This window comes from Populus trichocarpa, chromosome 3 (genome assembly GCF_000002775.5).
Source record: "Populus trichocarpa isolate Nisqually-1 chromosome 3, P.trichocarpa_v4.1, whole genome shotgun sequence".
Taxonomy (NCBI): domain Eukaryota; kingdom Viridiplantae; phylum Streptophyta; class Magnoliopsida; order Malpighiales; family Salicaceae; genus Populus; species Populus trichocarpa.
In genome coordinates this window covers 2002005-2073809 of record NC_037287.2, presented here as the reverse complement: position 1 = coordinate 2073809, position 71805 = coordinate 2002005, and the positions used below count along the sequence as shown (strand labels likewise).

Below are 71805 nucleotides of genomic sequence, written 5' to 3'. Positions count from 1 at the left end.
CCTTCATGATGTGTGCCCACTCGAAAAGTTGATGGGCTGAGGAAATGAGGGTCATGAAGGAAACAATATAACAATATCATGCTAACAAGATAGAATTGTGAAGACTAAGGGATGATAAAGATGCTTAACATGCTGAATTAAGGCCCTTAAGGCTACTTATGCTCAACTTCAAATGAAGCTTAGGGCATATACCTTCATTTTGAAATCTACTAAGAAGAAACTTGGAGAGGCGTATAGCTAGATAGATTCTCTAAAGAAGAAGGAGGTTGAAATCAAAGAGTCTAAGGAGGCTTGAGAGAGGAGTTGAGGATGGCCAATGAGGAGGCTCAAAGTTCCTAGTTAAGGGTAGAGACACAGAAAAATCCCTCACAGGAGTTCTATGTTAAGTTTAGGGAGTTTGTTTGTCTGAAAGAGGTCATAAGGGATAGGCTTTTCTTGTCCATGTCCAACTTGTATTTCTTCAACCTTTTAAGAGGAATATAAGTTTATTTTAGTGAGTCCTTCCCCAATGGTCAAGTTCCTAACTTTGATGACGTCTTCACCACTAGGGCCACCTCAACAAAGGAAGGGGTCTATCTTCCACAGGAGCCTGGGATGAATATGTAATCTTCTTTTTTGCTTGTTTTATTTGTAATGTTTTATTTTGGCTTTCAAGCCTTGAAATTGTTATTTTTTTTAATTACTATATTTTCCAAGTCTTTTGAATTGCTATATTTTCCAAGTCTTTTGAATTGCTATATTTTCTAAGTCTTTTGGTAAACCTTTTCAAGCAAACAGTATGGGTCTAATGCCTATTCTTAGAAAACATAATTGGTATAGGTTCATCATGCATACTTAGAAAATAAGTTGTATGGGTCCAAAGGTTATACTTCAGAAATATTTTGTATAGGTCCAACGCCTATACGTAGAAAATATTTTGTATAAGTCTAACACCCATGCTTAGAAAATCTACAAACTTAAATCTTTTATTTTTAACTTTGGCATTATGATAATGGGTAGTTTTGAGATGGTAAGTTTCATTTCTAACTACAACAGTCAAGCAAGATTCTTTTAAGAAATCAAGATTGGTCCTAAGACCTTATTCATTGCTTTCTAAGGTATAATGAACCATCCGGTGGCTTGAACATCCAATCTCAGCGGGGATCATGACTTTAGTCCCATATGTGAGGTGAAAAGGAGTTTCACCAGTGGACATCTTTTGAGTTTTTCTGTAGGCCCGTAAGATTTCATTTAGCATCTTTGCCCATTCTGAATTGACTTTTTTTCTTTCTTTTTCTTGAGTCCACTAAGCAAAACTCTATTAGTCAATTAACTTGAGCATTAGTCTGAGGATGCAATATGATAGAGAAACAATGATCAATATGAAGCATTTGACAATGCTCTCTCATATTATGGTTGTCAACATATATTCCATTATCTGCAATCAAGACTTTAGGGAGCCGAAACTAAAAATGATATTCTTATAGAAGAATAACAACATTTTATTAGTGGTTATATCTACTAGGGCCTCTACTTCAACCTACTTAGTAAAATAAGCAATAGTTACTAGAATAAACTCTTTTTTACTCGTGGCTTTAAGGAACGAAGCTAGGCTATCCATCCTCTATTGTGCAAAAAGTCAGGGGAAGGTTGTGATGGTCATTTTTGTAGATGGCTGACGAGAGACTAAGATAAACCTCTAATGCTAATAATGTGTCTTCATTAAATCCATGACATCATAGAGTATAGTTGGCTAATAAAAACTAGTTTATATGGTATGAGCAGCGAGGGCTCTAGAGCTTATGTGTAGACTACATATACCTTCATGTAACTTTTTCAAACCACAAGTGCTTTCTTCTAGGGATAAGCATTTTAGTAGTTAGTTTAGACAGATCTACAATACAAGACATTGTCAATTATACAATACCCTGCTACTTACCCAATCAAATGAATGGTTACGTTTCTCTTTAAGGGTAACTCCTTGGTAATCATATAATTAGGGTCCTTCAATCTTCCTCAGTGTTGATGGTAGGAGCTACTAACTCTTCTTCATTCACATTTGGTTTTTCCAGAACTTCAACCCAGACTTCTAAAGGTAGGTTGATAGGACTTGGACTTGCTAACTTGGATAGGAGATTTTCCCGATGATTGTCTTCCCTTAGAATACAAGTGATTGAAATATTCTTGCCTCCAACTTTTAATTGGAGTTGAATTTTCTGAAGATACTATTGCATGGTTGGCTCTCTAACTTCATACACTCTTTGGCATTGACCAACCACCAATTGTGAGTCATTCTGAACTTGAAGTGGGTATGCATTCAAGGCCTCTATAAGGTGTAATCCTACAAAAAAAGATGTATACTTTGATACATTATTCATAGTTGGGGACTCAAAATAGACTCCATATTCAATTACTTCTTTTTTAGGTTGTTTTACTGAAGCCTCTAGTTTAGCAGGAGAAGTTGTCGTTAAAGGTGGGGATTTAAATGTTTGTATATTACCTTTGAAAGAACATTCAACAATGAAGTTTGCAAAGGTTTGACCCTCTATAAGTGGTTAGGTCCTGGATTAAAGACCAAACTATCCTAATTTGATAGCCTATTCAATTAGGTGCCCAGACATCTCTGGCTTATGAACTATCTATCGTAAAGGATTATTTGTAAAAAATATGACTTGATGAGCTTGGAAGTATGGTTTCAACTTCTTATAGGAGCTTACTAGAGCAATGGCTACCTTCTTCACTTTCATATATCTTTTTTCAATATTATGAAGAGTATGGTTGGAATAGTAAACTAGACGTTATATTCCTTTATATTCTTTTACCAGAACAGAGCTTACAACTGAATCTTCCACTCTCAAGTAAAGAAACAAAAAAGGTTTTTATTCTCCCTTGATTGAGACAAGATCTTGGGAGATGAAAAATGAGTTTTGAGCTCCTCAAAAGCCTTCTAGAAATCTAAAGTTCATTTAAAGTTGGTTATGTTTCTCAAGGTCTTAAAAAATGGTAGGGTACGCTCCCCTGATAAGTTATAAACTGATTGAGAGCAACCAATCTCTCTATAAGACGTTGAACTTCATTTACTAACCGAATAGAAGTCATGCTTAATATGGCTTGAACCTTTTTTCAGGTTAGGCTTAATTCCATTGTTGCTTACTAAAAAACCCAGAAACTTTCTTCCTTTAATGGCAAAGACACACTTGGAAGGGTTAAGTTTTACCTGGTGGTGGTTCAACATATAGAAGACTTCTTCTAGGTCCAGGAGATATTGTTGAAAGTTCATGCTTTTCACTAGCATATTGTCAACATATCCCTCCATAATCCTTCCAGGTTGATTCTTGAATATTTTATTCACCATCTGTTAGTAAGTAGCTCTAACATTCTTCAACCTAAAGGGCATGACTCTGTAAAAAATATATATTTCTCCCTCAATTATGAAAGTTATTTTTTCCTCATCATCTAGGTATATGAGAATCTAATAATATCCGAAGTTGGCATTCAAATAGCTCTAGTATTCAAATATTGTAGTGGAGTCAACCAAACAATTGATCTTAGAGAGAGGATATGTATCTTTTAGGCAAGCTTTGTTCAAATCTATAAAGTCCACACACATTCGTGATTTGTCATTGCTCTTCTAGAACATCACCACATTCCCTAACTAGGCAGGGTATATCATTTCCCTAATAAAGCTACCAACTAGGACCTTATCCACCTCTTATGTTATTACTTTCTATCTTTCACCCCAAAATTTCCTCTTCTTTTGGCAGATTGGATGAACATTTAGGTCCACTTTCAATTAATGAGTTGTAATTTTAGAACTGATTCTTGGCATGTCAGAAGTGCCTCTTGTAAAATTGGACATTTAGATATGAAGGGGCTTTATCAGTGATTGTTATTGTGTTAGTGTCAAAGTGGAACCCACTTTTGTGATGGCTTGCTTATTTTTTTTAGAGGTACATCCCTTAATTCTTCAATAGCCTCAACCTTTACTCTTTCCTTTAATGATTATTACTGGTCCAATACCAAGGCTCTTTTCCCTTTCAGACAAGTAAAGGTGCATTGCCTCGAGGTTATTTGATTCCCCTACACCGTGGCCACTCTCTTCTGAATTGGGAATCTCAGTACTAAATGCCTGGTTTTAATAACTGCATTAATTTGATGCATGAGAGGCCTACCCTAGATGGTGTTGTAAGCAAAGGTCATGTCTATAACCATCAAAGTTTGTTGAAATGAGACACATTTTGAGGGAATGGCAATGGTGATTGGGATTTATAAAGCACCTTTCACTGGTATGCCTAAGCCTTCTATCCTAATGAGAGGAGTTTTCACTAGGGTTAGTCTTGAGGGGTATATCCCCATATGTTCCATTACTTCTCAAGAAAGGGTTTTAACTGCACTCCCAACATCTACCAACACTTAATGTACTCGATGATTGGAAAGGATTGTAGATATGACCAGGGCATCTTCATGTGGGAAAGTTATTCCCTCTTTATCTTCTAGGGTGAAGATGATGGGCTTATGCTAATGGTTTTAGAGATGAGTAGTTGTAAGAACTTGTTTCCTATACTTCTTTTCATCGTATTATTATAATCACCTCCTGTAAAGATGCCACCCAAAATCACATTAATTTCAGGTAATTCCAGTGTAGACTGACCGGGCTCTTCCCTACTTTGCTAGAAGTAGGAGTCGTTCAAGAATTGGCAAAGATAGCCTTTAGCTATCAACATTTCTACTTCCTTCTTCAGGACATAATAGTCCTTTGTGTCATGTCCCATATTCTTGTGGAGCATGTAGTATTTCTTAGATGTGTGGGTATTGAGTGGAGATTTCATGGGTGAAGAGTAGCAAATGAACTTCTTACTATGGATGACCATAAGGACCTCTATAAGGGTAGCGTTCAGTGGAGTGGTATGCATTTTAGGGTAGCTTAGGCGTTCCCTTATCAGCCTTTTCTATCTTTTTCTATGGTTATTATCTCTTCTAGAAGAATAATCTCGCTTAAGAGACTTCTTAGGCATATTTTCCATAGAGAAACGAGGAGTACCATGATGCAGCACACTTGCCTCCTTTACCTGAATATGGTTCTCCATGGATTGCTTCATTTTCAACAAGCTTCTATTCAATAAAACATACAATTCGTTCTATAAAGATCTTCCATTAACTCCACTTATTAAGGCCTTAGAATCCACATGCTTAAGCAATTCCTCAACCTTGAGCATTTTCTCATTGAACCTTTTAAAGCATAGTTATTAAACCTGGCCCAGGTGTTGACCCGGCCAAGAAGCTGGATCCCGGGTTTCATGGGTCAACCCGAGTCAACTCGGATCAACCCGGAGTATTTTTAAAAAATATATTTAAAGTTTTAATATTACATAAAAAAAATATTAAAACAGGGAAGAGATTTTCTTAATGGTATTTAACTAGAAAATATATGCTTCTAACTCGGTTATGTTTTATAATAAAACAATTTCCTCGTAATAGTAAATAGTAAATTTGAGAAGAATAAAAGAAAAAGAAGTGAACATGGTTTTATTTATTTATTTATTTGAGAGCGAGAGAAAAATACATGGAACAAAAAATTAAAGATCAGTAGAGTAATAGTTCAAGATTTATATTTAATAAAAAATCTCAAAATAAATAAAATATACTTATTAATTAATTTTTATAAAATAAAATTTATCTCCGTTTGACAAAAACTCTAAATGCGAAATAAAGTTCTAAAAATATTTTCCTATGTTTATTTAAAAAAAATTAAGTTAAAAGTATAATATTTTCAGTTAACCCGTCTTCAACGAAGAAGGGTTGAAAATATTTGACGCTGAGAAGAGCGCGTTAAGTATTTTCTGAATCACTCTTAACGTAAAACAAAAAAATATATATATCGCACTGTCTGCACCTTTCCTCTTCGCTACCTCTCCTCTCTTACACCTTGGACTCAAATTCTAATCAGTGAAGAGAGATCAACAAGTTTTCAATCTCCAGGTAAATCTCCCCCTCTCTTCCTCATGCTCTTTCTTTTGATTTTTTTTCTTTTTTGATTCATGCTAGATCTGCGCTCCAAAACCCTCTCTTTCTTCTCAAAAGACACGAATCTAAAGCTTAAGCCATTGCTCACAACCAAACCACGTTAATTTTTCAACCTCCACAGATCCAGACAGAGACAAGATCTCAAATTTGCCATGGAGAGTCACCCGGGTCATGGGTCGACCCGCTGGGTTGACCGGGTTTTACCGGGTCGTTGCACCGACCGGTCTTTTGACAAACCCATACCGGTCCAGCCACCGGGTCGACCAGGTCCCGGGTCGACCTGCCGGGTCGGTCCGGGTTTAATAACTATGTTTTAAAGTATGCTTGTATAGACTTATCACTCGTCTAAATGATCCTAAAGAGTTATATGGAACTCCTTCTAGCTCAAGTGCTTATGTTGAATCGCGTCACCAGCTTGGCACAAAGGTCACTAGAGCTTATAATGGAACCTGGCTCCAAGTCATTGTACCACACACAAATTGATCCTTTGAAGGTTGTGGGGAGAATCTTGCACATGGCATATTTATCTTAGATGACCAGTTCTAGGCTGCTCTTAACATTCTGAAGATGCTCTCTTGGGTCTACAAGACCATCATAGTTGTCCAAGGTTATTTTAGTAGAAATTTAGTTCTTGGGTATATAAGTATGCAACACATGTCTAGATTGGGAAGAATCTCGAATCTGATTAGGGGTGTAGGCATCCTCTTACATGTATCTTTTCAGGTTATTTTCCTCTCCTATACTTATAAGTTTTTGGGGAACTCGAGGTTTCTGTCGTGGAACAGAGGGATTTATGGGTTGCCTCCTTCCTGCGATGGCTAGATAGACGCCTAGAATATATGATATGTGCTCGAGCATCATGAGGGCATGTATGCTCTTTGGAATGGTTGGATCACCTCTGAAGTTGAAAACTTTCCATGGACTCATTCTGCCCATATTTCTCTAGGGAATATAACCATCTACAAATACTGGGTGCAACCTGTTGTTGTGGAGGTAGTAAGGAAGATACAACAACTTGTTGAGGTGACACCAAAACTTGTTGAGGTATATTTTCTTTTGCTTACTGATTTGCCAAAACTGTTTGGGTGAGGAGTTTCACTCGATCAATAAGTTGTTGAGGAGTATCTGTTGTGGTAGGGAGATTAGTTACACGTCTTATCCTTGAAATGTCTTGATTATCTGCCATTATAATTATAAATAGGGATCTAAGCCTCATGAGCTTATGTTTTATAGGAACAAGTTGAGTTAATTTCACAAGGCAATGCATTGTTCAATTTTTATTTTTTTTCCTATTTTTCATTTTGCGTGTCTCAATCGAATACTATTTATAACTCATTTAATTTGATTTTCATTTTATTTTAGAATTGACTGACTTGTCTTAAAAAAAAATATTTCGATTAGAAAATAAAAGTGTTTGTAGTTCTCGACTTTATGATTAACCTATGTTTGTTTATTAAATTGGATCATTAAAACTAATTTTCATATTTTGTTTGATAACAATTAAAATAATATTTGAAAGTGATTTTCTAATTTATTTAAACTTGGTTAATTTTTAACATTAATTTTGGAATTGCTAACACATTATAGTAATAAAAAAAACTAAAAGAAAACTATTTGCAACCGATTTTTTCCCAAAAAAAAAACAATTATTTATAAATTGAATTTCAATCATCAAACAAATTATTAAAAAATCAACTTAAATTAAAATTTTAAATTATTAAACAAGATCTTATAAATAATTTTATACTATTCTTCAACACAAATCAACTACATGCAAGAACTCTCATCATAATTTGCAACTGTCCTTTGGTTTACTGCCTCAAATTTGCAATTCTCTATGTTCCATTTTAAATTGATTGGTTTGCAACTGTTTCAAGTCCTTTTTCTATTGCACACAACGATTGCGAATAATAAAGTTTTTTTAAAAAAAAACTTGAACCAGTTGCTACTAGTATTTTAGATATATGTTTGACATGATATTAATAAGCACAACCAGAATTTTGCATAATATCAATGAAATAATCTGTTGATATTTAAACATTGATTCTGTTGGAAAAACATTTACCGATAAAACCACGGACAATAACTGATTGTCGAAAAACTTATCGTTGGCGATTTCTATAATGTCGGTCATTCCGCCAATAATATAATCATCAATGGATTTACAAACGGAATAAGTGCGCTAAACAAAAACAATTTTACCGACATCATTTCGTCGGTAATTTCATTAATGAATATGGCATATCACTGATAGAATAGACCATTCGTAATTTCATCAGTGATTGAATTCATATTACCGACAGAATTAACCTGTCGATGAATCATATAATGTCAGTGTCAATTACTATAATGTTTTTGAACTCTTTGGAACTTTTTAAGACTTAGTTTGTCTGTAATTGTTCGTGGCAAAGTCATGTAATTTTTTCACAACTCAGGAACTTTCTGAGAAACTTATTCCATAGGTAATTCTATTAGTATTATATTTAATGTTTTCTTAAAAAAATATTAAAATATACCAAAAAAAATAAAAAGAAATTAAACTAAATACTTATTACTAATTTAAAAAATATCAGTTTGAATATAATTTATCTAGAGGACAAAAGTTGAAGGAGGAGGAAGAGGCAGAGACAGATCTTCACCAGGACCAGGTGGGAAACGAGGTAGACTACATGTACCGGTGAGGTTTGACAACAACTCCTCATACAATCGCCTAAGTTCGGCCATCTTGGACCTAAGTTGAGTCATCTTAGCACTAAGTCGAACCGTCTGAGCTTAAACTTGTTCTCATACAATCTCTTGGATGCCTGGAATTTAGGAGCTCAAACCCGATTGATAGGAACCAACGGTTAATACACTGCAACTCGTTCGCATATCCTCGGCTGTAATGTTTGAGATAACATAAACTCGATTTACATTGGGTCTATTGGACGATCTAGCCTCTAGCCATAAATCCAAATCGAGTTCTAGGTAAGTCAAATGATCATTTCTATATCTTTCTTGCAATTGAGTTTATTTGTTTTTTGAGGAAAAAAACTAGTCATGATTGTTTTTCAAAAAAATAACTAAAGAAAAAAATTGTTAAAATCCAACTTACCATGAACTTTTAAAATTAGTTATCCACGAGTTGTTGCGTCCCTTTCTAGCGGTCTTTATTTTGCATGTGAGTTTCTATAGAAAGCTTCATCTTTATTTGTCTTGGTTTGCGTCTAAGAACCATAGCCTGCGAAAGAAAGCTACTGTTAATTAAATATTTTCATATAAAACAACAATTTTTTTAAAAAAATATATATGTAATAAAACAGAATTTTACCATCTACTTCGAATGCGAAAAGAACGAAATGGATTCATCGATGTCCATGGTAAGTGAACTATGAATCTCCATGTTCTGGTTTTGTGAACCACACTACAACCGCCGCATGAAATGCTCAGATGTCACGTGTTGTATGCAAGCTTCCTAGATAGCTTCTAAGACATGCGGAGGTCTGGAATCCCTCCATACGGACACGTCCTTCCAGCCTGAAAAACCTCTTTCTTGTGCATATTTCTTTTATTTGTTTGCACCTCATACTAGAAATCATGCAACTTATATGGTAGAAATAAGTTATCAGAAATAAGTTATCAGTTCAAATAATGAAAGATAAATTTTAAACTTAAAAAAATATATATAACATTTTGAATTCAATCTTACTTAATAATATTGTGATTCTCTCATACCTTCCTGACATCAGTGTTTGCAGCCCTATTATAGTAAAAAAATTCCTTACACGCCAATTTTGTAAAATAATTAGTTTATTAAAATTAAAAAACTAACCAAATTGAAATAATAAAAAAAATTTGTTTATGTATATATTAACCTTAAACGTTTTGAGCCATGCATGATTTTTAGAAACCCTAAAAAACTCCTCTTCAACTTTTCTCTTAATTGCATTCACATTAAACTCATTAAAACTCCCTCCACGTACAAACCCAATGCAAAACTGTAAAACCCAACAAAACAAAAACTAAAACAGAAGCTGGAAACACTATAATTGAAGAAACCTTAACCCTAGAAATTGCAAAATCACAAAAAATACCTAATACAAACATAAATACATGTTTATTATCATCAATAAACAAACGTGTTCCTGAGCATGTTAACAAACTATTCTAAATAAAATTTTAGTTCATGAAAAAATGAGAGGAAAAGCATGGACTTACCTAGAATGGAGGCATAAAGGATGACGATGAGGATGCAGGGAGAGTGGAAGAAAGATTAGAGTGAAGGTAGAGAGAATATGTTGACAAGTTGAGGGTTTGTTTATGTTGATTTTGTCTCACATTTTTTTGCTTTTTTCAAGAGAGGGTTTGTTTATGTTGATTTTTTGTTGGATTTTCTCTAACTAATTCACTCCCTTGAAAACTTCCCCCCAAAATTCATCATGAGACAAAATAATTTATTATTTTCCTCTCAATTATTTAATCTCCAAGTAAATAAAAAAATCACTTTGATTTCTCATTTTTCTTTCTTTGTATTTTTAGTCCTTTTATCCAAATATTTTGTTTTTATTTTTCTTATTTTTTATATTTTTATATTTCTAAAAAAAAAATACAATGTCAACATTGACTTAATAAAATTAATCAATAACTTTTTAAATAAGCGTGTTAAAAACCAAATGCGTCGAAAGTAAATTTTTAAATTTTTAATTCTTTTGGAAGGACGTTGAACATGCAAAAAACAACACAAATACATTGAAAATATATATTTTAGATTATTATTTTTATTTGTTTTGGATTTTTTTTTCAAAAAAGGTAAGAAAATTAGGGTAAAAAATCGGGTTATGACAATCTTCTTCATTGAATTGATGCTCATCGATATCATCATCTTCATCGACTTCTGTATTTCCACTGGTTCTCAATATATCATTTAACTTCTCAACATCAACAAAAAAACATTCTTAGTAACAAGAGAATTTAGATTTTCTTCTAAGTCAGTAGACGAAACAACTCGATATGCATCAACTAACTCATCAATTTGAAAGACATCGTCTTTCGCAATTACTTTATCTTTACCGTCCTGAACAACTTGGATATGACTCTTGAGTTTGGTTTTCACTAAGGATAAAAAATCACCTTTAAATGATTCTTTTTAAAGGAAGAATTGTATGTGTAATAAACTTGTTGGTATTGCTTAGCAAAAACAAAAACATTGTTGATGTTGTGAGGTCTAGCCTTTGTATTAATTTCGATCAAACCATGGTGAGGATCTACTTTGATTTCTCTATCAGTGGTATCATACCAATAGCATTTGAATAAATAAAAAACTGTATTTTGTTGGATTATGATGTTGTAGTTCAACCACCTTTTTTAGCTTCCCATAATAATCAACTTCAAACTCATTAGAAGTTGATCCCTTAACATAAACTCCACTATTATTGGTCTTTCTACCCTGACCATACTCTTCAGTATGAAAGACATATCCATTGATAAAATACTTATTATAGCACTTGACATTTCTTTTAAGACCTAAACATAGTAAATTCAAACTACCACTAGCATTCTCTCCCAATTGATAAGCCTCGTATAAGATTACAACCATTAATAGTTAAAGAGAAAGGTTTAATGAAATTAAGTATTACGAGAGATAAGAATAATTAAGTAGTGTTTATATATGTTCTGAACCACATGAAAAATTATTTATCTTGTAATTGTAAGATTTGAGATTCAGTCATATGTGAATTTTAAAATAGTAAAATTTTACGATGTTGCCTACAAAGAATTTTTCAATCTATCAATTTATAAGAGTATAAAATAAAAAAATATTTAAAAATAACATGATGTTATTATTGTATTTATTTAATAAAAGGTCTTAATTCATCGCAGTTAAATAACATATAATTATGAGCATGACTGAATTCAATTTTTGTCAAATATCTTCCTCTAATTGCATTTTATAGTAAATGTCGTCTAGGATGAGAAAATATTGACAAATTCTCATTTCAAGGAACTTTCCCACCATTATCATGTCTTGGAATGCGGTTGATTCTTATTCTCAAGTGAGGCTCAAACTAGTACGAGAAAAATATTGAGATCTTTTCAACATATATGCCTTGTATATCGATGCCTCAACATGCACCTTGTTTTTAACTTTTTTCTTTATGTTGAACAAGTATTTGTATGAAATTAAATGAATGTTTTAAATTTTTAAAAATAAAAAGAAAATAGAAATTTAATTATGATGAATGTGTAATCCCTACCCTCTTGAATAGATACATACATTTGTACTGAACAAGGCCTCCAATTTTTGCCTCAAATGGTAGATGTATGGATAGATGCTACATTGAGTTAAAGAAAGAATGAGGGAATATCATCTTAAGTTTGTAGATTGTCTCGACGATATTCATTTCAAACTTCTCCATGTGTTGGGTTTGCAATTTCTTAGAGCATATATCTCTAAAAAAAATTACTAATCTTCATTAGTGCATCCCATATCATTTTTGACAATAAATCCTGGTAAGCAAATAAAACGAGTATTTTCATAAACATGTGATAGTCATGACTCATCATTTTATACAATCTGTCATCCTTCAAATTCACCAATCTAGAGGTGTTCGAAGCATATCCATCAGGAGAACACAGACTCTTAAGTCATTAATAGAAAAGTAATTGTGCATTCTTATCTAAGGCAAAGCTGGCTTTATGCTTCGCGACTCGTGACCCATCATAAACCAACTTCATATTCTTATGGTGACAAAAAAAAGTTATGTTCATTATAGATTTCATGTTGTCCTTTGTCTTTCCTTCCACGTTCATCGTCGTGTTGAAAATATTTTCAAACATGTTATTTTTTATATGCATGACATCCAGATTACAGCAGATAAGACTAGTTTTCTAATACGGAAGCTCCCAAAAAATATTTCGCTTAACCCAATTGTGGGTCACATCATAACCAGGAAACTTATGTTTACCGAATTGAAAACTAAACACAATGTCTTTGTACTACGAGACCACATCATATAATTATTCACCTAATGGTACCGGTGATACAACAACTTTACCTATAAAGAAGTCTTTTATATTTTTTTTTTTTGTATTTGTGATCGGTTGGCAAGAATCTCCAGTAGCAAATAAAAAAAAAGTTTTACCATCATTTGTTAAGGTAAAGGCTTTGTTATTTTCCATATATATGGATATACTAATTTCTCATGTGTGTTCCAACCACAAACCATCTTATACACAGGAAAATCATTGATAGTCCATATTAAATCTGCCTTTATCTGAAAATTTTGTTTCCTCTAGACATCGCATGTCAAAGTCTTGGATGACCACAACTGTTTCAACTCATCAATCAATGGTCAAAGATAAGCATCAATATTCCTACCAGGACTATTAGGATCGAGTATGATCGTAGATAAGAACATGAACTCCAACCCTATACACATCCATGGTGGTAAGTTATAAGTCGTGAGTATCACCAGCCAATAAAAATATGGTGTAGTAAATGAACCGAATGGATTGAATCTGTCTGTACATAACCCAACATGTACGTTTTGTGGTTCCATTTAAAAATGAGGATGCACCCTATTAAACTATTTACAGGTTTCACCATCGGAAGGGTGCATCATAACTCCATGCACCACATCATATGAATAATGTCATGTTATGTGGTCATCAATCTTTAAAGACATGAATAATTTTTGCAGTCTATGAGTGATTGGAAAGTATCTTAGATTTCTATGTGTGACAAGAGTCCTTTCCTTGCTAGTTCTTGTTTTATATTGAGCATGCCTACAGGTTTTTCACTCGGTCAAATCTGTATTTTTTAGGTAGTACTACAAAAGTTTGGACACAAGTCAATTTTTTAGTATCATAGGTCAATAGGTTTCATCATGAATTTAGCAGCATAGAAGTTCTCTTTTAGTCTATTCCCTACAGGTAAAATACTTATCGTGCATTTGATGACTCTGTCGTAACCAGCCTCACTCAACCCATTATCTGACTTCATGGTGAACACTTGTGCAACAACCGATAATTTACTATGATTTATGCACCCATCCTATAATGGTTTATCAGAATCTTTTGAAAAATCACAAAAATTGGTTGTGTCTACATTTGGTTCTTCATCTACGATTGAACATTCACTTGCATCACCCTAATTTATTCTCATTACATCCATAACCATACTCCTATAACGATTATTGTTATCATCTACAACTTCATGCACGTTGCCAGAACTAGAAGTTCATCCAATCATCATTTCTACCTTTTTTTATATATAGAAGATGCATCGTAACATTTGGATAGAAACTTTTTATTTTTACACCTCTTACATGGACATCTAATACCTCCTTCATTAGTATTTTCAAAATAAATAGTGTGTAATTAACAAAATCCTAAATCCCATTACAATAGTCTATCATGCATAACCCTTCAGGTGAAACTCGATACATCTAAGAATGATCATCCATTACTTATATGAAACCTATATAGAATATTAATGACAACATGTATCAATTACTAATGTGAACTAAAAACATTATCGATACCCAATGAATTAGCTATCACTGGTTTAACCCAAATCATTATTAATTTTCTCCAAGAATTCAAATTCTTCCAAATTTACTGAAAATTTCAACTTAATAATAAAATTGGTAAAATGTGAAATGTACCCATTAAATTATAAGCCATTATTTATTTTATTATAAAACACCTAAGTTACAGAATCGAACTTAATTTCATTAAATGACAAACAAATACAGTTTTTATAATCACAAAAAAAACCCTAACATGTACAAATCATACATTCATACAACAAATTTATATGGAAGAAAGTTATAAAACAAGTAAACTCACAAACAAACTACATATTGATGCAAATCAAGTCAAGTCTGAATTTGATCTTAAAAAGTTTGCTGACCAGTTTTGCAAGATCAAGCATATCTCTCAAATCATACATCGGATGGAGCTGAAATTTTACAGGAAGATACTAGACACATTGAACTATATTATGGTAAATGTTCAGGTTAAATTGAGTTTGGAAACATATTTTTTTAGAGGATAGAATTTACTAGATGAATCTTGTCAAATCTATCAAACTAGACCTTCATGTACTATTTAGGACATATCTAAAGCTACATGGAAACCTTTGTGTAGGTTTAGTAATTCATCCAGAAGAGAGAGAATGATGTGATTGAAGTCAAGACTGAAATCTGCCAAAAATATATAAAAATTGGAGATTCGGGCTACATAAAGGAATTTTAGCATGAAGACTTTGTTTTTATTATCCTATTTGATTTATTTATTTAATGTTGAATAATTATTTATAATTTGGGTTTGTTATGGCCCATTAGACATTGTTTAAGGGTTTATTTTATTATTTGACTTATATTAGTTAATTACTAGTTTAAGCCTATTAGCTTGTAACCCAAAAGGAGTCCATTAGGCTTAGTTAAGAAGAATATATTATGTTTTTTTGAGCTGCAAATTTGGGCAACAAGTTAAAGAATAAACATGATTTTTTTTTTTGTTTGTTTATGGCAAAACAACCTTCCTTCGCAAGGACAAAGATCGTACACTGACTTATCGAAGATTAACTAGGTTCGCAGTGCCATTTGCATACACAGGGTTCTTAGATACAAGGTTATTTTTAGGTTCAAGTCTTTTTCCAATATCTTTGGTTCTTAGGTACAGGGTTACCTCTGGGTCAAGTTTTTATCAAACCTGATTTTTAGCTTTCTGGGTTATTATCTACTTTGTTGAGGGTGGCTTGACTACGTGATCAAGAGGTAGTTTTGATATGTAGTTTTAAAAATGGGTTACAACCAAAAAAATAGTTAGTTTTGCTTACGTGATGTAGTGAATCTTTAAAAGAAATTGAACTAGAACAAGGATGCTAATAGACTGAGTGTTAGGGTGGTCATATTTGTGACGATGAGAGCTTGATATGTGACAAAATATAGGGGTGTTGTGTGCTACTTTCTGTAGAAGAAAAAGAATAGGAAGAAGAAAAAAAAAGAAATGAGGGAGGGGAAGAGAGGAGATTGTATGTCAGGTTATAACTTAAATATTACCGACAAATTATCTTTATATATATTCATTCCTTCATTTCCAAATGAAATTCTTTCGGTATTCACCGACATAAATTTTATGTCGGTAAATACCAATGTAAATAGCGAGGAAATATTTTGTTGATAAATGTCACTATAATTTACGAGGTTTTATATATATATATTTATGTTTGTATTTGATAATTTTTTGATAGTGTTTGATCATGTCAACCAAATCATTAAAAATACAATCAATTCAACCAAGGTTAACTAGGTTAATGTTTTTTTTTATTCAACTTGATTCCGGCCCAAATTAGATTCTAGGTTACAAATTTTTTGAGTCAACTCATCTGATCAAGTCAGATTGGATTTAATAACTATGGTGGGTGCAACAAGTTTGAACTATTCAATATGATTTAAAAACCATTAACTTCTTTATATACTTGTGTGATGAGGAGATGTTAAGAACAACGTTGACTAGAATGATACTGGTTTTTTTACCCACTTTATATAATGGGTCAAATAATTTTTTTCAACCTTAAAAGAAATTATAAAGATATCAGGAAGTAAGAAAATTGATGCATGCTAGCCGAAATACTTTTAAAATACTTAAATGGTGACACGTTTGATGAAATATTTTTTATTAAAAAAAATATTAAGACGTCGACACATCGGATTGACCTAGGCCAACAATGGTTGACCAGCGAAACATATAATTTGAGATATGAGATCGTGATAAAACCATGGAACCCATACATAAACAATTTTGAAAGTCCAATTATAATGAACTAATCATTAAAGGTTTAAAGAAGTTATAATTAAAACAAAAGGACCTAAAAAAAGTTACTTAGGTAAACCTATATAGGCAACAGGCACAACAATGCTAGTTGGGGCAAATGTTTTTGGACATAAGAAGAAAAATATTAAAGCGATGCTAGGGTTTTTAAAGAACTAAAAGATAATTTTGATCAATTTAATAATATAAAAAAACAACCCTAATTTAATAACATGTGAAAAAACAAAGTAAACCCAAGTGAATCTCCTAAACTTGAGTTAATATTCCAAAATTATAACTCGTGAAATTTTAGACCTAGGCTTATTCAAGAAGGCCAATTTCCAACCAATTTAATTATAAACCCTCAAAAATTTTGAAAACTAATTTGAATTTGAATGATGAATAAAATTAGTGTGGGATTGATACAATATGGACAATAGAAGGAAGAATGAAATTGATATATAAGGTTCTATCTGAACCAGTTGACCGATTCAACTGGCAGTGGGACATAATTGAGGGAAAAATAAGAACTTCACGGGAATTCTCCTCTTCTTCTTTAAACACTCAACTGTGGGCAGAGAAAGAGGAAAAGAAGAGAAATGAAAGGAGGGTTTTGAAGCTTTTCAATAAATCCTTGAGAGAAATCACTAAAGAAAGCTAGATTTGACGAATTATGAGGGTTCCAAGGGATCACTTAAAAGAATTGAATAGTGAATTTGGCTATTGCTAAAATCGTACAATTTAATCAGTCGACCGTTTAAACTACCCAAATGTATAGGTCGATTGATTGAATAGTAAAACTGGTTACCGTTAAATTTATCAAACCAATCGAACGATTGAAGGGTACCAGTCAACCGATACAACTAACAGTGAACTGTCTTGGAAATCGATGAATTTATGTTCTATAGAAGTATGAAACCTAGCTAAGTAAGAAGGATTTTTAATAGTGTGTATATATATATATTCTCGCATTTTACAATTAATTGTTTGAAAGTATTCTAGAAAAATGAGGACGTTACATTAATGTTAAATGATAAAATAAAATAAATTAATCTAAAAAACTCGTCAAAGTATAAAAATAGCAATTAAAAGGATGGAAATAAAAAAAAATTTATAAATCATCTTAAAAAATAACAATAAAAAAATAAGAACTAAATCTAAGATATGAAAAAATTAAAAAATAATGAAATTGAAAATAATTTTATTACCGCCATGCTCAAAAAAAGTTACAGAAACAAACTGCAAAAGAATATTCATGTCAATCCTATTTTATGTTTATAAAGCTGGCAGGATTAAATGTAATGAGCCTTCTGCTATTTCTCGATGGAGTTTAATAACTAATGACTATATCATTATCAAATTTGCTTATCAATTAAAAAATTAATATTTTTTGAAAACAGCATACGAAAACTGTCCATTATTTTAAAATTAAATATCATTACTTGACAATTTCATTTTAATAAAAGGTTAAAATCATGAATTACGTACATGACAAAGATTTTGAGAATTTTAGGCATTTAGTAACTGTTTGTTTAGTGTTCTTTACTTGAAAAAAATATAAAATTTATTTTTTTTAATTTGTTTTGATGATTTTGATATATTAATATAAAAAAAAATCATTTTAATATATATTTTAATTAAAAAATATTTTTGCAAAATTATCATGTATCATTGGCAAAAACGCTCTTAATCATGCAAACACAACACTCATTTATGAGTCTCTCTGATATGATAAATTGTGTATATTTTAAAATCTTATTTTTTTTCTCCTTGCTTATAATTAGTGGAATTTATTAGATAGCATATAAATACCATTATTTAATGACTTGAAAACTTTTTGAAGGGCGTGTGATTTTTTTTAAGGGACACTTCATTATAGATTGTGGTGGAGATAGAATAAAAAAAAAAGATAAATCTGTGTTAAACCGGATCGAATCATCATATACATATGATTTAAAAAAAATATCAAGATAAATCAAATGTTATGAAAAATATAGAGCTGAGACACTAGAGTGAGTCACATGTGCCGCTCATAATAAATCAGCTGAGTTTTATTTTGAATTGATTTGATGGTTTAACTGGATGAACTATAAAATCAACTTGAAATGAAATCCAACCTGAGTCAAATTCTGAATTGCCAAATTATTGAATTGAATCGAAGATTACTAGATTGGCCTACGTACTGAAGAGGCTGGTTTAGCAATTAATTAGCTATTTAAATTAATGTGCCACCATCTAATATCCGTCGGTCGAGTATACATAATTTGTCCTCAAGTAGGTGAATCTTGGCAGCAGTCGCTTCAGGGAGGATGGGTAGGTCATTGATATTTAAGGAGAGTATTCATTCTATATACCATTTCCATGGTATTTGATGAATTTCAATCCTGGGATCCATAAATACATCGGAGTAATTAAATCATTATATATCGGAGTAATTACATCAAATTAATGGATAATGTGACAAAGAATATAGGGTTTTTAAAACAAGAATTAATAAATAAAGTGGAGCAAAAACTACCAAACTCCACAAGAGAAGAAGATTATTTTCAAGCTTACAATGCGTGAATTTACAAGTTCAATAAAGAACCACACAGGTTAGAGAGAGAGAGCGACTTGCAGACATTGAAGAGGAACCATATCATGGTGTCCTTGCTAGCTATAGCTGGTTGCTGTAGAATTTATTTTTCTTCGACTACGGAAAAGTTGGTAAGATTTTAATGCTCACATGCCTTGTAAGCAGATCATTGATTCGTGTTTCAGAAGTTTTGCGTAATTTTTTTATATTAACGTATGAAAAATATATATAAAAAAAATATTAAAAAACATCAATTTAATATTATTTTTCAAGTTAAAAATACTTTTAAAAAATATAACAAAAAAAAATTTGTATAGATCAAAACCCAAGCCTTCAACTTGGACTCAAGTAAATCAAATAGAAAAGGATGCTGAATGCCAAAGACCTAGCTCCAGAAACAGTCAAAATCCAAAGAAGGGAGCATGAGTCTATTTCGAGTGTGTGTGTGAAGGAACAGCTAGCTAGCTTTTCGACTATATATACAAAGAGAAGTGGAACTGGACGCTGTGACTCCTGGCTAGCATGCAGATTTAGCTACCATGAGAAATAAACCTAGCGAGGCCATTAATGTCGATAGCAGTATCTCACAAAACCAGCTCACCTGGGAGAAATCGATGCATGAGTATGGACGCTGTGTAAAAACATCCAGATTAATGAAATATACGGTCCCCGTTAGTATGAAAAGAAAAAATCGAAGGTAAAACTGTTAAACATCCCAAAATTTTTAGCATTAAATTACTTTTCTCCCTACCATGCATAAGTCGTCGTCCTACTGTCTGATAGGGGGACAGTCCTATGGATATACAGATTGCCGCATCAATTTCATGTTGTGCAGGAAAACTTTGACTGTCAAAACGAGGCGCATATCAATCCGTGTAGCAACAGAACTTCAATGCATCACCATTGGAGGTGAGAGATGGAGGTGAGAGATGGTGGTGGTTGGCAAACGTAAAACGCAACGGGGGAGGCGGGAACGTTTGGGAACGCGGCTGCGGCTGCGTTTTTAAAAAATTTAAATTTTTTTTTTTACTAAAATTTAATATGATTTGTATGTTTTGAATCGTTTTGATGTGCTTATGTCAAAAATAATTTTTTAAAAATGAAAAAAATATCACTGACATGCATTTTGGCACGAAAAGTTATTTGAAAAGCACTCGTAACCACACTGCCAAACACGCTCCTGAACTGGTATTTATTGTGGAAGGAGACATGTATAAATGTATCTAGGTGACTTTAGAGGCCTTCGAATTGATAGCAAGATGTACGGCCTACATAAATATATCAGCCTTGATTACATTTTAGAATTCAACTATTTCAAAAGTATTTTTAAAAATATTTAAATTTTTTTATTTTTTTTAAATTAATATTTTTTAGTATTTTTATATTATTTTGATATGTTGATATCAAAAATAATTTTAAAAAAATATTATTTTATTATATTTCCGAGCAAAAAACACTTTAAAAAGAAACTACTACTACATTCTTAAACACCCTTTTAATACACCCAAACACCCTCTTAATGCACCATGTTGTCGTAGATATAACAAATATATTAAAAGGTTTCTCATGTGGCCATAGATATACTTCATTATTTATTGTTATAATAGTGTAGTGACATCTATGGTCTTGATTAAAAACAATAATTGTTTATGAACTAGGGATGGTTTAGTATTTTTGCACGATTTATTTGTTACTATTGATTTGTTTTTGGGTGTTTTTGTCTATTCATCATTTTAATGACCAGTCAAGTAACCAAAATACCTCAAGAGTAAAAAAAAACCAATTGTTTTGGGTAGGGATATTAGGTATTTTTGTTTTTTAATACACAGTGCAATTACACTTGTACCCTTAGATCAAAGAGATATAATTCATAGGAATCATGGGTACTAGGGTCTTTTGGTCTTGGTTTTTTTGTTAATAGTTGATTTTGTTGAGGGCGGTGTTGTAATTTAACATTAAAATATATAATACTTTTTAATGGGAAAAAGGCTATGGCACGTTCACATCACACACAAGCGTGTGTGGGAGCTGCCGAACACTTTGGGTGATGAGCACAGCAGCTCCTAGTGGTAAAAAATGGGTTTTCACCATATTATTTTATTCCTTATCGTCTCCTCATCCATAATTGATGGCGTGTGTAGTCAAGATGTGGGCAGTTTATCGTCAGTGATCCTTTTTTTTTTACCTTTGGTTCTCTCTCCTACCACTAGAAAAGCATTATAGTCCTCATTGTTATTAGTATTTTAAATTTGGTCTTTTTAGTTTTGATTTTAATAATTTTGTCATTTTTCTTTTTGTTAAAATTTTATTTGTTTTCAATTTAAACCTTGGTTTCTAATTTGTATATACAATATGTTTTGATTTCTTCCTTCTACTTTGAATTTCTTTTTTTTTTCTTTGTCCTTTTGTCAAAGTTTTTATTGCTTTCAATTTTATCCTTCAAATCAAGTTTATGATTTTTTTTTGTTTTTTCAATGATTTCAATTTGGTCCCTCTTCTTTTGATTTCTTGTTGTTTTTCTTGGCTCTTTTGTCAAAGTTTTTATATTTTTCAATTCTATCCTTCAAATTAAGTTCAAGGTTTTTTTTTCAATAATAATAATAAGAAGAAGACGAAGAAGAAGAGAGAAGAAGAATGATGATGATGGTTATGATATTAATAGTTGTGATGATAATATTGATGATAGTAATAATTGTGATAATAATAGTAACAACAACAACAATAATAGTAAGAGGAGGAGGAGGAGGAGCAATAATAATAATAATAATTTTAGTAGTAGTAATAGTAGTCGTAGTAGTAATAATAGTGATGATATTACTTATTAATAATAGTAGTAATAATAATTTTGATCTTCATACTTTAAATTGCTATTTTTTCCTATCTTTTTGTATGATTAAAATTCTATTTTTTTCACCCTTTAATAATTAATTTTTTTGAAATTGGATTTCATGGTTTTCTAGATTAGGTGCTTCAGATCTAGTGACTTCGGTTAAAGTTAACATTTTTTTTTTAAAAAAAAAAAGGCTTTATGATTCTCTTTATGTTTTTATCGGATTGTTCCAGTCACATAATTTGGGCCGCAGGTTTGGCGGAATATCTCGTGTTGGCTTTAGATTTAATTAGCATTGTTATACATTTGTCATTAGTGTTTTTTATGTTCTTTTTTAACCCCATTTCAATACCTAAACAATGCCTTTTTACAAAAAATAGTTCAGACTCACGGCAAAGTGTAGGCACCAAGGCTAGTATATTATTACTAATTTGCAACATATTTTATGGCAGGAGATGGCTAAGAGCTTTCTCTCTTCTTTTCTTTTTTGGTGACTTTCTCTCCTCTCTCTATATATCCAATCACTCAAACATATTGAAAATAAAATTTAGGCCCAAATCTTGAGGGATAAGATTATAGTTTTCTGCCCCTCTTAAATAATGTAAATGAAACAGGTTCTATTTTTTCAATCACTGAGGATGTCTCATGTGATCGAAAGATCGAGGTACAAGTATTTGGACTCTAATTATTATTATTATGAAAACAACATATATGGACCTCTAAATCTCCATTTCTCAACAAAAAAAAATTCGTAATCAAATCAAATTAAAAAAAAAGTTCAAGCATGATCTACTTTTTGACGAAGAACATAAATATTTTTTTTTAAGATGACTAATATAATGAAGAGTCGTAGTTCCTATCATGGCTTGCATGGCATTGAATGGCAGAGCTGCCTCTTGAAATGAAGGGTTTTGGGTTTAATCATAAAATTATTATTTTGAAGGAGTCGCCACCTAGTATCATGATTACTAGAAAACATATGGTTTGTGAGAATCTGGGTAAAAGAACTAGTTGTGCAAAGGGACAAAGCCGACCAGAGCATATGGATAACTTGGGTAATGGTCCAAAGCCCCTACTTAACAAAAAAGCCCCAAGAATAAGTAAGTTGTATTTGTCAATTATGCTTTATGAAATGAAAATTGCCTCCACTTAACAAAAGCCCCAAATACAAAATGAAAATTGTTCAAGGACCCACTTGTCAGATATATATAAAAAAAATAAAAAAAAATATTTCTTAAATACTTTGAAAGGTCTCATTTATGATTTTTCTGAAGGCCCCTATTCACCTTAAGTCGAGTCTACAATGAGAAAATGCATCAACCCCAGTCCCTACTTATGATAAACTGTATTATTGATTGATTGTTATTCTAAGTCGTGTTTCTATTTTTTGGTCTCATCTAAAGTTTAAGGAAGATCTCTATTCGTGAGAAAATCTCTATCTTATCGGGTTAAATTCTAACCATTCTAAAGCCTAAATCTTAGCATCACTTTTATTTTCTATTTTGTCACTTTAATACCTGAGAGTGTACTTTAAAGTATAATTTTATACCCTCAAATAATAAAGTCTACAACTAATTCCTAATATTTTTTTTTTGCTATTAATTCATTTAATTTAATTCTGAAAGTATGCATTATATTGTAAAATTCATACCCAAAATATTAATTAAACAAATTATTTTTTGTGAGATTTTTTAAATTTTCGTCAAATCCTAATAGATACTCATATGATATCCGTTTTGGTATTTTTAAAACATGATAAAAATTCATTTTTATTTTTTTAGAAATATGCATGAAAAAGCTTTAGAATTTGGTCGTATACATGAAAACAAAATATATTTTTGTATTTTTTTAAATGAAGAATTTTTTTGGATTTTTTAAAAATTTAAAGAAAACTGAGTATTTTTAATACCGGATATGTATCTTACAGTGTAAGTCCACAACCTAATATTAAATGAAATTCTTGAAGAAAAACATTTTTTTTTGTTTTCTGAAATAAGGGAAGTTCTTTTGATTTCTTGAAATTTCAAAGAAATATCGGGTACATATTTTACAGTGTAAGTCTACAACATGATATCAGGCAAAATTGTTGGAAAAACATGTGAGGCACCCATAAATAATTTAAAAATGATCCTTGGATTTTTTTAGAGTTTTTTTGAACTATTTTAGGGTTTGTTTGGAGAAACACTAAAATAAGAACAAATTAAAGCTAAAGGGGAAAGCAGTAGGGCGTATTTGACAAACATGTCATTAATCTAAAATCAAAGGCATTAAAAATACCTTAAGGCCGTGTTTGGAAAACACGCTTTAAGGACCCAAACAAGGCCTTATTTCCTTAATAAAACTTATGCAATCCAAACACGTTCTTAGCTTTTGGGTTAGGCTTGGCCCAACTACATGGCCGAGTCTATTGGACCCAAAGCCCAGGGTATGCACATGGGTTGGGCTCAGGCCTTACCCACTTTGGTTGGGCCGACAGATGGCCCAAAGTCTATTTTTAAGGAGCCCAACTCAGCCACACAGATTGGGCTGGAATGAAGGCTCAACCTCCAATCAAGAAACCCGACCTAACTTCTTCTTTTCTGTCATAGAAAAGAAGAAGTATTCAAGTTGTTACCATGCAAGTGGATTTACATAGGAAAGAGAAGAAGTTACCCTAGCTTGGGGAGTATTGGTTGCTAGCTGGTGGTCTTGCTAGGGTTGTTGGCGGTTCACGGTAGAGGCTAGTGGTGTTGCTTTTCTTGGTGGCTTGATGTGGCTGTTGGAGAAGAGAGAAAGAGAGGCAATGGAGTTGGTGGTACAGAATAATAGTTGGTAAAGGGTGCTTCTCTTTTTTTTTGTTTCAGTTTTGTTATGGGTAAAGGGTGTTTTTTTTTTATTTGTTGAGGTTGATGGATTGTGGCATGAATTGGTCCTTTTTTACCCTTTTGGTTTTTCTTGATTTTTATAGGCGAAAAGGGTGTTTTTGGGTTTGATTTTGTTTTTTTGTTTTTCTCTTTTTCTCCCTCTTTGCTTCACTAAATTCACCCCTATTTATAAGGGATGACAAAAGGACACGGGGTCCTTCTTAGGCATGAATCTTGGGCCTTGATTCGCCTAAAAAGGATCCCATTTGTTGGTCATAAACCAGTAACTTGGTATTGTCAAACAAGGTTGTAATGCTAGTTGGGTCAAGGGTTTGGGATTTGTGTTATAGTGGCTACATGGCTGTAAATCAAATGGGGACAAAGTTTGGGTTATAGTACAATGTTAGCGCTACCAAAGAGTGTGTTTGTTGTCTCATTTAGGGCATGGATGATGCATTAAATGCCTATGAAAAAGGATTTATCTGTCATCTTTTATGGTTCAGAGGAAGAATACAATGAACAGTGTCAGACGACATGTTTTATGACATTATTTTTTTACCTATCGTTTGGAACCAAAAGACATTGTTTTGGTCAAAACGCACCGTTTTATTTAAATAAAACAATGTCATTTTGGTGTTTTTGATTAAAATTAGGTTATAAATCTCCTATTTTAATTTCAGCTTTCAATCTTACAATTTTTTCAATTAGGTTCTTAATTAAATTTAATATTAAGAATCAATTCAATTTCACCCCTACAAAGTTTAAAAAAAAACCATTGATTTAAGCGTGTTTTTCAACTTGGTTCTTGGTCTTGGATATTTTCAATTTTATCCTCAATTGACCTTCCAACTTCTAATTTCTTCAATTTCACCCTTGTTTACAACCGAATTTGGTTCTTTAATTTACACACCTTTTACAAAGAGGTCTTTGTTTTTGAATTTTTTTAATTTGACCCCTAATTGACCTCCAAACTTTAATTTCCTTGCAATTTTATCCTTGATTTCACCCAATTCAACTTGAAAAAAATTAAATCTGGTTCTCTAAATTTTTAATTTTCTCAATTAAGCACAAATTAGATTTCGAAACTAAACAATTCCCCAATTAAGTCCCTAATAAAATTAATTTAACCCATTAAAAGTCTAATTAAATCATTGCACTTAATTAATTATTTTAATAAGACCCAAATTAATTCTAAAACTTAATTAAACCTTTAATTGGGCTCATGATTAAATCAAATTGGCATATTAAAAGCTTAATTAAGTCCTCAGACTTAATTTCTATGGAAATTCATCCAATAATCATTTAATTTAACCTTGAATTTACTTTGTCTTTTAATCTTAGGATTTTTGGGGTACAATAAAGCTTCCAATTTTTTCCAAAATCTCAATTCGATTCTCTCACGCATTTAGAGCCCTTCTCAGCCTGATCTAGCCAAGCTGCTAGTCTTTTTTCACTTTCAATTTTTTATTTTTTTGTTTCTTTTCATTTTTTATTGATTTTTTGTTTTTTTAAAAAGATAATTTTAAGGGAAACCCAAAATTGTGTTATGACAGTTCTTATAGTAAATTCAGTTTCTCTCATGGGAATCTTTTTTTCTATTAGCTACATATGTAGTCACAATACCGGTTCAAGCCATTTTCTGGATAGATTCAGACAAATTCAGTAGTTTAAAGTAGGCAGGTAAAGGGCTTTATTAGAGGGAAGATTTTGATTCCATTACTAGCCTTCCAAGCGAGCCAAAGGTGTGAACGCAAATGATAACAATCTGGTACCAGTAGCTTTCCAATGGTAGTTATCTAAGGCGGGGGTGGGGGGAAGGGAGAGAGAGAGCACCAATAACTATAATTTTGATATATATGGATTCATATTTAAGAGAGAAACTCAATGAAGAAGGTTTCTACTTTCAGTGATATCATAAGAGTATATCAGGACTTGAAATGTTTTTAATTTAATTTGATTGCGGGTTTTTAGTTTGATTAAAATATGTTTTTTGGTTAGAAATAAAGATTCATAGGTCTATATTATAATGTGTTAGGGCTCTTCTATGATATTAACCTAAAACCACTATATCTTCTCTTTTTTTATTGTTTTTCCATCTTCAATTTAAGCTTTCTCAAACTATTGAAAGTCCAACAAGACTCTAAACAAACAATATTAGTAAACCCTTATTTTAATCCATTCAAATAATATGTTGTTGTTTGCTTTTGGTTCTGCATGATCATATTTTAACATGTGAAGCTTAAAATCTCCATAATTGTTGTCCCCGTTTACTTAAAGTTATGTAACTTGAAAAAAAATCTTACAATTCTAACCTTTCATTCATCAAAATCTTTTATTAAGTTGTCTTTATATTTTTACATAATAATTGATCTCACTTCTAACCTCATTAGCTCTTTGCCTCTTACAATTCTTCCACCATAAGAAATTATATTGTTTTTAGTTTTAAAACCATTAACTTCACCTTTCATTCATCAAAATACTCCTCGAAGTCAAAAACTATCTTAACAGTTTAAAGCTAATTAATGAATTCATCAAGTAACATTGTTTCTTCATATTATAGAACATCAACTTTTATATCATAACTTTAACAATGTATTTATTTCTTCTCTTAAGAAGAACTATCATCTTTACAATTATGGTATGGAGTATGATAGAAAGGATTAAAATCCTTTTTAACATTAATGAAAGAGTCGTTTTCAAAATTATTATTAACATCAACATAATCCTCATATTGTTCAAGATATTGTTGGATTTATATTCCTCTCTCATTCATTTAAACATAAAAAAAAATATACCTTTCATATTCTTATACATGATGATCATGAACAACCATGGTTTGCAACCAAAGCTTTAATATCAATTTGGCAATGAGTAATGGGAAACAAAAGTAATTGTTCAAGTCAGACAACACGATTATAAAATAAAAATATTGTTTTGCTCGTCACTCTAAGATATAAAGCCAAAAATATATAAATGCAAGTAACCCAACACTCTAAAGATACAAATTAAATGAATGCGTTATAGATTAAGAGATAAAGATAAAAATTCACCATTCATAAATCAGATAATTTTGTGTTCATCATTTTAAGGTACAAAGCCACATAGATATAAATACAAATAATTCAACACTCTAAAATACAAATTAAATGAATGCATTAGAAATTTAGAGATAAAGATAAAAAAAAAAAATCACCACTTATAAATAAGATATATAAATAATTAGAGATCCAAAAGGCCAAAGCTATAGGCTTTTCCATCAAATTCAACAAAAGATCGTTGATATATGTTTAAGTTAACAATATACTTAGAAAAACTCTTCAAATATAAAAAAAATAACCAAAACGATGTTTTTAAGGAAAAATAAATGACCTAAACAAAAAAAAAAAGCCAAAATTGAAAGTGTGCGCACTTGGACTAAAATAACTTTAACTTCTTATAGATAACTTTAATGCATGTATGGTTAAACAATAAAAAAAAAATCATATATTTTTGCTTTAAATTTAGTACAATTTCTCATGCATACAAATTATGCAAAATTAAGGTCCTCGTATGCGTGTGGTTGATAGAATTTAAGAATTCATCCCTTTTCTTTACTATTTCACTCTCAAACATCCTAAGATTAATATAACTATTTAGGGATACTTTATATCACATAATTCATCATTTCTCTTCTTTTTTAGTTTGAAATCCTCTTGTTAGAAGATCAATATCTTTCTTTTTATTACTAAAAACTATTATCTCTTTTTCATTGACGGTGACTACATCTCAGATAACTGCCCAACTTTTAAAAGAAAGTAGATTGTTAGGGGAAAACAATAAGTAAATTGTTCATGTCACATAATAATGATATTTTTTGCTCATTATTCTAAGAATAAATAAATACAATACAAATAACTCTCCATTCTAAGTATATATTAATCAACACTTAAAAGATATAGAGTTAAGGATAAAATCTTACCACTCATAAAGGAGTTACAAAACTTATTAGAAAGCCAAATGATCGAAGTCATATATTTTTCATTCAAACTCGATAAAAATCCATAACATATGGTTGGAAGTTCAATATATACTTGTAACAATCCTTTAAATATAATTAGAAATAACTAAACATTGTTTTCAAAGCCGATATAAATGAATTTTGATGAATCGTTGTATTTTATACATAATCAATTTGCTCAAGAAGTCCATGATTGAAGGGGGGTAAAAGGCAGGGTGATCACTCAACATACCTAGGATCAACTACGTGTTGAACCCAGGTACATGTTGATTTAGCAAGCTGCTAGACCCAACATACCTGAGCTCACCTACGCGCTGAGCCCACATAGATACAGAGCCGACAATCTTTATAAGGACTACAAAATTTCATTTCTTTATTATTATCATCCTTAATATAAAATGTTAAGGTAAAAAATTTTCATCTTCCAACACCCCTAGGTGTATAAAAATCTTCTCAGGACCTACCACATTTCCATCAACATTAATGATGTGTAAAGGATATTTATCTCTCATCAATGATATGTAAGAGATATTTATCTCTCTTTAAAAGCTATTAGGGCAAAATGACACTACAGCCCCTCATCTCCATAAAAAGACAAGACACATGGACTATAAATACCTCGTGAATCCTTCAAATGCAAGGTGGACAATCTCTTCATTCTCAACATTTTTTAGCATATATACTTTTAGATATTTTCTCTCTAAGATATCATTGTATTTTATTTTCTCTCTCTAAAAAGATACTTATTTATCATATGAGAGTCCCCAAAACCATCAAAAAGGACTTTTAGCAAGTACCAGTCATTTGTCACTTAGGTTTATCAGACACCGGGTATAAGTTACTAGTCATCTTGATCAAGGAGAATAGATTGAATTGCTAGAATTAAGAAATTAATTGAGTAACTAATTATTTAATATATATAAATTTTTTTTCTTAAATTGCTTGAATATTTTGAGATATGATAGAGGTCTTAATAGCCTAATACACGTGTTTTACTAATATGGAATGCAAACAACGACCTAAAATGTTTAAATCTGCAAAAGCTTTCACATTTAAGCTAAATCAGTCATAACTTTTTGCAGAACCTAGGAAGATAACATTTTGACGTTAAATCCATGTGTGATAGGCTTAATTTCCATGTACTAAAATGATGTGGAATTGATCTGAAAGTTGGTCCCCAAGCTTGTCGTCGATAGCTTTTAATACTTCATCTTTCTTTCTTTCTTTCTAATTGAGTAATCCACACTCAAACAGTCCAAGATCCCTCAATCCTCTTTATTTTTAGCTTTAAAACCTGTCGCCAGAGGACCAGTGTCTTCCCCTTCATTGCCTGCCATCGACTTTAGCATCTGCTACTGACAATTACTACGTACATCCTTGAGAAATGCCCACCTTAAATGCTCATTTACATATGTTGTCTCTGGATCTATCTTCCACCCCCTTCTAACATTCATTGCACTATTTCTTACTTGAAAGGTCATAGCGCTTCCAACGTGTTTTAACACCAGTGGTCATTATGAAGTAATTCAATACACACATATCTTCGAAATGTAATTTTCCTGTGAGAAGATATTTTCATGATAGTAACTATTATTTGTCTATAAATGCTACAGGTAAGGAAATACTACAGTCACTAGGTGAATCCATCCAAGATTTCTTGTTAAATGTCATGAGTAAACAAATGCTAAACACTAATTCAACGATTTATGTGTATTCTTGAAGTTATTTCTTGGTATATTCTCTTAATATTAGTAATATGTTGACAATTTTTATTATTGAAAAAACAAAATTCAAGATTTCATTGTGTGAAATTTGTCTTCGTTGCATTTTGACTTGTTCATTGAGAGTCCTGCTGATTCACCATTGATTGTTCATCTGCTATATCTACAACTAACAGCTCCCCCAACCACCCCCCTGTTTCAAAAAAATTTAATTTGAAAACAATTTTGAAATGTCAATTTTTTTATTGCATATTTTTTTGTAGTATATGTATTTTGATTGGGTGTTTACTTGTTTTATTGTTTTTTTCTCAAACAAACTTGTTGTATGGATACATAGTTTTGTACATGTTATGGTTTGTTTTAGATTTTGTAAAATTATATTTGTTTGTAAATTATTGAAACTTATGTCGAATTACCGACTTAAGTGTATTGTGATGATATAAATAATGGCTTGTTTAACGGGTTCGTTTTATATTTTGTCAATTTTTTTGCCGACCTGTAATTTTCGTAAATTAATGTGTATAAATCTATAAGTACGTAGATAATTGATAATGAATTAAGAAAAGTATGAAAGTAGATTGATTATTTACTTAACATAGTTAATTAATACATATTGTTGTCATCATTATTTGATAAATATATATATATATATATATATATATATATATATATATATATATATATATATATATTCAATAGAAATCATGGATGATTGTTCATGGATGTACAAGGATTCACCCTAAGAATTGCGGAGGATGGATTGTTGTAATGGGTTTCAGGATTTTATTAATTATGCAACATCTATTCCGAGAAATATTAGTGAAGGCGGTATTAGGTGTCCATGCAAGAGGTGTCAAAATAAAAAGTTTCTTCATCCAGATGTTGCAACGATGCATCTTCTACACAAGGGTTCATGGAGGAATACTTGTGTTGGTATGCACATGGAGAACCAATTGTTCCTCACGAGACCATAGTAGAAATGATGGTTGGGTCAACTTTTAGTGCTAACAACGTGCATGGAGTTGAAACTGACAACAATAATCCTTATAAAACTACGGTTATAGATGCGATGAGAATGAATCAGGATCATGTCAGTCAATGTCGAATCGTAGATAAAGAACCTAATATAAACGTGGCCAGGTTTTTTTATCTTTTGAAAGATTCTGACGAACCATTATAGGATGGCTAGACAAATCACAGTAAATTATCGGTTGTTGCACGGGTGTTACCATCAATTCAAATTATGGGTTGAGTGAGGTCGGTAATGATAGAATTATTGAATGGGCGAGAAGCATTTTACCTGAAGGGAACAAGCTGAAAGAGAACTTCTATGTTGCTAAGTCCATGATGAAACCCCTCAGTCTAGGATACCAGAAAATTGACATGTGTCCAAACTTCTACATGTTGTTCTACCTTGAAAATGCTAAGCTAACCGAGTGCAGGACATGTGAGCATTCCCGTTATAAACCTATAACTGGCAGGGGAAAGACTCTTGTAGCACATAAAAAACTTAGATACTTCCCAATCACACCTAGACTGTTGAGCACATGACATGGCACCAATCATATGATGTGATTGATGGAGTGATGGTACACCCTTCTGACGGTGAAGCATGGAAACACTTTAACAGTGTGCATCCTCACTTTTCAGTTGAATTAAGGAACGTTTGTCTTGGGCTATGTACAAACGGATTCAATCCATTCGGGTCATTTCTTGCTTCTTATTCTTGTTGTCCAATTATACTAACGGTTTACAACTTGCCACCTGGAATGTGCATGGAAACACTTTAACAGTGTGCATCCTCACTTTTCAGTTGAATTAAGGAACGTTTGTCTTGGGCTATGTACAAACGGATTCAATCCATTCGAGTCATTTCTTGCTCCTTATTCTTGTTGTCCAATTATACTAACGGTTTACAACTTGCCACCTGGAATGTGTATGAGGCCGGAGTTTATATTTTTATCTACAGTCATACCTGGTCCTAGTAGTCCAGACAGAAATATAAATGTTTGTCTTCGACCATTAATTGATGAGTTGATGCATGGAAAACAATAAGGCATTCACGTTAACAAACGGGGATAGAGCGTCTTTTTTTTTTACTATCACCGGCGTTTCTTGCCAACGGATCACAGGTACAAAGGGAACATAAAGAATTATTTTATTTTGACAGAGTTGAAAAGGATGTTGCACCCCGTGTATTTTCGGTGAAGAATTGTATATGTTTTCCCGATAAACATGTCTCAAATATATCAAAATTGATTAATTTAAAAAATTACAAATTATATCGAATGAAAAGCAGTATTTCATTCCATATGTGTGTGCGCGAAATTTAGCATTAAAAAGGAATCATATGCAAACAGTACAACTGTTAACTATGCCTAGATGTGTGTGAGATGTCATAAAATAGAATTAATGTGTTGAACAGTAAGTAAGTAACACCTTTTTCTTATTGAATTATGAATTGCATTAACCATAGAATTATAAATCCAACATACAGAATGATGTCCAAGGATCCTGTGCCACCCACATCTCACACACTTGTATCACTAGATGATAACTTGCGCTGAGTTAATTAACATGAACGACAAATTATGGAAATAAAAAGGCCCTGCAGGTCAATCAAATCATGAAAACTGACAAATTAATGGATGACCATTAATTTATATATTCTTCTTTGCCTCGTTTTTGTTGGAGTAATTCTTTGAATGGAAATCAAGGAACAAAACCAAAAGAGAAGTGATGAAAACAGAATCAAAGCACCAACCCCAGATGCCAGAGCAGCCCAACCCTGTGAAATGGTAGTAAAAAATCCAGGCCATGATCCCAAAGCTTGAAAAGAACTGCACAATCTGGCAATCTGTGACAAACTTTTTCCACTTGGGACGTATCCCTAATGAACACAGGAAGTAGTAGAAATACATTATCACGTGCACCGAAGAGTTTATGACAATCACCCCAGGAAACAAAGACTGTGAAGTGTGTAAAGATATGTAACACATGACCACAACGGTTGCATGGTGATACACGTGGAGAAAAGTCAGCCTTCTGATGGAGTTGCTCAAGATGATCAAGAGGGTGTCCATGAATTCAAAAATCTTTGAGAGATAGAAAATATGCGACCAGAAGAAGAGAGGCCCTCTTGGTGGGGTGTTTATAGGGTAACAAACGATGCAGTCCACATTAGGTGAGTGGAAAATAATGGAGAGGGTGCAACCGATGGCCATGGTGAAGGAGACAGTGAGGAGGATAATGTTATGAATGGCTGTGAGAAACCTGAGGATGCGAGGCCCAACTGAGGGGAGAGTGACATGTGAAAGGATGAAAGTAAGGGAGAGATAGGAGAGGACAGTGAGGGTGAGGAAGAGTGGAGAGGCTCCTAGTGTCTGGCCTTGGTTCCATGAAAAGTTGAGGATATGAGGGTTGTTCACAAGCCAGTATTGGAGGGTCGAGAAAACTGGCTTCTTGGCTAGATGGTTCATAACACAGTGTTTAACTGTTTGGAAAAGGAATTCCATGGCAGTAGTGGCTTGCTAATGTAGAGATGGAAACGGGGGAGTGGGGAGAGAGAAGGGTGGAGATGAGGGTTTTGGAGGGCTGCAGTTCTTGCGAAATGCAAGACTAAGCAAATGTCCGCAAGGAATATTTAAAGGTCTGCTGCACTATCTACCTATTTATGTTATTTTCACTATTCTAACCATTACCTGCTAAATGTGTCCCACAGTATAAACAATGAAGGAACTGTACTATTTTTTTTATTTTATCTTTTAATATTATAAATTAATATCCTAATATTTTATTGATATTTAATTTTATAAATACTTATTTTTCTTATTATAACATTTATTATAACAGTAAATAAAAAATAGTTTAAAAAAATAATTAAACTCAATGAAGTCCATGATCTGGATTGTGGATTTTGTGGGAGGTTAAGCCATTAAACTTTGGTTGATCCAATATGTCACCATCTCAATATTAAATGAAAAATATCATCTTGAAATATTTGTTAAGCGATACTATGTTTTTTATTGGTCGTCCAGATTGTCTTTCAACTCATAAAATCAGATCCATGTCAAGGCAACTCATATGCATGTTAATTTTAAATCCATACTAGGTAAGGAGTTGAATTGAGAAGTTTTAAAGTTGACCCGCTAGCCCGAAACATTTTTTCCTTTTCTATTTTTTTTCATTCCATCTTCCAAATTTTTTTCTTACAATTGAATCTTTGTTTGCTTTTTTTTTTTTCAAATTGCTCTTTTTTTTATTTGTTTTCTATGAGATTATCGCAGTCTCAAACAAAGATCCCGGTATTTGATTGGTGCTCAATTTTATGAGTGTCTATTTTTATTATTATATCATTAAGTAAAAAAAAAGTTTTTAATATAAAAAACAAAAAATAAAGTTGTTAAACCCAGTAGAGTCCATGATCCTGGTCGCAGGTTTAACAGGTTAAGTCGCGAACCCTGAATCAATCTAATATTTTATTGTCTCAATATTAAAATAACAAAGACATCTTCTTTGATTTTTTTAAAAGTCAAACCACGCTTTTTAACAATCATCTAAGTTGCTTTTAAATCAGTCAAGTCGATTAATTCATGTCAAGACAACTATCAAATGAGTTAATTTTAAACTTGGGTGAAGCAAGGAGTCGGGTTGGGAGGTTTCAAGACTAACTTGTTGGATCGGGTTTAATAATAATATCAAATAATTTCTTGTGGCTTAAACATATTTTCACATTCAAGAAAATTTTGATCTGACCTGCGTTGTAGAGTTGGCCAATGAACTAATATTTTTTGAAAAATAATAAAAGAAAAGGAAAACTATTTTAAACAAAAAATTTGAGTCCTTGTAATTTAGAAAAACAAAAGTAGTTAATTAGTCTTTGTAGTTTTAGAAAACTATATATTTAATCCCTTTATTTTTAAATTAATCTATGACTTGTCTATTTCATGATTTTTTTTCAATTTATTTTGATATTTTATTTTAAGAAGTAAAAAAAGGTATAGGAAGAAAAGATTGACAAGGAAAAAAAAAGCATTTTTTGACCAGAATACTATTAAATTAATTAAGTACGGTCAATGTTAGTTAAAGAACTATTTCATTGGTTTTTATACAACATGGATTAATTAATTTATACCGATAAACTACAAAAACTAAATTATAATTTACTCCAAAAACAATTTGGAGCTCAACGGAGGAAAAGGAACTAATTTATAAATTGGGTCCAGCATCATATAATTGAATTAATGTCAGTGTTTATTATGGTATCTTTTCCATCGAAAAGATCAAATTGTAGAACAGGTTTTGCTCACTTATATTAGGTGGTAATTAAGATTATCATTTGATTTATAGAAGTTCAGGTAATATTTTCTTTATAAAAAACTTGGATTCTATCCAATTATATTTCTGGTAAAATAGTAGTAAACTTTATATATTTATAAAGAGGTCACAAATTTTTTAAAAAAAAAATCTTAAATCTTTTAGGTTAAAAATGCATATTACAAAAAAAAAATGTTAATTTTTGTTTTAACTCATTTTTTAAAATGTTAATTTTTTTGGTATTTTGATGTAGTATATATAGTTTGTTTGTGTGTTTACTTGTTTTATAGCTTTTTTTCATAGAAATTAAGTTGTTGCATGAATATATGATTTATTCATGTTAGGGTTTGATTGAAATTTTGTTTGTAATTTTATGAAATTGATTTTGATTTTGTGACTTATGTGTTTTGTAATGAAATAAATAATGGCTTATTTAATGGATATGTTTCTTATTTTGTCAATTTTATTCTTAAGTTGAGAATTTCAGTAAATATAGAGGAATTTGAATTTTAGAAAATTGATGATGATTTAAGGATACTATTAAAATAAATTGAATAAGTTTGAGTTAAATCAATATTATCTAATTTATTTTTCACATAATTATTTAATACATGTTGTCATTAATATTCTATATAGGTTTGATATAAGTAATGGATTATCGTTCTTAGATGTATCGAGTTTCATCCGAAAAGTTGTGTAAAATGAATTATTATAATGGGATTGAGAGTTTTATTAATTACGCATTATATATAAACCGGAGATAGTATTAAATATTCATGTAAAAAGAATAAAAATAAAAAATTTATTAATCCAAATATTGCTTATATCTTTTTTTTATGATGATGGTATAAAGCTTCGGTAAATGTCCTTTGAATAGGCGACCTCGGTCACAAAAATCGCCTTCTTAAAATGAAGAAACGTCGGTTAACTATCAATTACTAATATCAACAGATTATTTACAGCCTATTTAGTAACTAATAACTAGATTTGTTACCCGTCCTTCATCCTTCATCCTTCATAGTGGGTATAGCAAAGCAAAAAAACAAATTACATAAAAAATGCTGGGTTAAAAAAAATATCTAAGTCTCGTTCAAGTAGTAATCTAAATAATATAAAAAAAAATACAAAAATAATAAATAAAATAATTAAAAAACAAAGAAAAAAAAGTAAAAAAAAAAGACCTAAAGCTATTTGGATTATCAAAGAACCTAATGCTAACCTAATAGAAGACAAACCTAAAAAGATAACCAAAAAAACTCAAAAAAAAAAAACATAAGCTTAAAAAAAAAACAAGCAAACTCAGGTGAACCTCTTAAACCTGTTCTAATCTATAAAACTTGCAACTCATTAAATTCTAGACCTGGCTTCAATCAAGAAACTTAACTTTCAACCAATTTTATTTTGAGGGATAAAATCATTAAAAATATTAATTTAAAAAACTTGCAAAAGCATAAATAAATAAATAAGTAACAAAAATAATGAGGATAAGATTTGAGAAAAAAAACCTAAGGATGAAATTTGAAAATTAAAACAATTTTTAAAATGACTCAAAACAAAATAAATAGCAATTAAAAAAATGAGAATAAAATTTGAAAGATTAAAAATTATAGGGGTGAAATTGAAAAATATTTTTAATTTGATAGATTATTTATAGATTAAAAAATGGTAGGGTGAAATTAAGAAAAAATATATAAAAATAATCAAACCGCAAAAAATAAAAATAAAAAACCCAAAAAAAGGATAAAAAATAATAAACTATTAGCATAAAAAGAGAAAAAAAAATAAAGCAAACCCAAACGAACCTTCTAAACTTGATTTAATCTCTAAAACCTACAATTTATGAAATCCGGAACCTGGGCTCAATCAAGAAATTTAACTCTTTACAAATTTAATTATAAAGAATGAAATCGTGAATAAAATATTAATAAAAAAACTTACAAATGAAAAAAGCAACAAAAACAATGGAAATAAAATATGATAAGAAAAAAGAAAAACTCAAGGAGGATGAAATTTATATATAAAAAAAACCATTAAAAAAATGATTCCAAACAAAATAAATAACATCTAAAAGAATGAGGATCAAATTTGAAAGATAAAATAATTATAAGGGGTGAAATTGAAAAATATTTTTAATTTGATAGATTATTTATTGATTAAAAAATGATGAGGGCTGAAATTGAAAAATATTTGTAATTTGATAGATTATTTATTGATTAAAAAATAATAAGGGATGAAATTGAAAAATATTTGTAATTTGATATATTATTCATAGATTAAAAAAATAGCGGGGGTGAAATTGAAAATCATTTGTAATTTGATAGATTATCTATATATTTAAAAATGATAGGGGACGAAACTAAAATTTTTTTGTAATTTAATAGATTATATATAGATTAAAAAATGATAGGGGTGAATTGGAAAACACTTGTAATTTCATAGCTTATTCTAAAATAAAAAATAATAATTAAAAGGATGGGGACCAAATGTGAAGGAAAAAGAATTTTTTAAAAAAAATAAGGATGTTACTAACTTTTTTCATGCTTTAATTTGTTTAGATGACAAGGAGAAATTTAGTGGTTTGTAATACAAACAGGAGCTCTACTAATTCTTCTAGCAGCGCTTCTGATGACCATGAGTCGCTAGGTGCTGACAATGAATAGGGACCTAAGGCACAGACACCCTTTCTCGACGCAAGCTTGTTAAGTGCAATGTCGCCTCACAAACGAGGGGTCCATTCTGAGCAGAAAGTATATACCACAGTTATTAAACCCGGCCCGGCCCGGCGGGTCGACCCGGGACCCGGTCGACCCGGTGGCTGGACCGGTCCGGGTTTAACAAAAGACCGGCTGTGGCAACAGCCCGGCCAAACCCGGGTGACCCGGTGGGTCGACCCGGGACCCGGGCGAACCCGAATGAGACCCGGGTTTTTTTTTTTTTCAAATGTGGGATTTGAAACACATTAGTATATATACTCTATGTTCCCAAGAAAAAAGTCATGTTTTTTCAATGTGGGATAAAAAACCTTTTGGTTTAAATACTTCAACTTAAAAGGATAACATAATATTTTTTCAATGTGGGATTTGAAGCCCTTTCATATATATACACTATGTTCCCATGAAAAAAACCATGTTTTTTCAATGTGGGATAAAAAACCTTTTGGTTTAAATACTTCAACTTAAAAGGATAACATAGTATCTTTTCAATGTGGGGTTTGAAGCCTTTTCATATATATACACTATGTTCCCATGAAAAAAACCATGTTTTTTCAATGTGGGATAAAAAACCTTTTGGTTTAAATACTTCAACTTAAAAGGATAACATAATATTTTTTCAATGTGGGATTTGAAGCCCTTTCATATATATACTCCATGTTCCCATAAAAAAAGTTATGTTTTTTCAATGTGGGATTTGAAACCCATTAATATATATACTCTATGTTTCCAAGGAAAAAGTTATGTTTTTTCAATGTGGGATAAAAAACTTTTTTAGTTTAAATACTTTAACTTAAAAGCTTAACATAATATCTTTTTAATGTGGGATAAAAAACTTTTTAAAATATTCTTTTAAACTTCATAATATGTATAATTTATATTTACATGGATTTTTTCATATGAAATATTAAAACTTTATTTTTTTTTAATTTTTCCGGGTTAATCCGGGTTGACCCGAGTTGACCCGGGTTGACCCCTGAAACCTGGGACCCGGGCCCTTGGCCGGGTCAATCCCCGGGCCGGGTTTAATAACTATGGTATATACTGGGAAGTATATTGCCTCGTGGAAACCTGACCTTTCAATGTAAGCTTGTTTTTCTTACTTGCACGATTAAACAATAAATAATAGTAAATAATTTGTGAAAACATAGTTTTAATTAACAAATAGAATTTTAGGTTTACAAATGTAGGGTTGCTCGTATGATAACATTGGCAATGAGATAATCGATGAAAGTGTCATTGTTTCAATACAATCAGGTTTTCAAAAATCTTGAATGGAAACCTATGATTGATGCATGGTTATGAGAGTTCCAAGTTAGTATATACTGAAACTTTTTTATTATGTTAATTCAGTTAGTTTTTTTTAATTTCAATGAACTATTTTTTACAAATTTGACGTGCAAGGAAAATTTTTATTGGAATAGGGCTAACAACGTTGTTGCCATGAGGGTTTGGGAGAATCACAACGCGACTAGGTAAGATTGAATTCAAAATGTTATATTTTTATTTAAATATTAAAATTTTATTTTTCATTATCTTAACCGATTATTTATTATGTTAATTCAGTTAGTTTTTTTTAATTTCAATGAACTATTTTTTACAAATTTGACGTGCAAGGAAAATTTTTATTGGAATAGGGCTAACAACGTTGTTGCCATGAGGGTTTGGGAGAATCACAACGCGACTAGGTAAGATTGAATTCAAAATGTTATATTTTTATTTAAATATTAAAATTTTATTTTTCATTATCTTAACCGATTATTTATTTCTATCATATAGGTTGTATGATTTTTGGTATGATACGCAAAAAAATACGTTAAAGAAAAGGGTCTTCCAGGCTGGGAAGACAAGGTGATTTGGAGGGATTTCAAACCTCTGCACATTTCAAAGGCTATATGGGAAAATTATATCCAGAACGTGATGTGGGAGCATTTCATGCAACGGTCATACTCTGGTGCGAAGAACCAGAACAAGGAGATTCATGGTTCAATTACCACGCAGACTAGTGGATCAATTCTATTTGTTTTGCATGCGAAGCGCAAGGTAAAATTCTTTTTTATTACATCCATTTGTTTTTAATTGTTGTTTTATATGAAGATATTTAACTGACAGTAGTTTTTTTTTATAGGTTACGGCTCTTAGACGCGAACCAAGACCGATGGAGCTTTTTGTAGAAACTCACATGAGAAATGATTACCATCAGAAACGGGTGCAATGGCTTGTGGATAGTTGAACTACGAAGTTCATGGTAAGTTGGATTTCAACAATTTTTTTATTAATTTTTTTAAAATTAGCTTACTGGCTTCTTTTTTTCAGGAAATACAAATCACTCAATTTCAGGAGAGATACAAGGACAATCCTTCGATCCATCCAGAACTCAATCTGGATTTGTGGCTGGAGACAGGATCATCCGGTGGACCCGATAGAAATCAAGTTTACGAGGATTTATGGACGGGTCATAGTGTATCAATTATTGGATGCTCGCTACAAGTTTTGAGCACTCAATTTCCAAAGTTCTAGACGATTCTAATACAAGTTCAAGCTCAGACGGCCTGGCTTGTTGCTGAAACAAAACAAATTAGTGCTAAGACGATCGAATTTAGGCGATTGCACATGCAACTGTTGTCAAACATCCGTGGTACTTGTGGTCCACCTCATTGCCCTCATGGTCCCGTCGAAGATACTGCTCCTCCTCCTCTTTTAGCCCTTCTCCTCTAGGTGACTTGTATTCAAACTGATAAATTTTATTTGAGTTTTTTCTAATTTATTTATTTGAATTTTTAAAATAAAAAAAGAACAACTTACTAACACAATAAGTTCATCAGAAAGTTTCGGAGAGTTAAAAAAATTACATGAAATGCCATATATTATTGCAGATAGAATCCCGACAAAATAAATCCCTCAAAGTGTTACAAAGAATTAAAATAAAATTACAGAAAATGCCACTGATAATATGTACATCACCAGCGAGTTAATTCTGATAAAATATAAATCACTAATAAAATTACTGATGAAATGACCAAAATTATATAAATAATCAATAATAATTTTTTTGATAAACAGTAACATTTATAGTTCCCTCGGTAAAATTATTTTGTGCATTTAAGTTTCGATACATGTTATTTATTTGTGTTTGGGAATCTGAGTAGCTCCTCGGCAATAGTGTATCTCTTTTATTTATTATGTGGGCTCCACTCACCTTCTGTCATGGAAGTTATCATGATATCAGAAGGCTGCTGGAAAGAAATTGGCAGGTTAGTACGAGCTGAGCATAGTATAACCTGAACGGTTAAATAAAATTTTAAAAAATTAAAATAATATTATTTTGAATAAAAAATTAATAAAAAAATAAAATTAATAAAATTTAATTTTATTTAGATTTGATTAGATGAAAGCTGAATTGAATTAAATAGTTATATTTTAATTTTAATTTTAATTTTGAAACTTAAAAAATGAAGTTTATTAGAACTAATTATATTCATTATGTATTTTTTAAAAAAAAAAATATTCTTAAAATTAGGTTAGAAGCGAACCAAGCACAAGTGCTAAATTGCAAGGTGCAACTCCTCCTTCGAGAATACCAGCTGCATGCTCACTTTTGCATTTTGAATATATATTCAAAACGACACCGGTCTAGTCTTATCTTCTTAGGAGGTTTGTTTAATATCTAAAAATTGCTCAATAATAGTCGGACAAGTAGAGAATGCTGGAGTAAACCAGAAAAGTTTGGGTAGAATCGAATCTAAATATTAACTAGGTAAATGTCCTGTACTAAAAAGAGTAGTTATGAGCGTTGTAGATCATCCACATGGGGGTGGTGAGAGGAGGGCCCCAATTGGAAGAAAAAAAAACCCACAATCCCTTTGGGGTTATATAGTGATAAATAAATATAGTGATAATTTAATTCTTTATCGTCACAGTAAATAAAAGAGAAAATAAAATTTGTTTCTTCATCTTCAAAAATAAATGATATGATTTTAAATAAAATAAAAGGTGTTAATCAATGCCAGTTTTAACTAGATAAACTGCTCAAATAGTTTAAAATCAAATCAAACCCGAGCCAAGTTTTGGACCGAAAGGCCATCAAGTCAACCTGCTAAACCGGATTTTATAACCATGCAGAGCATCACCAATCATGGACTTAGAGTTACGATTAATGAAGGACAATCCAATGGCGCAATGCCTGCTAATCATTTCCAATGGTATCATAACCTGCGGATACCAGTGGTGGACGGTGCAATGGTTTTAAGTCTCAACGTCACTATGCGTATTCCATATGATTTGATGAAGACCGCCGTGGATTATTTATGTTACAGCATCTAGTCAGTGGTGGCGGCCAGTTATTCAACCTCCTATTTCTCAACTTAAGAATTGTTTGGCAGTGGGCTGGTTTGCAATGAATTCGATCTTTTTTAAAGCCTGCTGCTTACACAAGTTGCTCTTCATGAGAGGCTGCTTACAAATGCCCAAATGACTTGGTCGGATAGGTTTTAATTTTTAATATAAAATAACCAAATCAAAACAGATCGATTTGAACTGGTTTTGATTCAGTTTTATTTTTTGTATTTTTTTAAATTTTAATTTGATTATTTTTATAAATAAAAACCGAACCAAAAATAATCACCCCGATTATTTGATCCTTCCCTCTTTCCACCATCTAATCCTCTGCACCATCTCTCAAGCCCGTTGCGGCTAATATAGTGCACTGAGCTTCCTTATTGGCCAACATAGAGCGTCCCAGTAGACTTTGATTTCATGAAGTTTGCCTGCTAGAGATGCGGTTAAGGTTAAGGCCGATGGTTTTTTTCTTGCTGCTAGAGGAATGGTATCAGCTGGTGGCCTGATTCGAGATGATGCGGGCGTGTGGACGGGAGAATTTGCTTACAACATTGGCTGCTGTTCGTTCTCGTGACTCCATTTTGAGGTATCTGCATAGGTTGAGTTTAGCTTGTTCCTTGAAAGCCTTCCTCGTGTTCTGTATCATCTCCTGTTTTATATCATGAGCCTAATAATCACAAGAGTTTAAATTCCAGGACCATCAATGGAGTGCAAATCCTGAGCCCTGTCAGATACCCTAGAACTTGTGGTGCTCTTGGTTTGGCTTGCTTGGTTTCTTTCACCATCTATTTTCTTAAGAATTGCTAGCAGTTAACCCAGAAATATCTCATCCGAATCTATGAAAAATGACAGAAATATATCTCTTTCTCAAAGAATTATTTTTTCTAATTCCCTCCCCAATGTTTCTATCCTGTAATGTTAGTTATAACTTAAACATAGTAGGATTTCTCACATTCAACCTCCTAATTCTCAACTTGATAATCATAGAAGTAATGCAGCATTTCAAACTGCGTTTATCTTGTAAAAAAACATATTTTTTTATGCTTTTTCAAGCCAAGTTTGAACCGCATAGACAATAGCCTAATAAATCATACTCAACCATTGCAATTGCAATGTGAAAAGGAACAAAAATCAATACTCATCAGCATCATCCTCGTATAACCAAAAGACATTAACAAAAGGGAAGCTCACAATGAGATGGAATGGCAAAGAATTCAAATTAAAAGAAAAAGCAAAGGCAATCATGTATGATTAATAAGTAAATCATAGCCCTTTATCTTTATGAGCAGCTGCCTTTTTGTTGGCATAGCTCTTACCATGAAAATCAAGAAAAAGAGCCAAGAGTGAAGCATTGAAAACAGCATTGAAGCACCAACCCCAGATTCCTGAGCAACCTGATCCTGTAAAATGGTAGTACAGCATCAAGCCCGATATGGCAAAGCTAAAAACAAACTGCACAATCTGGCAATCAGTGACCAGTCTTTTCCACTTTGGCCTCACACCCATTGCACTCCACAGGTAGTAGTAGTACATTACCATATGTACCAAAGAATTGGTGATTAAGGCCACTGGAAACAATGACTGTGAAGTCATGAGCCACAAGTAGCACATGACCACCACCGTTGCGTGGTGGTAGACGTGGAGGAATGTCAGGCGTTGGATCGAATTGCTCAAGATGATCAAAAGGGTGTCGACAAATTCAAGAATCTTGGAGAGGTAGAATACGTAGGCCCAGAAAAAGAGAGGCCCAGATTGAGGGGTGTGGGGAGGGAAGCAAATGATGTGGTGGAAGTGAGGGCGGGCGGTGGGGGAGATGATGGAGAGGGTGCAGCCAAGGGCCATGATGAAGGAGAGAAGGAACAGGACGAAGCTGTGGAGGGCTGTGATTGGTTTGAGGATGTGAGGTCTTCGGAGGGAAGAAGGGAGAGGGATTCGGGAGAGAAGGAATGTGAGGAAGAGGTAGGCGGCAACTGTGAGGGCGAGGAACTGGTAGGAGGAGCCAAAGGTTTGGCCTGGGGTCCAGGAAAAGTGCAGGATTTTTGGGTGGTTCACTAGCCAGTACTGAAGGGTAGAGAGTATTGGATTCATCTTGAGGATTCTCACGCGCCGCCTGCAGTGTTGTGGATGGGCGACGGAGATGGGAATGGGAAGAGTCTAGGTTTGTGGAAGTGGATGGTGTGTGGTGGTTTCGTACAGAGGCTTATCTTTTAGATGTTGACAGGCAGGCTAGCCTCCTGTTTTGATGGAGATATTATTATTATTAATAAACTAACCACCTGTATTTAAAAAAAATGCCATACATATTTTTTTTTTTATTTATAGGTTTATATAAAGTTTAAATCTCGATAGAAAATCTAATTTAATTTAAAACTGGAATGAAATAGTATTTAATTTAATTCAGTTAAAAATCTAATCTAAATTCAAAATAATATTAGATTTAATTCAATTTAATCATTAGGATACATTTGTTGGAAAATTCAACACATGCCTATTAGTTTTCCAGTATACTAAAAAACCATTCGGAATTATAATTACGGTTGTTATTTAATATTTTTTATATTAAAATATATCAAAATAATACTTTTTTTTATTTTTAAAATCAGCGTATCTAAACGATTCAAAACATATAAAAAAATTAAATTTTTTAAAACACGAATTTACCCGTATTTCCAAACATACTCTAAATAACTGAATGCAAGAACAGCAATGATCAAACTCAAACTATATTTTAGTGATTGCATTTGAAGACTGCTAAAAGAAAAGGCCCAGAATCAAACTTCCAATTTATTGAAATCACCAGTGCAGACCTCCACAGCTTGGAAATGCTGTGTTACAAGTGTAAGCTGCGCCATCAAAAACAAAACAATGAGTACAGGAATCTATAACACATCCTCTCCCCCTAAAAATTAATCCTCGCAAAGGTTCTTATGCTGGTGTCATTTGGAAACACCTCTCTGTCTCTCTGCAGTGGCATATGGGAATCATGGTGAAACTTCTATTGGCTTATTTTTTACGGCCAAAACCATGCCCGAGTTTCTATTGCCTGAAGGGAGCAAAATTGGAAGGCAACAGTAATTCAATCAATCTACGTTAGGCTTCACTTGCAGACACCTTCTTCCGCACAACCCTCTTTCTACGGACCTTTGGCGCTGGTGATTCCCCGATAATGGAATCAGCATTGCCTTGCTTTATGCCAAGGAGCCCGAGCCCGGAAACTAGAGCTTTCTTAGAGATAAACCATTTAGAAGATGACTCGGTAGCATCCCCTGAAGACGACCTGTTGTAAGCCTTCAAAAGGTCATCTGACTGAACCAAAGGATCTGGCTCTAACCCTAGCCAAGCTAGCCTTGATGTCTCTCCTACTTGGGCATTTAAAATCCTGTGGCAGATGCAAAACAAAAGAAAATATCAGCAACTGAACGATTTCACATGTTTTATTGAGACATGTGCTATCAATACTATTTCAAAAGCATAGAAAATATATCACAATAAATCTCAAGAATCATGTAGAAAGGTATGAAAAATTCATGGCTTTTTTAAGCAGGAAGAAGCAAACCTCAAAGCTGTGCTGAAAACCAATGCCACTCCAATGACATCAAAATGATTGACCACTGCTCTATCAATTCCACATAATAGCTGGTATCTCAGGTTTGCATAAAGTCCAAGGAAAGCACCATAACCAAGAGCATAGGTACTCACGGGTGGGATTGTCACAGATAACCTGCCAAACAAGCAAAAAGAAAGCCCAGAGTCGTCATAATTAAACTGATTTACAGATAAGAGTCAGTTTAGCCGCAAAGAGTTGGTTCTTTTTCTATTCTTTACATTAAAAAGGTAAGGCTAAAGTTTTGAGGCATTGTTTACCTATCCTTTTTACGGGCCAAAAGATTTGTCAAGGAACCTTGCATTGCCCCAGCAGTTAATCCAACCATACATAACTCTGCAGCCTTATAGAAGAACGAGTGGATTCTCTTCTGCAAGTCAAATTCTCTAAGAGGGTAACTCTTTTCAAAGATATTGTTTGGAAGCTTCTGCAATGTATTTTGCAAATCAAACTGGAATGTGTTTCCATAAGAACGACAAGGAGCAAGCGACCAAACAACAAGGGCATTGCATGCTGTTACTGTTAGGACATTTATAAGAGCCAGATCCCATTCTTGTTTTATCCTGTAATCAGAATAAAGAAAATATTTATCAATTCAATACCAGATGACAAAATTAGCTGATCTTTGAATTCCAATACTAGAGTAAGAAACAAATACCTATCCTTGCGATTTTTCAACTCCCACCAAACAGAGCAACCAACTGTAGCAGCCTGCTCCAAAAGAAGCCTATATAAAAAGGCAGGGTCTGCAATCATCCTGTAAAACAGAAAATCAAATCTTTAAAAATCAGAAAACATGATGGCTATCTTCCCAACCACATGTTCAAAGGGTAATCTGATATACATATGGAAGGTAATATATTGAGGGAGTCATGCTTTATTCACACACACAAAGTATCAAATGGTGCGACAAATAAGAAAAGCAGATAAAAGATTGATGCAAAATTTCTTTTGGCATCAACAGTTAAGATAGAATGTTAATCCACCCATGCTTGACACTCCTATACTATGGCAAGACTGCACCAGCTTTGCAGAGCTTTAAGTTTTCAAGAAATGTTCTCTATCCAATAGAATACAAAGTTGCAGCCTCATGAAGGATGTATAGTATGACATCATTTACAAGAAAAAGCCTAAGCTTTGCAATAAATCAACACATGGCTCTGTACCAAACTTCTAATATATTGGGTAAAGGAATAATATATCTTAAGATGGAACAGAAACGAGTGCCTAGCAAATTGAACAGCAGAATCTGCAAACTTAGATTATGAAACAAACTATCAACATATGAAGCAGCCTGATTGGGTGAGATAAATATAGAGGAACGCAAAATTTATTGTTTACAACAAATTTTTAATATCAGATGTCCAGAATTTGCAGCCAGCCAAGTGACTGAAAAGTGTAGTGCTACTGCCCCCATCTCCCCATTGATCAAATGAAAAGGAAGAACTTGAAGCACCAAAAAGATTTATAAACTAAGCTGTACTGTTAGCAATGGTGAAAACAAGGTCAGGTGAGCACCATATCCAAGTTACCTGCCAATAAATGCCCTAGAAATTGCTTGCGGAAGTGCTCTGGATATAAACCTAGTAGTTGTTGGTCTGGCATTTATTGCTAGGAATTTTACCATTTGAGCTGAGCTGACCAAACCCTGGAAGCATTACTACAGTAAGTACTTAGCCACAGAGCAACCAGTCAAAAGAAAATAATAAGACAGGGTACTACACCATTTCATAAGCTTGTCGGAACCCAGCAGGCAAATCCATCATTGTTTTGTGCCACTCATTCAACACTGCATCAACAAATTTTCGATCGTAAAGCTGCCAATAGAAAAAAATGGAAATTAAGGTCACGTCAAAGCATTTGCACAGAAAATATTTGCATCATCATAAAAGATGTGTTAATAAGTAGTCTCTTTGATAGCATTCCAACCTCTTCAAGAAATATCCTTCTCCTAAATAATCCTCCCTCATCACCCTCATCACCATCGTCGAAGTCATCAAAGTAATCATCATCATCACCATCATCATCACCTCCATCACCGCCACCATGATTGATATGCTTTCCAATGTCTCCACCGCCTCCCCCAAGAGCAACCTGAAATTTTCAAAAAATGTAAGGACCTTGTCATAGACCCTTCAAACCTTGGCTGATGAATATTCTTAGAAGGCATATCCAAACCCAATTTGACCGGCACATGGATAATTACTGAGAGGTGAGTGATGCAATTCAGAGAAGTAAGCAAGCTTAATTTTTTTTCTACATGTTGTAGGACAAAGATTGCAAATCCAAAATAATAAGTCATTAAATAAAAAGCATATACAAGTACAAGTTTTGCCATTGTGCTCTTGGCATGACAAATAAAACATGCTCAATCTGAATTTCTCAGCATGTGCTATTAGTTTAAAAGGAAAATCAACAAAATTTCTTATAAATTTAGAAACCATTACAGGCACTTCACTGCTAAAAGCAAAACAGTCATGCAGGTAGGGAACGCAAGTGGAAATAAATTTACTGAGGGCCGCATGATGGTTCTGTTGTACTAAGGTTTGTCAAGTCCACCAAGTGAAGGGGATTATGCGTGATTGTGCCATGGACCATATTAACAGTACATGTTCTGACGTTAGCTTTATAAAATAAGGATCTAATGCTGTTGTGAGCCTGATCATGCATCATCTCAGTAATTGAGAATAACATGTCTTTTAGTCATTAAATCTTTTAAATTTCATAATTTCAGCAATCGGAGATTCAACATAACAATTGAAATTAGCATTACCAGAAACTCAAACATTTCTCTCTTAACTGGTTGATCTAGTTTCGTATTTCTAAAACAACAGTCAGACAACCTTTGACCCTCGTTACCTCATAAGAAAATACTCTAAATACCAAGCCCATCCCTTTGTTCATTGGTTACTCAAATAATCTTGAAACCACAAAATACAGCCCAGTCAACAGCTAGAGGCACTACTAGCAGGCCAATGCTTCTTCTTTTCTTTTCTTTTTTTCATTTCATTTACCTTCACGCATTGTCTAAACTCCAAAGAACTCTCCCTTAATATACCACTGAAAATGTACCATCTGCATGGTGAAATTCAGTGCTATACAGAATCACGTCCAGTGAAACTTCAGAGGAAGAAGCACAGAGGATCTTAAAGATTTATCACATTTATAAAGATTCAAAACAGTCCTCTGTATTTTAGAAAGAAAAAAAAAAGGCATGGAATTAAATAAAGACACTAGAATAACAACACTGTAAGATGTTTTTGAACCCATCTAATACTCCTAGAATATTTTTCTATAATGTACTGTCATTCACTAACACTTCCTCTCTACAAAACAATAGCCTTAGCCTTTGAATATAGCTATAACTTCCAACAAGATTTCAAATTTCTAGTATAAGATTTTGCCCCTTATTTTTCCCCTACTCTCCCATCCTCCCTCGCTCGAGTTACACCATATATAGCACTAAATCAACAATCTATGGCATCCTTGCTAACAGCTATTCTTGCCCCTATAGTTCAAAAGGTCCAAGGTGCTTAAGAAGAGCTAGTTTCCGCTAGGGAAAGAACAATATACCTCAGGAGTAGACTGGGATTGTTTCTGAGACATATCAAGTTTGCCTTTTTCCAAAGTAACAGCACCTAAGGAACCGAATTTTCCTTTCATAACCGGACCAAAGTCTCCCACGACGGGGGCAGGCGGGGCTGAAAAGCATCTCTCCAACGCAGCCACGGAATCTCCGCCACCATCAATCATCGGACAAGAAGAAGAAGAAGAAGAAGAAGAAGAAGAACACTTTAAGTCAAGATTACGATTACTACGAACCCTCCTCCGCAGGTGACATAACTGAGGAATCGGAAAGGTGGGTTTTAACGACAAGGTTGTTTTGGTGGTGGGAGTAGGGATTTGTGCTGTTTGTAACACAAAGTGAGGCATTGCTCTTCTTACTTTTTTTTATTCCTTGTTTGGATGATAGACAGTTCTTGTTCTTTTAGGGTTTGGTTTGGTTAGTTTAGGAGGAGGAGGAGGAGGAGGAGGTGGTGGTGGTGGACGGGTTTTGTTTCATTTCTCGACGGAGACGAAGGAAAGAGAGGAGGGAGGATGGGTGGGATTTTTTATGGGTGGGTGGATTGGTGGATGGATTGGATTAGCCAGCCAGTCGACTATCAGACCCCTTCAAGAACATTTAGGGACCCAAATGAATGGAATGATAGTTTGGAGACTCAATCGAGAGGAGGTTCATAGTTGAAGGACTTCTTTTGAGGTTTGTCTTTTTATCGTTATCATTGCAAGAAGGGATAAGCATAGCGTATTTGATGTAGTTGTAGTATATAATATTTTTAAAAAAAGTATTTTTTATTTAAAAGTATATTAAAAAAAAATTTAATTTTTTTTAAATATTAATATATGAAAATCATTGAAAAAAAAAAGTCTAAACACTACAAAAACTCACTCTCAAGCCTATTGATTGGTTGGTTAAAAATATTTTTTAAGATTAGATGTGAGTTTCTCATTGTAAGATGGGATATGCTAATGCTTGTTATTTATTTGCAAACATTTGCATCTAACTTGAAAATAGATTTTTAAGTTATTGAATTATTGAGGTAATTTAAAAATCAATGATCAACTGGGAAAAATTATTATTTATTAAAATTTTATTTATTTTTTTACTTGGTATTAATCTAGTTATATTTGACTAGATCAACAAGATTACATTTCCATCAATGTAATTTTACTAAATCAATGTTTTTTTTAATTTAAATTAAAACCTAATCTGGATTATGATTTGCCTAATAAAATTTAATAATCATGAACTAACCATTTGTTCACTTTTTGTGTTTGATAGTATTTAACTATTATTGAAGTTAGTGCGAGTATGGGTGATTATTTTCAGTTCAGTTTGGTTTTTATAAAAAAAAATATAACCAAACTAAATTTTTTTTTAAAAAAATCCAAACCGAACCGAAACCGGTTCAAACCAACCGGTTTCGGTTCGTTTTTTAAAACAAAAACCGGTTCAAACCTGTTTGGCTCAGTTTTTTCTGGTTTGACTCGGTTTTTTCTGGGTTTTTTTCGGTTTCGGTTCGGTTTTTTCGATTTCGGGTTTATAAAATCAAACCGGTTGGTTTTTTTCAAAATTCTAATCGGTTTTTCTCACGATTCGGTTTTTTCAGTTATTGTTTTTTGTTTTTCTGGGTTTAATCGGTTTTTTAGTTTTTTTTCTCACCAATAGTATTTAAAAGTTAGTGTGAGCACATGAAATTAATTAAAAAAAAAAAAACCCTATCTACCATAGAAAAATGCTTGAAAAGATCACTCTCTACAATACATTGTTCATATAGTCGTCATGTTTGCAGATATCTCTTATCACCTCAAACCAAGTTTTGGACATAAGAATTGTCACCATTGATTTAGAACCCAAACAATACTTAGTACATAAATCTTTATCATAAACAAAATATTCCTTTTGTGGATTGTTAGAGCTTTATACTATGGAAAGCAGTATGCTTGCTTTTAGGGTTTTTCTAGGGTATATTATAAAAGCTCTCGCTTGCAAGGAATTCATAGCCACAAAGATTATAGAATTTCATTAAGGGGCTCGAGAGATGTATAAAATTGAAGTTTTATGTTTAAAAACTTGAGAATAAAGTTCAAGTTTTATATGTCAAGAAGACATGATTTTATTCAATTTTAAATGCTTTTAAATGTTTCATAGGATATGGTGGAGAAATCATAATTTTCAGACCCGGCCCGGTCCGAGACCTGGATCTCGGGTTTTGACCGAGTCACTGAATCGCTCAGGTCAAATTTTTTTTAAAAAAATCAAAACGACGTCGTTTTAGTAAAAAACAAAAGTCAACGGGTCGCAACCGGGTTTTTAACCGGGTCTTGTCGAGTCACCGGGTCAGCTGGGTTACGCCGGGTTTTTCCTTCCCTTATTTTTTCTTCAACCCGACCCGGTTCCAGCTCCAGGTCAGTCGGGTCCCGGGTCGACCTGCCGGATCAAGCCGGGTTTCAAAACTAAGGGAGAAATACATTAGAAATATTGAGTGGCTAGAAATTGCATAAATGCACAAATATATAAAGCTACCCCCTTACTTTCAACAAGGTTATCATATTTTTCCACTAAGAAAAAAAAACACTAAAAAATCCTTAAGTTATATGCTAACATATATATAATCTAAAGTATCATAGTTGATTAATCTTTTCCCTCTTTTCTTTCTTATCAACTTGTGAAATTAATTATTAAAGTTTTCATAGTTGTCAAGGCAATGTTTTTTAGAAATTACCTGTTATTTGTTGATGCAATTTTATTTTTAGGGTTTTTATAGAAATCAATAAGAATTTTCCACCAAATTTCAAGAAATCTTACTCAATCTTTTATGAATTCGATACAAGAATGAAAGAGAGTGACAAATCCAGTTCATAAAATAAAAATAAATCATGTTGTTTTATGGGTTATTAGTTGTAATTTATATGAGGAACATCTCATTAAATTAAAAAAAAATATTTATCTTGTAATTTTTTAAATTATGAAGGCATGGTGTAATTAATATTAAATCATAAGATGTTAAATATTATTTTTTAAAAAAATAAATAAAAATAGAGCTGCACACATGAGCTTGGTTTGCTATACTCGCATGAGCCAAGTGTTGGGCTTGGCCTTTTGCTAATATTTTTTTTTTTTGACACTTTAAGATTTTTTTTTACTGGATTTACTTACTTCAACTTTGACATGGTTCTTAAATATTATTATAAATTTTTCTTTGAATTTTAATATTTTTTCCAATTACTATGTTTTTTATCTAAAATAATAGTAATAATAATAATAATAATAAATTATTTAAGAAAATTTAATTGAAATTATTTCTTTAAATATTTAAATAGATTTGAAATATGATTTTATCATATTCATGATTTTTTTTAATTTGTTTTTAGTTAAAAATATTGTGTTAGTAAAAATAAACTAGAGATATGTTAATAAAAAAATTTATTTTTATAATTTTTTAAAACAAATAATTTTTTTAATTTAATAAAAACACTAAATAATTTTTTTTACATTTGAAAGTATTTTTTATATTAAAAAAAAATTAATCCCGCAATCTGGAGCACACATGCAAACTAGAGATTGTTTGTTTAGAGTCAGATATTTTTTTACTAAACATCCTCCTTCAGGTGTTTTTTCAACTGGTATCTTTTATCCTAAAAGGCAAACCAAACACTGCCTAAGTAACGTGATCCAGTTGGATCAACCCAAGATTAGTCCACTGGCCAGAGAACAGAACATGTGGTTTTCTCCAAGAGCAAGAAGCAGCGAAGGAGGCAATCGGGAAAGAGATAGGGAATGATGGGGTCATCACTATCAGCTTCTCCGCAGCCGTTGTGGCGGGTCCCGATACAACCCTTGAATCTCATTACAACCGTCGCTTCTCTCCGCTTTGGCTTCCTTGTGCACTCCTCCTTCAAGGTACCCCCACCATGCCCCCTTCCTTCTCTCTCTTTTATGCATTCTAGCATCTGTTGTTTGTGGTTTAGACTTTGATGGGTGTCTAGTGAAATGTTATTCTTCCTGGCAAATTCTTGTACAACTTGTACTTAGTGAATTTGGGGTTAACTTTTTGAAGCACTCTTGTTCTGTGAATGATTGGGGAGCTTTTTTATGTTGATATAGACAGATTCTTCTTGGTAGAAAAAGACATGATCCATGCTCATCCTACACTACTACACATGTAACATTTATCACCATGCCTTTCTGGGTGATTGTTGCCTTGCCTGAGAGATTGTAACTTTCGCTTTTGATTTTGGTCAATTGAATATGGTTCAAGACTATGTCTTCCCTTTTGTTTTCTTTTACTTGGTCGAAGCTATACAAGTGCTGTGAAATCACAGGTTTCCTAAGCTGCAACAAAAATATTACTGTTGAACATTTTTGGGTACTCGCTTGTTTGTGAACTGGTATGCAAAACATAGCGGTCTTGTCGTTTCCAAAAGTTATTAATTCCATTTGATTTCTCGTTTTGAACAGAATATCTCTCATCTCTATCATGTTCCTAGATTGAAGGATGTGTGGCATGAAAAAGCCTCCCAGTTGCAGGGAATTGACGTTCTTCAATTTTCAAATGATGTCTTTGCATCCACATGTTCATCTTGCTTGTGCTTCTTCAATGGAGGAGGGGCTAGAAAGGGCTTTAGAAATGAGGGATCGCCAAACTTGGAGACATCCGGGAGAAGTTCATTTAATGGAAGACAATGGACTAATATTCTTCTCGCTATCAATATCTTGCAAGTATTATAACAATATGGACAAATAACATATTTTAATTTTCTTTATTGATCAAGCAACAGCTATTTAGCATTTATTTTTGTGCTCCCTCTCCTCTAATTTTTTTAGTTATGTCATGTGTGCAGAGTTTATTTTGCGCAAATTGCTACCCGAGGAAAGCTGTTGTTCTGGGGTGCTAAGGTTAGACAATTAAGAGTGATAATTTGGCATTGAAACTTCTTCTATGGGGGCTCTTTACCTGTGAGTTAATTTATAATTCACACAGGTTAACAGTCTTATTGACAAGGGACAATTTTGGAGGCTGGCCACTTCTTCTGTTCTGCATGCAAATATTGGGCACCTCATGGTCAATTCTACATCTTACGCCTTTGCATCTTATGCGCTGTTGCTGATTTTTCTTTATCTATCTGAAAAGAAATCTTTACTTTCCAGGTTAATTGCTATTCTTTGAATTCTGTTGGTCCTACCATTGAGAATCTTAGTGGCCCAAGAAGATTTATTGCAGTTTACCTCACCTCTGCAATTGCAAGTAACAGCTCATAAACTCACTGCAATATAAATGAAAATGCTTCCTCCCTAGTTTCCATGTTCAATTCTTTCATGAAAATCAGGTTCAGCAATGAGTTACTGGTTCTGCAGAGCACCTGCAGTCGGTGCCTCAGGAGCCATCTTTGGATTAGTAAGTCATCCTGAACTCTGTCCTATAAAAAACTACTGAATTTTTTACATGATCTACTTGATGGAGAAGAAAATATGATTGCACATGAGATTTTCGTTTCTTTTTCTTGGTGCCTGCATTTCTATCTTGAAAATTTATGCCTGCAATATGATATTATTATATTTCTCACTGTTAAGACTGGTCTTTACTCTGAAGTGGGAGCATTAACTGATGGTTCTAGGCTTGTAGAATATCATGGAAGTTTGCAGCTACAGAGAATTTTAAATCAAATCCAAAACCATCTTCATATCAATTTTGACTTGTTTTATCCATCCTTCCTCCCAATGAAGGAAGAAAAAGGAAAAGCATATAAAAAAGAAAAGAAACAGGAAAAAAAGAAGCCCTGGCAGACCTTGCCTTCTTAAATAAAAGAAATTACTGTCCTGTAGCTCTCAAATCTTAGATCCTTGAATCTATCATGTCGCCATTTACAGTCCCTTCAAGCTATTTATGTGCCTCACAACTTGCTATTCTGTATCTGTATGTTCGATTCAGGTTGGATCTCTTGCAGTGTTTGTCATAAGACACAGAAGAATGATCGGAGGTGGCAAAGAAGATCTACAGAACATAGCTAAAGTGATATTCCTCAATATGGTATGTGATCCAAAGTTCCTGAGAAACCAGAGGAGTTGCATAGCAATATAGTTCGAAACGCGTTCTTTACATCTCAAAATACTGAATAAAGTTCTCTGGTTTCATAGAAACTTTTATGTTTAAGTGAATTCAGATGTACGACCTGTTCTTGGTCCATCTATCATTTCAGTGTTGAGTCATTTTAATTCAAAACCGTCGTAACGTTTATCTTTTATGCAGATGATCGGTTTATTAACAAAAGGCATTGATAACTGGGGACATGTGAGTATAGCATTATTTCTGATGTTATATTTCTTATTATTTGCCCACCAACTATTTTCCATTTGATGTCGAAAAATTCAGCTGGGAGGCTTGCTTGGTGGAGTTGCCACATCTTGGTTTGTTGGACCTGCATGGCAGTATGGCCCCCAGTCGCATGATGGTCGAAGAGTTTTCGTAGACAAGGCACCAATCAGGTATCTGACCAACAGAAAGACAGAACCGAAGAACTTTGGTTAAATTGTTGATTTTGCTGTGGAGCTCCGGTGGACTGTAAATAAGAAAGGCCTTGTTCAATTGAATTGAATGCAAATTGGCTATGCCTTGCATTATGCTTTTTGTGCAGTGGCTTTAATTTTCTCTGGTGATAGAACTAGTTTTCTGGTGGGATACCATTAAAATCTTTAAAATAGATGAAAAACCAAATATGAAGAGCTGAAAGGGAAACTGGATTTCTAATTTTATTCAGAATATATATGTTCTTGCTTAGCAAAATCGCCAGAGTCTAGTCTCATGATTACAGTGCCTTTTTTGTATTTACAATACTCCCAACGTTATAATTAGTAATGTTGCAATTTAATTGATTATATTCTATCTAATTTATAATAGCTTGTTTGGAAGTGTGGTTGCGGTTGTTTTTCAAAGTGTTTTTCGTGTCGAAATGCATTAAAATGATGTTTTTTTTTTATTTTTTAAAAATTATTTTTTAGATCAGCGTATCAAAACAATCTAAAACACGTAAAAAAATTAATTTTTAATAAACAAAATTCAATTTTTTAGGAACGTGGTTCGCATCGTGTTCGTAGTTCCCAAATGGTGCTTTATCAAAGATCACATATCTTTTTTTAAATATACTAAAATAAAAAAAATCATAAAACCATTGAGAGTTTATTTTTTATATAGTAATTTTATCATATTGTAAATGATGTTTATATTATAATGCTACTGGGATTTATTAGTTTAATGTTTTTTCATGGTATTTTGTATGAAAATGTATGCAATTCATGATTTATTTAACAAAAAAATGGGTAGAATATAATGAAAGTGATGTCAATAAAACCAATATTCATGTCACAAATCTTAATATAATATGAGTATGAATTTCATGGTAAAGTGATGAATGTCATTAATCACATAAAATATTCGTGCGATTATTAATAAATCACAGGATATGCTAGATTACTTGGTATGAAAGATTTGGAGCAAAACTTGAAAGACAAAGAACGACAATGTCCAAGCCCTTGACATACCAAATTCTTCTCCTTTTTCGAATAAACTTAATTATAGATCTGCAATAAATCCAGTGTCCTGAATAATAATAATAATATTGTTATTAAATCCGGTTTAATTTGATGGATCAACTTTGTGATTCATTGACATTGCTCTTGATCGGATTAGATTTCAGGGGTGTTTGAGAGTATGATAACGGTTGTTTTTTAAAGTGTTTTTCACTTGAAAATACGTCAAAATAAAGTTTTTTTATTTTTTAAAAATTATTTTTAACATCAGCACATCAAAAAAATCTGAAAACATTAAAAAAATATTAATTTAAATCAAATATAAAAATAAAAATAAAATTTAATTTTTTTAAAAAATACTTTTGAAACACAAACAAACAAGGCCTTCAAAGTAAATCGGGTTGGAAAGCCCCCTTTGTTTTTAAGTGTTTCTAAATTATTTTGATATGTTGATATCAAAAATGATTTTAAAAAAATATTATTTCAACGTATTTTCAAGTAAAAAATATATTAAAATGCAATCACTATTACAATATCAAATTAGCTTGAATTAACCTGACATAACTTAATCTACTTGATAACACAACCTATAATTTGATTTAAAAAATAATAATTAAAACAAATAATATTGTTTTATATTAATTCAAGTTGATGCTTCCAACCCATTACTCGAGCTGAGCCAAGTTTAACATGTTTGCCTGTGAAATCCCAAATGCTTCCTAAAACTTTTGATCGGTAAAGAGGGTATGTCTCCATGAAAAATTGGCAACGGAGAAATTTACAATTTATGTTCTGTCATTTAGCATTTTATCTGTGTCTGGATTTCAAAAACTCATTAGCAAGGATCTATGAATAATACACAGAAAGGATTTGGATCCTGCAATGGCGTGTGTAGCTATAACGGTCAGAAAAATTCAAAATTTTGAAAACAAGAAGGGCAATTGTTTTATTTTAATCCTATTTTTGCATATATAACTACGGTCCTATTTGTTTTTGCGTTTCAAAAGTGTTTTTTTAAAAAATTAAAACTTTAAATTAATATTTTTTTGTGTTTTTAGATATTTTGATATGCTGATATCAAAAATAATTTTTTTAATATATATTGATGTTTTTTTAGTAAAAAAACACTTTGAAAAACCACTGCAACTATATTCTTAAACAGACCCTAATCGTCAAGCTTTTGCTTGTTAAATTTAAACCTATTTTTCCTATCTAATCCAAAATATAAGGTTAAGAGATTTGTTAACATTTTATTTTATATAATCTGACATGAGATCTTGATTATAGTAGATTAAGAGGCCTATATTTTGATTTTTTTTTCTTAGAATTTTTTTTATGTTTTTTTATTATTTTAATATACTGATGTTAAAAATAATTTTTAAAAAATAATTTATTTTGATATATTTTTTAACAAAAAAACACTTTAAAAAACATTCACTGTCACACTCTCAAACACCCTCTAAAAATAAAAATCCCATTAACCTTCTTAGTTACTTTCAAAATAATATCCAATATTAGTAGCATAGTTATTAAATCAATCCCAACTTATCAAGTTGATCCAAGTAATTTAGAATTCAAATTTTAAGTCGGATAAAATTTTTAGTAGAAATAAAAAATATATTGATTCAATAAAATTTAATTATTTTAATTATATTTTTAATTACTCAATTAACCTGACCAAACTCAATAGCTGAATAGCCGGTTGGAAAAAAATCAAAATATTAATTTAATAGTAACAAATAATCTGATGATTCATAGATTAATTCAATAATTGAAGCATTATAACTAATAGAACCACTAAATAATAGTGAAGAAAAGAAAATGAAAAAAAAAAAAGGGGAAGGAGGGAGCAGCACCCCACCATCTACAGGTTTTCAAAATTTGAAAAACCCTCATATGCCAAAAAGTTTTCATGTACAAGCGCCCTCTCCTCTCTCTCCCTCTCTCTCCCCCTCTCTCTCTCAGTCAGGCTCTCCCTGCTCACACAGATCTCTCTCTGTAACTTCCTCTCTTTCAAATTCCCTCACTCGAAGTAAGCAAGCTCCTAAATCTTCTCCTTTTCTTTTTATAATAATTATTTGAAATCTTTAATCAATGTTCAAAGTTTCACCCGGATTCGTCTTGAAATGTTAATTCCTATCTGGGTTTTGAAATTCTTGAGCTCCCTTTTGTGTATTTTCATTTTCATTTTCTTTTTATTTTTTTTAATTAAATTCATTTCATTTGAGCATATGCAAATATGGCTAAATGAGAAATTTTTATGTTTAATCTGTGTTGAATTCTAGTGTTTTTCTTTTCTGAAACAGGGGGCTTTGACCAAGAATTCAAGTGAAATGAAACGGAGATGTTCTTTATTTATTTAATATCAAACAATGTCTTTGTCCGCTCTAAATTTTAGAATATTGGAATCAGTGAATAATAATACTTTAATTATTAAATTTAATAGCGAATGCGAAGTGGGTGCACGCATCAATGAATATTGTTTCTTTTTGAAATCTCAATGGCTCTGTATTAATTTTGAGTAATATAATCGGTTGCCTAACACATGTTTGATTGAAGTCCTCACAGAATGGAATCTCTCCCGGATGCTGTTGTTCAATACATCTTCTCATTCATGAACAATGCAAGGGATGTTGCCGTCTGTAATTGCGTATCGAAGCGATGGAAGGACTCTTTGCCTTACATCAAAAGCCTCTACTTCCCCAGGAACTCTTTTGACAACCACTCTGGCATCGACCATCCTGATACCGCTGTGTGGAAGATGATATCATCAGTTGTTAAATTAGAAGAGCTTGTTGTATACAGCCCCTTCTCGAGCATAGGTCTTGCCTCATGGATGCTGCTTGTGGGGTCATCGCTCAAACATCTTGAGCTTAGAATGGACAATCTTGCTGAATACCAGAACTGTACTGAGAGCCCGTCGAAACTGGAATGCATTAGCACTGCAAAGAATTTGGAGTCTTTAAAGCTTTGGGGTGTCCTAATGATGAACTCTCCCAAGTGGGATGCCTTTCCAAAACTTCAAAGCCTTGAGATTGTCGGCGCTAAATTGGAAGATCCTGCATTAACTGCCGCCCTTCAGGCATGCCCGAATTTGAAAAACTTGTTGCTACTCGGGTGTGAAGGGGTTAGGTCAGTTTTGATCGAGTTGCCTAGCTTGGAGCAATGCAAGCTGGACTTTTATGGTGTGGGTAATTATTCACTAACCTTGACTTCACCTAAAATTGAATTCCTCGAGGTTCAAGGCTGTAGTTGGATCAGTGTTCGTGAGACTGCTTGCCTGAGGAGTCTTTCAATTTCAAATAATGCTGGTAATATTTTGATTTTTCAGTTCAGCTACTTATCTAAGAAGTTTGGAAATGCTGTTGCTCTCTAATCTTATTTTGCACCTTCAAAACCTCCTGCTTGTAATTTGTTTCAGGGAGAGTTTATATGGTAGATTTTGGAAAACTCGCGGCCCTGGAGTTCCTGTCTATTAGGGGAGTCCAATGGTGTTGGAATGCAATAAGTAAAATGCTTCAGTTGGCAAGTGAGGTGAAGCATCTGTACATGAAGGTTGAATTTACCGGGGACTTTGACAACCTCCAACCCTTTCCAGAGATTGACTTCGTTGATTTTTTTAATAGCCATCCCAAGCTTCAAAAATTCGATATCCATGGAGCAATGTTCGCTGCTCTCTGTCAAAAGAACAGCTTGAAAAATGTGAGTTAGAAAATCCACAATGAATGAACAAGTCTATGCTTTTGCTTCAGTACTGCTGTAATGGAGCTTTAAGACTGCACATGTTAATGGAGCTGCCTTTTTTTGGCTTTGCAGGTGCAGTCTGGGTTTGTGATTCCTTGTCTGGAGGAGGTGGTGATAACGGTCAGATCACCGTTGAATGCCGAGCAGAAGATAAGCACCCTTGAGTCGCTCTTGAAGTACGGGAAGGTTATAAAGTCGATGGCAATAAGGATTCTTCAGATGAGGAGCAGCCATAGCAGTGCAGATGATTTCTTTGATGAGATTTGCAGGTTTCAACGCATGAATCACAATACTGTTCGAATAGAATAAACACCCCTCGTCGAGTCACTCCCTTATTTACACTGATTAGGTTCACATTGATCCTTCGGTTCACTAGTCAACAGTTTTAACTGCGGACATGCTTGAAACTTTAATCATTCTTCAACTGTTAGTTTCAAACATTCTCCAATTTTTTACTTGAATGTTGACAAATTGTTGTATTTCATAATCTTTTTGAATTAATCACGTAGATTTTGCATTTCATGGTTAAATTAGAGCTCTGTTGAATGTCTCCCAACTAGAAAACTAGGCATTAGGCATGCTCGCATAGAACAGCTGAGTTGTTGGGAGCTACTCAAGATATGATACAAATTTAAAGGCTTTAATAGCATGTTTAATATTATAATACGATTGTTTTTTTAAAGTGTTTTTTATTTGGAAATACATCAAAATAATATTTTTTAAAAAAATTTATATTTAACATCATCACATCAAAACAATTTACAAATACAAAAAAACAAAAAATTAAAGAAAAAAAATTTACTTTTAAAACACAGATAAACAGGCTCTGACACCACTAATCAAGAAGAACAGCTAGTTTTAACGATGCCACAATTTCTCAGTCGTTTGAGACATTGAATAGTAACAAACCTCAAAGCCTTCTTGACCTCTAGCTTGCCACTCACTGTTGCTTTTAGCTTTGAACCATAAAAAACTAGTTGTCCAGCCAATCAAGTAAAATGCGAGTCTCTTCTTCCTAATCACAGGACCGACCATAAAAATCCAACCTCAGTCAGATGTAAAAGGCAAATGTCAAGAAAGGAACCACGAGGTGTTAGTCTATATCACTTGAAACTAAAATTAAAACAAACATTCAACTTAAATGTTCAAAAAACATAAAAAAAAAAATTCAGCTGTGAGACAGTAAACATTGCTATATTCATATATTAAAATTTTCCTCTACAACATGCAAGGAAAAGAAAGAGTAGCAAACTTTCTTTCACAAAGATACAAAAACTTGATTACCAATACTAAATGAGCTTCTTCTTTTGGAAGTAGTGTTTCAAGTGCCACACTTGCAGTGCTGAAACAGCAATGCAGACACCCAATGACATGACACTAAATAATGCTATTCTGGTATTTGTTGTTTCGCTCACGGACCTCATCTCTGCTTCCCTGTCAGTATTATCCAATAAAAAAAAAAACTGTTTAGTTGAATAAAAGAGAAATTGCTAGATAGAAAGAAAAGAATAGATTGCAAAGTAGAGAAGAATATACCTTGTTTTGAGATAGAGTAGATTCTCATGGATGGCCTCCACAGCTCCTTCAAGTTTCCTCAGCTCAAGTTCAACACCCTATAGGTGGACAAATTAAAACATATTCATGCATACAAATATTAAGAAAATGAGAAACAAAACTACACGGACACGGGTGAATTACGCATGTATCTTCGTGGGGGACTTTTTAATTGCCTAGGTGAAAGCACTATAAGCTTATTCCATAATCAATAATCAATGTTTATGAAACTACAATCTAACATCAGAAGCACTTCCAAGATTATATATAAGATAAGTTCTCATCCTAGGGTCTGCAACTATGCACTTCACCAATGTCTTATGTTTTCCGGCTAGTTCAAGGAAAGGTAGAGAATCATAAAAACACCTTTCTGTTCTCTCTTATTAATACCATGTGCATGATGATCTAAGTTAGAAGAACTCTAGCACAAATCAAACCCAGCACCCAATCTCCACTTTGTCAACACTGCAAAACTTTGGATATATGGTATCGAAACAAGATAAAGAAGTGCGATCCAATTCACAGGCGAATAAAGCTGTGGAAGCTTTTGACTCACAGAGAAACTCATCACTAGACTACCAGCGGTATTATCTTTAACATGCTCTTACCTCTATCTTCTCTTTTCTAGCAACTGAATCCCAATCCTTAGCAGCAATTCCAGTTTTCCAATCAATGTTAACACTCACATCTCCTTGAACATGACCATCCACCCAAAAACATGCCAGGTAATTGCCAGCCTCATGAGTCGTGAATGCAAACTGACCATGAGTCACATTCTCTGTTTGGTGAAGGGTGTTCCCATATGGTGATGTCACCTAAAGAAGAAACAAACAATTGAGAACAATGCTTAAGCAAACTTAACAAGGGAATAATGGATATTTAGCCATACAAGTTCGAACAATTAAGACCTCCATGAAAGAGAAATTATTAGATATACCAAGAGTTAATTAATACTCTCATACGTCACATAAATGCAGCACCTACTGTAAAATTATTCATGGACCTAAATTTTCTTTTTTAAAAAAAAATGTAAGCACAAGTGCAAGTTTAAGTTATAAAACAAGAATTATTAAATACTAACTCCCAAGTAATGCTAAATGTTAAGAAAAAAAACAAGAAAATACTTCAAAAACACACATAGTCCCACTAACACAACAGCCCTACAAGTGAATCCTACTTTAAAATCATAATCCAACAACTCAAGTGTATTCTTAAATTTTTTTATCATACTTTCTTAATATCTAACATCACTCCTCTCTCCCTCACGTCGAGAAAGCACGATCCATATACAGTTAAACCTCTATAAATTAATACCATTGGGGTCATGAAAATTTATTAATTAATAGAGATATTAGTTCATCAATATATTATTTAAAATTTAAATTTAAGTGGGGACGAACAAAAATATTATTTAATCAAAGTTATTAGCTTATCGAGGATATACTGTATGATTATTATCAACATCATCGAGACTAATTCATGTTTATTACAATGGGCGAGCGAAGGAGTGTGCCATTGTGATGGGCACCACTTTTATACGAGGTTCTACTCCAGTAATACCTACGAATTTCTAAGTATAACACATCTTGCACACAGGGAACAAAAACAAGGGGAAAAATTGATTCTAATAAAATAATTAATTTAAGACTCATCGTAAGAGATTCATATCAAAGTGTATCAATTAAAAAGAAAAAAGAAAAATTGGGTTACCTTAACAGAGATGGTGGGGATATGGGAATGGTCATCGGAAACGACAACGTAATCAGACAAAACTACGACGTTATTGTGGATTTCCTCGGACACGCACTTGGTACCGGTAGGAGGCAGATTCAACCACACCCCTTGGCTAACCGTGAAAAGATTGCTGCTACAAATCAATACTCCTAAAATGCAACCCAGCACCATCTTCCCACGCGCCGCCATCTCTATCTCTCTGCCTCTCTCAGATTTTACGTTACAGTCTGTCCAAGGAAGGGGAGGGGATCTCTCTCTTTTTCTCCGGTACGGTAAACGACGCACAGTTTCGGTTCTCTTTGATTTTGCATTTTTTATTTATTTATATATATATATTGAATTTATAAATAAATTGATTAATTCTCAGTTGGACTATATTGACATTTCGGTTCATTTAAAGGAGAGCATTTTGGGCTTCGAAAACTTATTGAGCCACGTGCTTGTTATCTATCTCTTTCTAGAAATTGGAAAACGACTAGTCATTTTGTGCCTGTGTCGGTATCAATGGCCCGGTCCATCACCTGGTTTAAAGTTTAGATTCATCCAGGTTTATCATTTTATATATAAAAAATTTATGATTTAAAAAAAAATTAAAATTACATTATTTTTTAATTAATTTTTTCAAAATATTTGTTGGTCAAGTCTCATCTAGGTTTTAATCGATTACTCAGGTTGTAGGTTAACCCACATGATTTATTCTGGATTAACCGAGTGAACTTTTCAAGCGCTTTATAAGCAGACTCGATTAGGATTGATGAGTCACTAAATTGATCAATTAAGCTAAGTTGGATTTAATATTAATGGTTGACATTATTTTGATTTTAAAATACAACTATTTTAAAATGTGTTTTGGTTTAGTTCTAGTGTTCGTTAACATTTTTCATGTCCTAAGATAAAAGTACCTACACTTTACATAAAATTTTATGAATGAAAAATGTCATATGAAATTTTTTCATATAATTGTTTTTATAATATTTGATAAGTGATAATAAGAAAAACATTGTAACCGTGAAATGATGATAAAATATTATATTGATAAGATAGTAATTTTGGTGTTTCTTTTATGATAATGATGATAATTGTAATGGTAAAGGTGGTCATTAATGATAAAAACAAGGGTGATGGTGAGATGACAGCAACAATAATAGTGGAGTGATAGCATGGTAGATATAATAAAAATAATATAATAATAGTGGTAAGATAATAGTGAAGAAAATTAATGATATTAGTTGAAATTTCTAGTAAAATAAAGAAAGAACCAGGCTTAATATTTGTTATGGAAGGTTAATGTGGTTATAACATCAAATAAAATGATTTATATTTTACATAAGATATAAATAATCTTAATCTTTAATTACAAAAAAAAAACATAAAATAGATAGTGAATTTACTATGTATCATCTCACAAACAATGTGAATTTAATATTATTTTTCCTTTATTTTCTTTTAATTTTTTTTCGCTCATCTCATCTCATTGAATTTTTTTGTTTCAATTTCATCTTTTCAAATAGTTAGAGATTAAGCTTAATAATTTGTTTCAAATTGATTTCTAAGGGTTATTATGGTGTCAAAAAAAAGTTTTGATATTGGATTGATGCTCAATTTTTTAAAAAACAAATAAATTCATTTTATTGTTTGTGAAAAAATTAAAATGAGAGCACCAAAAGTGATATTGAGGCAAAAATTCAGGTTTTTTTTTGTTATACTATTCATCCAACTTCTTTTTAGAAATATATGCCTTCAAATTTTTTGCAATATAATTTTTGGTCCATTTAGTTTGATAATTATATATTTTGATCCAAACTCCATTATTTTCGCATTCTAGTCTTTGAGTTTAAGAGATGAGAGTTGATGAAAAACAACAACCAAAGAAGAAAGTGGTCAATTGTCAAGTTTTCATCAATAAAAAGAACCAAACTTTGTGTCAATGTGTTTCACTGGACAAGAAGAGTGATGTTGAGGTATTTTAAAACTTTTATGTTGTTGAAAAAATAGATTAGGGTCGAGAAAGTTTTTTTATATTTATTTAACCTTGTGTTTTTTAACTGATTTAGGAGTGTTTTGAGCTAATAAATAGGTTGAAAAATATATTGTTGTATAAAAAAATCATTACTCTATTTTTCAACTGCATTTATACTAAGAATATGGATAAGCAATACATCATCTACTTTTTTAAAAAACAAAAAAAAAAAGATCAAAGGCGTGTAAGAAATAGAAGGCCAATTATGTCTGCCTTCTTTTTGTTGGGCCAGACATTTAAGCCTTATCTCTTTGGCCCTTTTCTATTATTTTAAGTTTTCATTTTATTGGAATGCAATATAAAAAAAATATTGGATATGATATTTAAATTATTATTCAATTTTTTTTGGTTCTTAAATAATATTATAGTTTGTTATAAAAAAAAATTAAAAACTTTTTTTTCAATTATTATGCACCTAATATGCAAAAATAAAAAATAAAAAATTTCTCATGAATATTCAATAAAAATAAATTTTTTGGGATAATTACAAAAAAAAAAAACTCATAAGGTTTGATCGTGTTTTCATTTTCTTGCTGTACATTGAGAAATTACATTTACTTCTTGAACTTTATACATGAGGTAACACTTAACATTTTAAAAAAAAAAAGTCAACAAAAATATGTGATTAGTTAAATTATTGCTATTATTTTTCATTTATTGACTAAAGAGCCTTAAAATACTAATATGGCAACTTTTTCCATTAAATAAGTAATATAACTTCACATTAAAAAAAATTAGTAATTAGTATTTAATCATTTTTAGACTTTTTATCAAACACTTCATTTGCATAATCTAAATTAACCATATTTTACTGATAGTAATAAGTGCAAGGGGAAAATCATCATATTCTCTAGCTATACCATAACAAAATGATCAAATGACATTTTACTATTCAAAAAATACCATAACAAAATAGAGTGACAGAATGTATGAACCATATATTGGTGGAGAAAGTCCAATGTACATTATCACATTCGAGACTAAGCAAAACATTATGGGTGAGCTGTTAAGTTATGCTTATCATATTTTTAATTGGTTGCCTTCAACATCATTAAATGGAAGAACCTTCTTGGAGGTATGGTCAAGCTCTCCTGCAAATGATTATGACTCTATGTGTGTATTTAAATACTCAACATATTATCATATTACTGAGTTCAAGCTAGATCCTAGAGCCAATACAACTATTTATTTAGGCTTTAGTGAAAGAGTAAAGGGCTACAAAATTTAGTGTTCCGAATCAAAGAAAATGATTTTGATTAGAGATGTCACTTTTGACAAGTCTTACATGCTACAACAAGAAAAATCATAGGAGAAAGAGTCAAGTGATGCATAACAAGTAGAGTTTGAGATTTCAGTCATTCCTGTAAAGACTGTGCAGACAATCCTTGTTGAAAGAGATTCAGATGAAAGATCAGATGAAAATGATGTTTAACTCTAGCAACCACACAATAACAAGAATTCATTGCAACAAGTAAACCAAAAAGGGTTATCAAGAAACCTATTCGGTATTGTAACATGGTGGCTTATGCACTTCATGTGATTGATGATGGAATCACATACACCTATAAAAAAGCAGTTCAAGGTACATATAGTGAAAAATAGAATAAGACAATGGATGAAGAGATGAAATTTCTCTACAAGAATAAAACTTGGAATTTGGTATAACTTCCCAAAAGAAAAAAGATAATTGGTTGAAAATGAGGTATTCTCTTCAGTTATTAAGCATTCATCAATTTGTATTTTGTTAGCCTTGGTTGCATAGTTTAATTTATAATTAGCCTAAATTGCTGTGAAAACTACCTTCCTATATGGAGATTTGAAAAAGGAAAGTTCTATGTCTCATCTGGATGGTTTCAAAGTCATTAGGTAAGAGAATTGGACTTATAAACTAAATAAGTTATTATATGGATTAAAATAGTCTCCTTACTAGTGGTACAAGCGATTTGATAAGTTCATGGCAGAACATGGATACACATCGAGTCAATTTGACCATTGTGTATATTTTTGCAAGCTTCTTGTTGATTCTTTCATCTATTTGCTCTTATATGTGGATGATATGCTGATTTCATTGAAGAGCACAATAAAGATTGAGAAACTGAAATCTCAATTGAAAAATAAGTTTAAAATGAAGGACCTTGAAGAAGCTAAAAAGATTATTGGCATGAAGATTCAGAGAGACAGAAGGAAAGGCACAATCTATTTGACACAAACCGAATACTTAAAGAAAATTCTATAGAGATTTGAGGTATATAGCAAAACTGAGCCCGTAAGTACACCTTTAGCTCCTTATTTTAAGCACACCTTTTTTGCATGAAACATGAAATTTTACATCTTTAATTACATTAGTCTGATTGTCTATGTGTTACAGGAAAGAAATGAAAGCAAAATCTTATTGTTTAATTGCTTTTGCTAATTGATATTTTAACGATTTTCTTTTATCCTTGAACCCCATTTTAATTGAGGATTTTTTGGGCTCAAACTACAAGCTAATGTTACTTCCATTCTCCATTTCACATGTCATGATTGCAGATATCTCAGGTGCTTCTTTAGGTATCAAATTATTGAGTTTAGTTCTTTTTTTGACCTAGCTATCTACTACGAATCACGAGGACCTAAGAGTAATAAGTGCAGTAATAAAGTTTTAATGGTGGATTGCTTCTTTCCCCAGCTTTTTGGTATGCAAAATTTGACCTCAAAAAGCATAACCATACGCCACCTCCCTTCCTTTTCTAAGTAGAACTGAGAACATGGAACATTGTACCTCAATCCTTCCTAGTGTCCTACTTGGCTTGGCAGAACTGGAACATAGTGATTTCCTTCTGTAATTTTAATTGGTTAAAAAATTCTCACATTCTAAAGATCAGATTTTTCATGTTTAAATTAGTTGAACATTATCTTGGTTGAGTATTTAAAGAATATCTCTTTCTTATTTAGAGTTTCCATCTTTCTTTCTTTTTTCTTTTTTCAGGTGTGCTGTAATATCATGCAGTAAAGTGGCTAGTGTACTATTTGATAAAAGTTGTCAAACTAACTTAACACTTTTATAGAACATTGGCATTGCGCAACGCCATATGGCACATCAGAGGAATCATTGATTGATTACTAAGATTGATGGAAAAATCTCGCCAAGATGGATATTTGTAGCAGATCCAACCACCCTCCTCAAATCATGATAGCTTTTACTCCTTAATTTGTGGCTTAATTTTCTCCCTTGATTCAAGGCTAAAAATAGGGAAGTTTGCCCCCCCCTCGCCTCTATTATTCAACTATAAAAAGACACTAAGGGGAATGCTATGGAAGTGTGTAGATAAGAAAAAGGAAGAGAGTGTATAAAGTGCAAAAAAATGTGCAGTGAGTGTAAGTGAGTCAAGATTGAGAAAAAGCATATTTGAGAAAAACACTAAGTGTAAGAGTGAAACACTAGGTTTTTGGGATTTTATTAGGGTTAATTTAAGTGTTTGTATCATTTTTTTTAATAATATACAGTATGATGTCTTCGTGGACGTACTCGATTTGGGGAACCACGTGAATCTGCTTGTTTGTATTTTTTTGTGTTTACTTTTTATCCAGTATGCACAATAATAGGTATTGATTTTTAGCAATGGTAACGAGCTTGCTTGACTTGTAATTCATGGAACAATAACCTTCAAGACAATTTTTTTAATTTCTTAAGAATCATCTCATAACAGTTTGTTAACTTTAGTTATACTAGCTTTTACCATTGAAATCCACCTTTATATTTGGTTTAGTTGTTAAAATTGTTGTTCCTCAATAATTTTCACGCTTCTCTTAACATTATCATGTGCATTTGGTAGTTCTTCCATTGTAATACCTTTTTGTTGAAGGCTTGAGGGGTAAGAACTTGAGGGTTCTCATATTCATGGCGAGAACTTTGGGAGATTTATATGAGATTCAATTAAGTTTATGGTTTATATAAGAACGTTTGGGAACGTAGTGCAAACCGCGTTCCCTAAAAATTCAAATTTTTTGTATGTTTTGAATCGTTTTGATGCACTGATCTCAAAAATAATTTTTTAAAAATAAAAAAACATCATTTTGATGCATTTCGGCACCAAAAACACTTTGAAAAGTAACCACAACCACAACCACACTCCCAAACAGGTAAGTTTGCGGGGAGAGATAGTGAATTTTGAAAAAAAATAAATAAGAGTGTGAATGTGCTTTTTCTCTTCTCATATATTATATATAAAAATAATTTTATCTTAAAAACATGATAAAGAAACCTATAGTGTTATTAAATCCCATGCAGTGGCTTAGAAACCTAAAATAGACTGGATTCTTGGATGAATTTTCTAAGACTTAGCCCTTCTAAACCAATTAGATATGTTTGGAATTCACGCAGCAGCAGCCACCACTGCAGCGTCCATGTCTCTCACCTATGACCTAACCAACACACCAGTCAAGCCACTGCCCCTCCTCTCTTTCCAACCAGTAGCTCCTCACAAATAGCAGCTCCACCATCACCAACATTACCGCTAAAACATACCAGTAGCCTTAGCCACCAAAACATCACCACGCAACCTTCCTTCTCCACCAAACTCAGCCGCCAGTCATCACAGACAACCCAGAGACCTCTACTAAACGTTTGAAAGGGGTTGGAAATACTGGTACGAATACGGACTGTCTTTACTTACCTTGTTTTGGTGTCTTAGCATAATGATTTGACGTGTTTTTAGTGTGATGGAGCAACGGGAGAATAATCTTCCACCGGATTTGTTAATGGAAATTGAAAAACGTCTGATCTTGTACGTGGACAAAGTTTGAATTTCTTGTGTTTGCAGGTCATGGAGATACGCCCGTGCCAAAGCTGTCAGACCACAAACAACTCCAACTTGCTACTCTGTTGTTACTACTATGCAGTCAATCAGCATACGCATTGTTGAACATATATACTAGACAGCAAGACTT

At 32.4% G+C, this 71805-nt stretch overlaps 6 protein-coding genes across 8 annotated transcripts; 2 read left to right on the top strand and 4 right to left on the bottom strand.

Annotated features, from left to right (window-relative positions):
- Positions 1-33195: 33195 nt before the first annotated feature.
- LOC7480774 (uncharacterized) lies at positions 33196-34392 on the bottom strand. Its single transcript, XM_002303122.4, has one exon. It carries the CDS (start codon positions 34279-34281, stop codon positions 33427-33429), a length of 855 nt encoding a protein of 284 aa, XP_002303158.3. The 5' UTR covers positions 34282-34392; the 3' UTR covers positions 33196-33426.
- Positions 34393-44246: 9854 nt separating this feature from the next.
- On the bottom strand, positions 44247-45364 carry LOC7461540 (elongation of fatty acids protein 3-like). Its single transcript, XM_002303121.4, has one exon. The coding sequence runs from the start codon at positions 45217-45219 to the stop codon at positions 44395-44397; it is 825 nt and encodes a 274-aa protein (XP_002303157.2). The 5' UTR covers positions 45220-45364; the 3' UTR covers positions 44247-44394.
- A 535-nt stretch (positions 45365-45899) lies between these two features.
- LOC7480773 (protein RETICULATA-RELATED 1, chloroplastic) lies at positions 45900-50891 on the bottom strand. Its single transcript, XM_002303120.4, has 8 exons — positions 50309-50891; positions 48665-48829; positions 48460-48552; positions 48268-48383; positions 47394-47492; positions 46996-47298; positions 46688-46852; positions 45900-46510 (listed from the first exon to the last, which is right to left on the bottom strand). Exons 1-8 carry the CDS (start codon positions 50666-50668, stop codon positions 46222-46224), a joined length of 1590 nt encoding a protein of 529 aa, XP_002303156.4. The 5' UTR covers positions 50669-50891; the 3' UTR covers positions 45900-46221.
- Positions 50892-53858: 2967 nt separating this feature from the next.
- LOC7480772 (RHOMBOID-like protein 10, chloroplastic) lies at positions 53859-57173 on the top strand. Its single transcript, XM_002304034.4, has 9 exons — positions 53859-54200; positions 54759-55015; positions 55142-55196; positions 55282-55362; positions 55449-55545; positions 55628-55695; positions 56230-56328; positions 56548-56589; positions 56671-57173. The coding sequence occupies exons 1-9, from the start codon at positions 54078-54080 to the stop codon at positions 56824-56826; spliced, it is 978 nt and encodes a 325-aa protein (XP_002304070.2). The 5' UTR covers positions 53859-54077; the 3' UTR covers positions 56827-57173.
- Positions 57174-59645: 2472 nt separating this feature from the next.
- On the top strand, positions 59646-62085 carry LOC7461539 (F-box protein At1g10780). 2 transcript variants are annotated; one of them, XM_002304033.4, is made up of 4 exons: positions 59646-59856; positions 60384-61135; positions 61246-61526; positions 61641-62085. In XM_002304033.4, exons 2-4 carry the CDS (start codon positions 60394-60396, stop codon positions 61875-61877), a joined length of 1260 nt encoding a protein of 419 aa, XP_002304069.4. In that variant the 5' UTR covers positions 59646-59856; positions 60384-60393; the 3' UTR covers positions 61878-62085. The 2 variants fall into 2 exon arrangements, with proteins under 2 accessions (XP_002304069.4, XP_024454121.2); XM_024598353.2 differs by having other exon boundaries at positions 60131-61135.
- A 183-nt stretch (positions 62086-62268) lies between these two features.
- Positions 62269-65172, bottom strand: LOC7461538 (transmembrane emp24 domain-containing protein p24delta3). 2 transcript variants are annotated; one of them, XM_006385155.3, is made up of 5 exons: positions 64833-65172; positions 63731-63937; positions 63105-63181; positions 62853-63002; positions 62269-62583 (listed from the first exon to the last, which is right to left on the bottom strand). In XM_006385155.3, exons 1-4 carry the CDS (start codon positions 65043-65045, stop codon positions 62858-62860), a joined length of 642 nt encoding a protein of 213 aa, XP_006385217.1. In that variant the 5' UTR covers positions 65046-65172; the 3' UTR covers positions 62269-62583; positions 62853-62857. The 2 variants fall into 2 exon arrangements, with proteins under 2 accessions (XP_006385217.1, XP_002303155.1); XM_002303119.4 differs by lacking the exon at positions 62269-62583 and having other exon boundaries at positions 62744-63002.
- Positions 65173-71805: the final 6633 nt, after the last annotated feature.

Bases quoted from the DNA above. Each gene is read 5' to 3' on its own strand.
- LOC7461539 (XM_002304033.4), top strand. From the start codon at position 60,394: ATGGAATCTCTCCCGGATGCTGTTGTTCAATACATCTTCTCATTCATG. The intron at 61,136-61,245 runs GTAATATTTTGA...AATTTGTTTCAG, and splicing joins TTCAATTTCAAATAATGCTG to GGAGAGTTTATATGGTAGAT. The intron at 61,527-61,640 runs GTGAGTTAGAAA...TTGGCTTTGCAG, and splicing joins AAAAGAACAGCTTGAAAAAT to GTGCAGTCTGGGTTTGTGAT.
- LOC7480773 (XM_002303120.4), bottom strand. From the start codon at position 50,668: ATGCCTCACTTTGTGTTACAAACAGCACAAATCCCTACTCCCACCACC. The intron at 47,299-47,393 runs GTATTTGTTTCT...TTCTGATTACAG, and splicing joins TTGAAAAATCGCAAGGATAG to GATAAAACAAGAATGGGATC. The intron at 46,511-46,687 runs GTTTGCTTCTTC...CATCTGCCACAG, and splicing joins GTTTTCAGCACAGCTTTGAG to GATTTTAAATGCCCAAGTAG.
- LOC7461538 (XM_006385155.3), bottom strand. From the start codon at position 65,045: ATGGCGGCGCGTGGGAAGATGGTGCTGGGTTGCATTTTAGGAGTATTG. The intron at 63,182-63,730 runs GTAAGAGCATGT...GTCCACCTATAG, and splicing joins CTAGAAAAGAGAAGATAGAG to GGTGTTGAACTTGAGCTGAG. The intron at 63,003-63,104 runs GTATATTCTTCT...TAATACTGACAG, and splicing joins CTACTCTATCTCAAAACAAG to GGAAGCAGAGATGAGGTCCG.
- LOC7480772 (XM_002304034.4), top strand. From the start codon at position 54,078: ATGATGGGGTCATCACTATCAGCTTCTCCGCAGCCGTTGTGGCGGGTC. The intron at 55,197-55,281 runs GTTAGACAATTA...TAATTCACACAG, and splicing joins TGTTGTTCTGGGGTGCTAAG to GTTAACAGTCTTATTGACAA. The intron at 55,363-55,448 runs GTCAATTCTACA...TTTACTTTCCAG, and splicing joins CAAATATTGGGCACCTCATG to GTTAATTGCTATTCTTTGAA.
- LOC7461540 (XM_002303121.4), bottom strand. From the start codon at position 45,219: ATGAATCCAATACTCTCTACCCTTCAGTACTGGCTAGTGAACCACCCA.
- LOC7480774 (XM_002303122.4), bottom strand. From the start codon at position 34,281: ATGGAATTCCTTTTCCAAACAGTTAAACACTGTGTTATGAACCATCTA.